At 50.5% G+C, this 70,941-nt stretch overlaps 1 protein-coding gene across 22 annotated transcripts; it reads right to left on the minus strand.

Moving 5' to 3' along the window:
- Positions 1–8,182: 8,182 nt before the first annotated feature.
- Positions 8,183–57,263, minus strand: TLE3 (TLE family member 3, transcriptional corepressor). Of its 22 annotated transcripts, none has more exons than XM_054450693.2 (20): positions 57,135–57,263; positions 56,523–56,623; positions 55,941–56,004; positions 54,901–54,945; positions 36,489–36,551; positions 34,929–35,003; positions 26,390–26,594; positions 24,822–24,838; positions 20,896–21,015; positions 19,776–19,826; positions 19,030–19,182; positions 18,553–18,658; positions 17,827–18,026; positions 16,660–16,736; positions 15,411–15,660; positions 14,805–15,052; positions 13,621–13,768; positions 12,767–12,917; positions 11,784–11,860; positions 8,183–10,605 (listed from the first exon to the last, which is right to left on the minus strand). In XM_054450693.2, the coding sequence occupies exons 1-20, from the start codon at positions 57,156–57,158 to the stop codon at positions 10,498–10,500; spliced, it is 2,283 nt and encodes a 760-aa protein (XP_054306668.1). In that variant the 5' UTR covers positions 57,159–57,263; the 3' UTR covers positions 8,183–10,497. The 22 variants fall into 22 exon arrangements, with proteins under 22 accessions (XP_054306668.1, XP_054306665.1, XP_054306659.1 ...); XM_054450690.2 differs by having other exon boundaries at positions 17,842–18,026; positions 18,526–18,658; XM_054450684.2 differs by having other exon boundaries at positions 18,526–18,658.
- Between the last annotated feature and the right edge of the window lie 13,678 nt (positions 57,264–70,941).

Raw genomic sequence — 70,941 nt, forward strand, 5'->3', positions numbered from 1 at the left:
TTCTTCCCTCCCCACAGATAACCATTATCCTGGTGGTGTGGGGTGTTCTTTCTACTCATATATATATATATATATATATATATATATATATATGCTCAAATATAGAATTGTTTTGTGGATTTCTATTTTATATAAATAGTATCATATCATGTATTTCCTTTCACAACTTGCTCTTTTCACACAACATTGTGTTTTTGAGATTTATCCAAACTGATATAGAAAGATATAGCTTATGCATTTTAATGCCTATGTACAATTTTATTATAGGAAAATGCATAGATCTTTTAAAATCCATTCATCCATTAATGGACAGGTTGTTTCTAATTATTTTTGCTCAAACAAGGAGGCAGTGAAGATTCTGTACATATCTCTTCATGGAGTTATTGAAGAGTTTCTCCAGGGTGCATACCTGGAAGTAGATTCAGTGGGTCACAGGGTTGTGCTGTTCCTCCTTCATGATTGCCAAACTGCTTGGCAAGAGTAACCTATTAGTAATAGTAATAGTTGTTTGGCAACCACAAAGTGGTTGAACCAATTTATGCTCCCACAGTGTTTGACAATACTAGTCATTCACCACCCTCGTGGAAGCTTCATATGATCAAACTCGAAAACTTGCCAGTCTAATGGGAATGGGTCTTTCCATTTCATTTTGTTTTGTAAATTTGCATTTCCCTGGTAGCTGGTGAGATGAGGCATTTTCACGTGTTTGTTGAGTATTTCTGCTTCCTCTTCTGTGAATCACCTGTTTATGTCCTCTACCCATGTTCCTCTCGAGTTGTTGGCTTTCAATGTACTGATTTGGAATAATTCATTACCTATTCCAGCACCACTTTTTTCGGTCAGTTGTAGGTTTGTGTTTATGTTTTTTCATGTTTTGTTACTTTATAGTATCTCTTGTTGTACAGGTATTTTAAAATTTAATATCATCAAATTGATCTCTATTTCATTATAGCTTTTGCTTACTGTCTTGTTCAATAATTTTTCCCATCCTCTGAGTCCTGAGGTTGTTCTCCAATATTCTGTACTATAAGCTTAAAAACCTTAATACTTTGAGAATTTATTTTTGTGTATTGCGTGAGGTAGGGATCCAGTTTCCCACCATGAAGATGGCCTGTTGCTCCAGAACTTATTGCTGAATAGCGCTCTTCTCCACCGATGCATAATGCCATCTATGTGATAGTCACATTCTCACCTATATAGTGGTCTACTTATGGACTCTATTCAGCTCCATTGGTCTATTTGTCTACACATGCAGCAAGAGCACACTTTCCTGCTTCCTGTAGCTTTACAGTAAGTCTTGATATCTGGCAGGCAAAGTCCTCCTCCCTCATTTCTCTTCAAAATTGTATTTGCTATTCTTGGTCCCTTACTCTTCATATAAATATCAGTATCAGATCATCGAATTACACAGAAAACATTCCATTTGGATTTGTTTAACATTGTATTTATAAATAGTTGTAAAATACAGCTTCTTAAATGAAAAAACTCATAAATGACTTTCTCATAAATGACTATGGCATAGTTTGTGATCTACAGAGGTCTTTTTACATTTAAATCTTCAATAAAATTTTGCATTTTTATCCTTAAAGATCTTATGTAGCTTTACTTGGATTGACTCATAGGTAGCTTTTATTGCTATTATAAATGCATTTTTCTTTACATTTTCTAATTGGTTGCTGCTTATGAATAGGAATGCTATTGATTAATGAAATTTGATCTTGGATCCAGCAACTTGACTAAACTCCCTTATTAAACAGTTTTATGTTCTGTGTATATCTAGTCATATTATCTGCAAATAACTACAACTTTTTTTCTTTCACTTCTATCATGATACTTCTATTTATCCTTTTATTTTTTATGTTCTCCTACTGCATTGGCTAGACCCTCCAGCACAACGTTGAACAGAGACAGTAAGAATGAACATTCCTGTGTTTAAAAAAATTTTTTTAGAGATGGGGTCTTGCTATGTTGCCCAGGCTAGTCTCCAACTCCTGGGCTCAGGTGATCCTCCTGCCTCAGGCTCTCAAGTAGCTAGGACAACAGGTACACACTGCTGTCCTGGCTCATTGATTGTTTTTTATGACTTTAATATGATGCTTCTGAAACTTTACTGTTATCTATTATTTGGCTGCAGGTCTGATATAGTTATCCATTGTCAGATTAAAGTTTTCTTTGATTCCTGGTTTGTAACTTTAAGGGAGTCACGAATGGGTGTTGAATTTTGTAAAATGCTCTATCTGCTTCTTTTTACTGGTAAAACTTTCTAAGACTTCCAGGCGTTCTAGAAAATAATTTGCGGCTTCCAATAGTTGCTTGTAGGGTTCTATGTCTCAAGCTTGTTAATTATGTTGTTCATATCTTTTATAACCTTATAAATTTCTCACAGCTTGATCTACTAGTTCCTTTTAGTGGTATGATAAAACTTCCCATTCCTCCTTGTAATTCTGTCCATTTTTGCTTTATGTAGTTTTTGGGTATCGTTCTGAGCTAGGGATCCCCACTCTGCCTTTAAAGTCTTGTATTTACCACATTAAAGGGTTCCCCTTTCTTTTATATAGACTGGCAAAATTGTTTTGTTTTAATTTTATACAATATGTCTGTGTTCACATGGTCAAAGGGAATCCTTGTTAGCTTGCTGTTTCATTTTCCTGAATTGGAAATTCTAGGCCCGATCTTTTCATCTTCTAACCTGTTGCCACCAAACACTTGCACAGGGCAGCTTCCATCTGTGATACCCTGTAGGGACAAGGCCACAGCCCCATCCTCACTCCCTCTCTTGCCTCAGCAGTCAGGAGCTCCCAAGGGCCCACTTCTGACCTGTCTGAGAGGAGCACTGAGTCCGGGTCAGGTTGAGCACACTGTGGGGTTTTCTGGGCATTCACAGAGGTACTCAAATGGATGTAAGGAAGGTCTGATCTGGCCAGGGGAGCTTCTGTCTCTTGGCTCTTCTTCCCATACTCTTCCACCTAAGATCACTGATCTCCTCTACACGTGGGATCAGTTCTTTCCAAGCTTCTACTCCAGTCCTCATGAGGCAGGCAGTCCACCACCCATCCTCCACTCACCCGCCAATCCTCTCATCCACTCATCCAACCACCTATCCATTCATCAATCCATTCAACCATCCATTCATCTATCCATCCATCCTCCCATTCATCTATCCATCCATCTACCCATCCATCCATCCACCCATTTATCCATCCATCCATCCATCCATCCATCCATCCATCCATCCATCCATCCTTTCATCCTTTCATGCATCCATCTACTCATCCATCCACCCATCCATTCATCCAACCATTCAGCAGCAGTGTCATACAAACCTTACAAGTTGTGTGACCTTGGGGAACTTGAACTTCGGTTGTTTCATCCATAAAATGAGTATAATAATAGCAATGACCTCACAGGTCAGTTATGAGTATTAAACAATATTTATCAAGCACTGACTGACATGATTGACATGCACTAGCACTCTAGAAATATTAGTGTATTATCTTCATCACACACTCACTGATTCATTTAAGTAACATTTTCCTGAGTACTACAATGCATGAAGCACTGGAGATATAAGACAAAGTCGCTGTTCTCTGAGAGCCCACTGTGTGGTGCGAGGGTCAGGTGGGCATCAGGAGACAGGATATCATGAAACCATACAGATGGTCCTTGACTTACAATGGGGTTATGTCCCAATAAACCCATTGTAAGTTGAAAAATTTCTAACTCAAAAATGCATTTAACACCTGCAATCCCAGCACTTTGGGAGGCTGAGGCGGGTGGATCATGAGGTCAGGAGTTTGAGACAAGCCTGGCCAAGATGGTGAAGCCCCATCTCTACTAAAAAACACAAAAATTAGCCCAGCACAGTGGTGGGCACGTGTAATTCCAGCCACTCCGGAGGCTGAGGCAGGAGAGTCTCTTGAACTCGGGAGGCAGAGTTTGCAGTGAGCTGAGATCACACCACTACACTCTAGCCTGGGCGACAGAGCAAGACTCCGTCTCAAAAAAAAAAAAAAAAAATGCATTTAATACCCAATAAACTCATCATAAAATCAAAAGTCCTAAGTAGAACCATCTGTAATCACACTAACATTGTGCTTGGTATGTGCTACCTAAAGTTGGGAGAGAACACTCTCAGAGCACCAAGGAATAGGGAAGTGGGCAGTCAGGGAAGGCTTCCTGGAAGAAGTGACATTGAGGCCTACTCCTGAAGAATGAGCAGAAATTCAAAGAAGGATGCACCACATTCCAAGCTGAAAGAGAAGCACATGCAAAACCTAAAATGGGAGAGCATTGCTTTTCAGGGCATTGGAAGTACTGTGCTGCTGGTTTGTGAAGGGAAGCAAGATAAGTGGGGAGGGTGACTTTAAAGATACAGGGCCCACACCTGGATGAGTTAAGGGTGAGTTGTGCTGTGAAGAGGGCCAGTGAGGGGCTCCAAGATGGGCAATGATGGGGCCAGATGTGCAGTTTATAAAGGTAACTGTGTGAATGTGGTGGGAGCTTAGAATAGGTATATTACCCAGGTAAGGAACTGATCATGCACCATGATCCAATCACAGATCCCCGGGTCTTCTAATGCCAATTGTGTTGGGGACTCAGAGCCCTGGGGCATTATCATGGGCATTCTCAGACACTGAATTGCAGCCTCCTTCCATCTTTTCCCCATTCCTCTGCCTCTCCTGGTTCAGGCTGGAATTGTGGTCTCTGTCCAGCTCCCTCCTCTGGTTTCACCAGCCTGCTCAGCCAGAATCCTAGCCCAGCTTCTGGCCTGGAGGCTACTGGTGGGGGTGAGGGGTCAGGAAGTTGCAGCAAGAACTGGGATGTAAGAAGGCTGGATGGAGCTGGAGGGAGGAGCAAGAACTAGATGGGTTAGGTAGGGATGCATTGTTGGGACCATGCTCTCTTTTACCCCAGACCTTAGCGCATGCTGTTCCTTCCACCTGGAACACTTTTCTTCGTATCTTTCATTGGCATGCCCATGGTATTCTTTGCTTCTGTTTAGCTCTTGGTCCTTCTAGGACCCTCTTGCTCTGCCCTTCCATACTCAAGTCAATGCCTCAGCTATGTGTGGTGACATCTGGTTTGCACTTTCACGTATCTCATGGAGTGGGAATTGTCAGTTTCTGTTTTCTCCCAGTTGGCTGAGAGCTCTGAGGGCAGGCACTGCATCTTACTATCTTTGCATCTTAGCATCGAGAACCATGCCAGGCACATATTAGATTCTTACTATATAAACGTTGGTAGGATGGATGGGTGAACAGGATGGCTAGATAGACGGATGGAAGAGTGAATGAAGGGGTATATGGATAAATGTGTGGGTGGGTAATGGATGGGTTGATAAATAGATGGATAGAAGGATAGGCAAGATGGGTGGGTGGGTGAGTTCTAGGAAGTTCTTGAGGCAGGAGGCTGGTTTCCATGACTGTTCTGGGCCATCTCCTTTCCATGAGTAATTTCCTTACCAGTCCTGTTGGTAGAGGAGCAGGAAGACTTTCCCTGGATATTAATCCTCCAAGCAACATCGAGTCCTGTAGGCTGGGCAGTTCCCTCCTAGCTTTCCATCTTCCAACTGAGTGTGCTAAGGGTTTAGGGGAGGGGGATGTTTCATCACAATGTTGGCTTGGACTCTGTGAGTCACGGTAAGTCACTTGCCCTCCCTGGGCCTTAATTGCCACATCTATAAAATTGGGCTTAGTATAGATTTCTCTTCAAATACAAAAGGTCCAACTTTGGTATAATGTTTAAAAATGCTCCATTAGTCATACAATTTTTTAAAAAGTTCAGATTTGTTTGCTTTATATTAAAAATGATGCTTATTTGTAAACACTGAATATGTTATTGGGAAAAAAAATTACACTTGCATCATCACAGGCCATTTGATGGCCAGTACCTAACATTTAGCAGTCTTGCTAAGGATCCTTCTCGCTCCAGCATCCAGATCTCTGTCTCCATACCTTCTCAGAGACCCTACAAGTTAGATAATTACTGCCCACGCTGGGGTTGGGGCCACCTGGGGGCAGGGAACAGGGCTGTGACTCAGAGGGAAGCTAGAAAGGGTGGCTTTGTCAGCTATTGCCAGAGATGACCCAAACATTTGTTCTTTTGTTTTTTGTTTTTTTTTTTGAGACGGTCTTGCTCTGTTGCCTAGACTGGAGTACAATGGCATGATCTGGGCTCACTGCAACCTCCGTCTCCCGGGTTCAAGCAATTCTCCTGCCTCAACCTCCCGAGTAGCTGGGATTACAGGCGCCCACCACCACGCCCAGCTAATTTTCATATTTTTAGTAGAGATAGGGTCTCACCATGTTGGCCAGGCTGGTCAAACTCCTGACCTCAGGTGATCTGCCCGCTTTGGCCTCCCAAAGTGCTGGGATTACAGGAATGAGCCACCGCGCCCGGCCCATTTGTTTATAATTTGATGGGAACTAAAACCATTAAACCTGGCCTCTGACAACTATGGCCCTCCATTTTTTAAAAAACAGATCTTGCTTTGAGCAAAAACAGCACAATAGAATTGAAAACACTCCAGACATCATTTCACTTCTCTGGGCTCGGGTTACTGAGCATCAGATGCCCTGGGTATCACGCCAGACACTGTGAATTAGGATAATCTCAAACTGGTGAAAGCTCATCATTCACTAGCACTGCCCTGGGCTGATGAGGTCCTGCGCACTGCCCTCCAGGGAAACTAGTCTAGGTGGGAAGAGACAAGCAAATAGGTGCAGGGACATGTTGTAAACGCTATGGTTGCTACAAGCCTGGATTTCTGCGTAAGAGGAAAGGAACACTTGGAGGGTGACAAAGAAAGGCCAGAAAAATGGCATCAAAGCCTCCTGTCACCCTGTTAAGTAAAAAGGGGGCAATGTGGGGGGATTAAGGATGGGAATAGGTTTACCATGGAGCGGGCCCCTCCTTTTAGACTGGAATACTTCACAAATACTGATGTGCACAAGAATCGCGGCAGCATGTTAAAATGCAGATTCTGCTTGGGTAGGACTGAAGGGCTCATTCTAGATTTCTAACAAGCTCCCAGATGTGGTTCACGCCGCCAGCCAGGGTTGGGTGGAAAGCAATGGAGTGGTGGATGGGGAGACGCAGCAGGAGGAAGCACGTGCAGAGAGGCTCAGTGCAGGAGAGGCGCAGTGTGCTGGCATAAAGGACAGCAGCAGTGGGAACACAGGTCAAATGAAGGAAGGGGCTGTATCATCTCCCCCACCTTGAACTGTGAGCTTCTATGGCAGGGACTGAATCTTGGTCATCTCTCCATCCTTGACTGTGCCCAGGAAATCTCAGTGAACAGCCTTGCAGAGGTTCAGTCTCTCCTCAAAGAGTAACATTGGCCTTGCTTTCCAGTAGGACAAGCCTGGGGGGTGAGTATTCCCTGATGGACATTTTCTTCTTCCGCCAAACTGGGGCCTGCAAGCCCCAATTCCACCCTGATCTTGGCTCCCATGGGTAACCTCATGCTCTGGACAAACACACAATCTTATTCCGGCCAGAGCCTGCTCCCAGCCCCCTAGCCCTCTGTTGCAATGCCCAGAGATTGACACACGAGAAAGGTATGGTCCAAGGAGCGCTGTTTCACTCACACCCCTGCAACCATTTGAGGCAGAGCTGTAGCTCACTGCAGCCTGTCTGGTCCCTTCTACCTGCTGGCATTGTCTCCTCCATAAGCCTGAGAGGACCTCCCTCTCCAGCTAAATGACCCTTCTGTGTGGAGAGAGGCCAGTTGTCCTTTCTAGTCATAAAGACTGTGCTTTATGCTGAGATTGTTGTTCCTCTTTTTTTTTTAAATGTTAGATTCTCTTTCTTGTATGAAATGACAGCAGGCAGTTGTTTGTGCTGATTGAGAATGACTTTGACAAAATAAGGAGTTGGAAACCATGTTAATCTCCAGTGCCCTGAGAGCTTTTGCTAATGGGTGCATGAAATCCAAGAGCCTGAGGACTGCCCCGGAAAGGGCACCAGCATTCTCCTCTTCCAGCCCAGCCCCCAACTCCCTCCCTGGGGACAATGACCTGCATTTCTGGGTCTGCCCCTTCTGCAAATGCTTCCTTCTGAATCATCCAAAAACACACCTTTGTGACCTAGAGAATGAAGATCTCATCCCACCTAAACGTGTTAAGCTTAAAATAAAATGGTGCAGGTTTCCAAGGTCCAGATGTTCACAGACACTTTGCAGTTTCGCTTCAAGTTCATTACGTTTAATTTTTTTTCCAAAAAAGTTTTGCATTGACAGCTGTACAATACTTTGGTGTTAACTTGTGGTCTTCCTTCCCCTCAGTGAACTCTGCCCTGCCCATCTGTCCAGAGGAAGTCTTAGCTCCTACCCCCCACCCTCCCTGGCGCTTGGATGGGAAGCGACACAGTATGGGATTGTGAAATCCCTGCTGCGCTGTTGGGTATCTGGAGGGGGGAGAAGGGGGTGGGAGCAGCGTGGGGAATGCTGTGAGATGAGAAGAGCTCACATCGATGGGAAATGGCCCTGGCCCAGGCTCCAGAATGTGAGAGCCACAGTGGCCTGGCTGTTTTCCGGGGCAGGGGCAGGTGGCGGGACTGACAAACTTGGGGGAGAGGCAATTAAGACGCAACAATCAAACCAACCTTTAAATAGTAACTTTTAAAAATATAAAAACAGTTCAGTACAATGACTTTTCATTCTTTTTTTCTTCAGGAATAACTTTCTACCCTCACCCTCCCTTCTGGCTAGAGCCTTAACAAGAGGTGGCAGATGGACATCTGAGACCCAGAGAGACTCTGGACGCCCCACGCGCCCAGCCTTGGAGAGGCACAGGGAGTGGCGCCAGCCACCACATCCCATGCCCGGTGCACTCAGCTGGGGAGCAACCTCACTGAAGGTGGGTGGCTTTCCCTGGAGCCCCTCCCTCCTCCTCAGCAGACGGAATCACACATTACAAAATAATCCGTAAAAATGCAGTATAAAAATTATCTTCGATATGCTACATCCATGGAGAGCCCGCCACCAGGACTCACAGCGGCCTTTAGCTTTTCTTTAAAAGAAGAAGAAAAAAAAAAAAGACCAAAAGGAAAAAAAAAACAAAAAAAAACCCAACCCAAATCCTAACAACTCAGAACACGTTGGTACCAAAAGGTGGCACCTGCCAGAGGCGATAGTCTACCTAACCTGTTTGGGCCATAAGAGAGACTGCAATCTGCAAGAAATATCCACAGTGTGCCAGGATCTGTGTCCCCCTCTCCCACCCCCCAACCCCCACTGCTCTGCCCAGGGTGGGGGTGAGGGGGATCCTCTTTTCAGACTCATAACCCTGTAGGTTTATACACTTTCCCCCCTCTAAGGGGAGAGGAAGAGGCTGTAGGTGGGAAGGGGGAGAAGGCATTTTATAAAAGGACATCACTTCTAATTCTTTTTATTCAAATTAAAAAAAAAAAAAAAAGCACCCACATCAGTTGCTATTTTTCTCTGGTAGCTCCCTGAGCTGAGTTGCTATGCTGTCTTCTAACTTTTTGTCCTTTTTAGGCTGTGTCCCAAGATTCAGAAGAGCTGGAGAGGGAGTTCCTTTGAACTTCCATTGCTCATAACAATAACTAAGTGTGCACCAAAGAGAAAGACCAGGCTGAGGAGGAGAGAGGGAAAGACCAAGAAAGAGAGACACAGAGAGGGCAAGAGGCAGCCAGAGTGCAAGAGACCACAGAAAACTCCGTTTCTGCGGGTGTCCGCCCGGATGGGCCCCCATCTCAGTGCCTTCCATCCCTCAGTCTGGCCGGCTGGTGCTCAGTCCGGATGCCCAGACCCCTGTGGAGGCACACACATTCCAGCAGGCACCTTATGGCAAACCTGGTTGCCTTTTCCACACTCTAAGACTTTTCTCCTCTTTCTTCAATTGGTTCCCCTCCCTGTCTCCTCTTCCCAGGTGAGAACATCTGTTTATTTAAAAAAGAAAAAAAAAAAAAAAGCCACCACCACGAGTGGATTACAAATACAGCAGGCGAAATACATGGTCAGAGTTTCCGGTGGGAAGGGGCCTCCTCTCCCACTGATCAGTCTGCAATAGGAGTCTGTTATTTACATTTTTCACAAATCTTGTGCACTGCACAGTCGGCAAAGAGAGACCCCCCCCTCCCCCAGCACAACAATGTGGTCCACTCCAGCACCCCCAACCCAAGGTGGGGGACAGGGCAAAAGAAAGGGGAAGAACAAACAGAGACTCATGAGCGGGTCTGTGGGGGAACCGGAGCCATAAGTCTCCAATAAATCTATTTGTAGCAACTGCCAGCATTGTTCAGGGGGAGGAGGAGGAGCAGAACCCTTCCGAGTCTGTGAGACACATCAATCCAGGCCCAGGAGTCCAGACCGTGACAGGGCACGCGCCCTTTCAGCCGGCCGGAGCGCAGCCCCGAATGCTCGGCTGCTTGCGGCCCATCCTCCGCCATCCTCAGGGCCCCTCGCCTGGGGGTCTCCCTGTCAGAGCCGGGTCGGTTTCTCCCAGAGTTTGACAGCTCTGCTGGAGTTCTTGTTTAGTAGATGACCTCATAAACTGTGGCCTTCTTGTCACCAGAGCCTGTTACAATGTATTTGTCATCCGCTGAAATGTCACAACTCAAGACAGACGAGGATTCTTTAGACTGGAGGAGGAAGACGAGGAGAAGCAGCAGGAAGGCGTGGGGTGCGGGGAGAAAAAAGACAGGAATTCATTTCCCAGTGCCCAACACCATCTCGATTCTCTCGGCAACAATTGCCCTCCTCTGTCCCTCTCTGATGCTCCGACCTGGAGCACAGTGCGGTGAAGAGGAGGTGGGGAGGCTTTAAAGCACCCATGAAGCATTTTCAGGTACAGCTCCCCTCCCGCCTGCTTTTCCATAAGGAAAAGCTCAGTAACAGTCTCCCACGTGATCTTTACAAAAGTAAGTCATAATGATCAGAACAGGACGCTTTAGCATGAGCTTCTCCTCCGAGTTTACAAATAGGAAGAGGCATTTCCAAGCTAGGAGCTGGTGTCAGCAGCTCAGGCCCACAGCCTGGTGAGTTAGGAAAAGGATTGCCACCTGATGTTTGAAGCATGTGCTGTAACTAGAGACCCTAACAATGAGGTTTGACACGCGGGACACCAGACATTTCAGCCTGGGTCCAGAAAGCGGCACGTTGGCTGAGGGAGTGAGAGAGAACGCAAGTGTGTGTGTGTGGACGCGCCAGAGAGAGAGAGAGGGGAAGAAAGTGTGTGTGGGAGACTGAGTGTGAGTGAGTAAATGAGTGAGTTTGATCGTGTGTGGGAAAGAGTGCATGTGTGTGTGTGCACACATGTGTGTGCCAATCAGTGCAGTATGGCAGGCCCCAGATCCTGGTAGATTATAAAAAGCCTCTTCCTTTCCTCCTCTCTTTCCTGTCCATGTCCCTGCTGGTGCTGAATGCAGGTGGAAACACTCACTCACTTAAGGAGGGAACACTGCTCTGGGCAAGGCTGCCAGGTGCCCAGCTGCCCAGCGCACCTCCTGCAGGTGCTCAGCATCCAGCCCAGAGCAAAAACATTTACGCTATTCCTCGACAAGCGCCTCGGCTTACAAGCCCTTGCCCTCGGGGGTCAGAAGCCATCAGTAGCAGATTGTGTGTCCTGCTGAAGTTCCCAGGTCCTTGGGAGAACCCATCTTGCTCCCCCATCAGGTAGGGGTGGGGAGGGGACCAGGGCAGGTCTGATCCTGGCTCCAGGCTCCTCCTGTTCTTCCTCCTGCTATCCTCACTCCCATCACCACCGCCAAGTTTCAACTCTGGGTGGAACCCAGAGGAGGACTCAGATGGTGGGCAGTACCTGGAATATGCTGGCTCCGTAAGGTGTCCTCCAGGCGTTGAGAAGGTTATCTTTCCCAGTGCTCACGAACCACTTGCCTGCAGGTGGGAGCCAAACGCATGATCAGGTTGTAGCTCACCGCCCTCTAAAGCAAGACCTGCCCCAGACATGGCCAGCTGCCATAGAAAAGCAGTGAGAACTGCTAACTAGTATGACTCTCCAATTTCGAGAGGCATTTTGCAAACGGGACATGCGGACACCTGGAGAAGGCCTTTCTCTGAAATCCAGGGGGAGGGCTAGGCGGGGCTAGGATGGGAAAAGGTAGGATTTGAAGTTCATTGCAGTGATAACACTGCCTCAAAAGATTCTTGTTAAAGCCACTAAGGTTGACTGGCCTTTCTAAATTCTACTACTGGAAGGCGACAGGAAATACTGAAAATATCCAAGCCCTGGGAGTCTGGAGACCTGGCTGAAGACGGCAGTCAGTAGGCGCCCTTCCTCCAAGCAGGCATTCGGCCAGGGCTCTACAAGTGTTAAAGCCCTTATGCTCCCTGAAAGCCATGAGCACCATGCTATTCCCGACCAGAGAGAAAAATCCACTAGAGTTCAGAGAGGGTTAGACGTTCAAGACTGCACAGCTTGTCAGTGGAGGAGCAGACATTCCCATCCAAGGCTATCAGATGTCAAAGCCAGTGGTTGTAACCACGGAGAGGAACTGCCTGCACTGCTACTGTCCTGTTCCTTTGCCCCAAGCCTGCAAGAACTGGTTCTGGCCTAGTGTCCTGAGAGTTCAATAACTCATGGTGACATCTGCATCCGAGAAACAAGGATGTGGAACAAGATCACTTAAGGGTGTTGAAGGGGCACCAGCTCAGGGGTCAGGAGGTCTGGTTCCAGGGCCTAGCTCGTTCTATAAGCTTTGGGCCCCTCTTCTGTCCTGTTGGGCCAGGCTGCCCTGGGTTCCCCACCCCACTCCATCAGGCCTGGGCCCATCCAAGGCTCACCACAGTAGGCGAACTTGAGGGAGAGCACGCAGCTCTCGTGCAGGTGCAGCTGGTACTTGTCAGGCTTGGTGTGGTGCAGCACCTCCACGTTGCTGCTCTCCATGCCCACGGCCAGCCACTCCCCAGTGGGGCAATAGCCCAGCGAGAAGATCTGCAGGTGGTGGGAGGGGAGATGGACTGAGCTCAGCATTCTCTGCCCTCAAGAGGACGGCGGCTCCCAAAGGTGCTGCTCAGGTCCTCTGAGGCTCAGGGTCCCTCCCCACCTACCCAATAACCCAGGAGTATGGGAGGTCATTTTCCATCCCCATTTTATAGATGAGAAAGCACAGACATTTTGCATTCAGTTACTCTGTCTCTGAGACTTTTGTCTTTCCTTAAGAAAAAAGTGAGTTAAAAAAAAACCCACTAAAATATTAAATATTTAAGATTAAAATATTAAAGTGAGGAATGCAAATAAGAAATAATAATCCCTGGCATTTACTGAATGCTTTCTGTGAGTTGGGTTTATGGCTATGGCTTTTAGAGGGATCAATTCAGGTGCCCACATCAGATGTAGGAGGGTGCTACTATTATTTCCATCTTGTGAATGAGGACGCCAAGGACAAAGTGCTCAATAGCAGCAGAGAATGAATCGAATTTCCACAGTTGGGCCAAATGTGTCCAACCCCAAGGTCATCTCCATCTGTTTCACTGCTGCTTCCTCCAGGAAGCCTTCCCAGATGGCTCAGGTTGGTCCCAAGTCTCTTGGCAGTGGCCACTCTGTGAGGGTCCCTTTGTCCCTGACCCAGCCACTGGGGCCCCGGAGGGAGGGAACACACTGCTCTTTGGGAAGGGAGGAGTCTCGGGCCGCACACCTGGGAAGTGAAGTCATGCTGCTGTAGCTGCCGGCCCTCCCGCAGGTCCCAGGAGCGCACCGTGTTGTCCAGGCCCCCTGTCCACAGTTTGGTGCCATCATGGGAGATGTCTATGCAGCTGGCCCCATCCGTGTGGCCCTGGAACTGCCTACGAAAGCCAAGCAGGGAGAAGGGTGAGTCCCAGGAACCACAGACTGCTAGGTGGCAGCCATCCTAGGGGCAGTCTGAGCAGAAGAGGAAACTAAGGCCCAGAAGAGTGCACTATGCGCATGGTCCCTTAGTGAGCTTGCAGCAAAGCTAGCCCCAGCCTCTTTCCAACCAGGGACAAGTCCCCTGGGAAATGGAGGGGTGGCAGGGGGGTGAAAAGGGGACCTCCCACCAGCCTTCTGAGACTGAATCCCTCCAGGGTGGGCCTCTGGAGGAGGTGGAGCTGGAGGCTCAGGAAGGTGAGGAAGGCAGGAAGGCCCTGGGGAAGCTACACGTGAGATGACTGATAAAGAGAATGCAGGGCCCCACTGCCTTTAGGACACAGCTCCTTAGCTCACACTCCACGCGCCCTCAATTTGCCCTCTTAATCTATCTCTTCACCCTGCATGAACTATGGGGCTGAGGCCATCCATGAACACGCTGAATAACACACACAGCCCATGTATACAAGAGTCAGCTGGGCCAGGCACCCGTCTGCCTTTGCACTGCGGCACAGTCAGAGGAAGATGCTCCGCTGTCACTGTTTTACACAGGAAGAAACTGAGCCGCAGGGGTTCAGCGACTTGCACTAGGTCATAGTGGAGGCAGGATTCAAACCCAGCAGTTTTGTCCTGAGGCTTGTTTAGCCACTACGTGATGTGGCTTCCCAGTCGGGTCTCCCTCATCTGGTCTCTGGGCCTCTGCTCCCAGCCTCTTTGCTCGCTCCACTAATCTGACCTCCACTTTCCCAGACATGCTCCAGCTCCACTTTCTTCCCAGAGCCTTCTCCAAGCTCCTGGGCCCAATGGCCCTCCCTCCTCTGTCCCTCGAATAAGGCAGGCGGAGCTGTCTTTTCACCTCTGCATCCCTCATCCCAACAGTTCTGGCCACCCCACAGTGCCTCAGACAGGGCCAAGGTCACAGCAAACAAGACCAGGCAGGATGGGTAAAAACTTCCCCAGGACGAGGCACTAATGCTCCCTCTCCTGCCGGCTCACCTGACCAGGGTCTGGTTGTGCAGGTCCCAGACAGCAATGTTCCCATCGCTGCAGCAGGAGAAGCAGACTTTGGCGTCAGGGCTGATGGCCAGGGCGTAACAGGCAGGAGCCGAGGACGTCAGCTCGGCCTTGATGCGGGGCGTGGGCGAGGCCAGGTCCCAGATGGTGAGCGTGCTGGCCTCGCCGCCCACGATGAGCGTGCGCCCGTCAGGGAGCAGCTTGCAGGAGCGGATGTAATTGTCCCTGTTCTGGAGGGAGAAGGGGCAGGGCCGAGTGCTGCCTACTTCCCCTCCTGGGCACCAGGAGAGTCCTGTCCAGCAACACCGACCACCCTCACCAGTCCTGCTTACAGCCTCCCCTATACCCAGCAGCTGCCAGGCTGTCCCCATTCCTCAAATTCACAACCCTTTGATCTTTCATGAATACCAGGAGGTATCAGCCCCACACACAGAAAGCACAACTGAGGCTCAGAGAGGTTAGTCAGCTTGCCTAAAGTTGCTCAGCCAATACGATGCTGAGCCGGGCCCTGGGGCTCTCCCCTGTGGCCCAGGCTGCCCCATCCTCCTACACCAGCTGGAGGAGGTGCGGTGGCCCTGGGATTCTCACCAGGCAGTCCAGCTGGGAGATGGGGCTCTTGCTGCCTGGCTGGCTGATGTCCCAGATCTTCACGCAGCCCTTGCCACCTGTGTAGACGTGCCTCGTGGGGTTGCTGATGGTCACGGCACACACCACCTCCCCGTGGCTGAGTGTGTTGATCTGCCGGGCGTGCCTCGGGATGCCGGGGCCTGCCAGGGCGTCGTGGGGGAAGGGCACGGGCTGCATCTGCCCATCAGCGCTCACATGGAATGAGTACGCTCTGAAAAGGTGAGAACTGTCACTGCTGCCATCCACCTCGGCCCCTCAGAGTTCCCACAGGCCTGGGCCAGGTCACCTGCACCACCCCCAACTGGCTGCCCTGCCTCCAGGCCCCTCTGCTCTGAAACCTTTCGAACCCAGTAACCCCATGTACTGGGATGGCTCCATCAGGGTGGAGAGTGATTAACAGACCAGCTTTGATTTTTACACCCGGTTATATATTCTTGCTACAAATCAGACCAGAAACCCACAGGTGTCCTGGAATGCCCTTTCCCACGATCCATACATTCCCCCAACATGCCAACCCTGGAAAGGGCCTGGCTGAAATGCCACCTCTTGCTTTAGGAGCCGGTAGTATTAGGGAAGGGATCTGCTTGCCCCTCCAATAGCAAATGGGAAAGTGCGTGTCAGAGCCGGTGGGGAGCCAGCCTGGCCTGCCTGCTGTTTCAGGCTCTGGTGGGTGCCCTCCCAATCAGCATCTAGATTCTCGTGGACAATTAGAGGATTGTGTCAGGCAGTGTCTCGGCATTATCTGTAGGCTCAATCTTTTAGTTTCCTGGCAACCCAAGGAAGTGAAGGGCTGGGGAGAGTGTGCCCTCCAGGGGAGGGAAGCACTGCTGACAGAGAAGGGCCTGTGACCAACGGCACTGGGGCCTTCCCAGCAGGTCGAACCCAGAGGAGTCGGCAAGGCCCACCACAGCTCCAGGTGACTCGGTGAGGAGTGTTCCTTCTCTCCCAGCTCGGTGGCCATGTACTTAGCTGACCCCATGGCTCCTCTGTTGGAGGGAGCTTCTGTGGGTGCTCAGAAGTGTGGCTTGGCTACAGTTTCCTAGGGTTGCAACCAGCCCTCAGTGCCTCTAGACGGACAGATACCTTTCCAAAGGGACATGCACCAGGGCAAACCCTTGGTCAGGTGATGAGGGGCATTCTTGGAAGAGGGGGTAGAGTGCTCTCTCCTGCCAACCCTACAAAGCATGCAGTAAGTATAGCCAAAGCTTACGGTTTTCCTCCAGGAATGGAGGCCAGGCTTGAGGGGAGGCCTGTGGCCCGCATTGGGGGGTGAGGGTCAAAACCAACCTGTAAAGCAAGGCAAGACAGCCCTCCATCAGCTGTGCTGCCACACACCCCCACCCCTGCCTCCTCCACCACCCACCCGGGGTCCTACCTGCACGGCTCTGCCACTTTGTAACCCAAGAGTCAAGCTGAGCAGAGCAGGCCCCATTGATTCAGAGGAGACACAGGCCCAGGAGGGCCCGTGGCAGGGAGGGGGTGACAGTGCAGACCCCCACTCTGAACCAGCATCCTCCCTGTTCTGCAAGGCAGAGCTGGCCCTGCCCTACTTCTTTCCTCTCCTGTGGTCCTAGTGGGCCTGCCAGTGGAGAGGAGGCCACCCCAGGTCCAGGAGGTAAAAAGGAAAACTGTCTCCTGAAAAAGGGCCCCTCTCCCTGCCAACCCTAACTCTTCTTTTTATTTTTATTTTTTTGAGATGGAGTCTTGCTCTGCAGCCCAAGCTGGAGTGCAGTGGCGTGATCTTGGCTCACTGCAACCTCCACCTCCCGGGTTCAAGTGAGTCTCCTGCCTCCACCTCCCGAATAGCGCCTGCCACCACGCCCAGCTAATTTTTGTATTTTTAGTAGAGATGAGGTTTCACCATGTTGGCTGGCCAGGCTGGTCTCAATCTCCTGACCTCAGGTGATCCACCCACCTTGGCCTCCCAGAGTGCTGGGATTACAGGCGTGAGCCACTGTGCCCAGCCCCTAACTCTTATTATTCATTCACCACAATAGAAAGTCTTGTAACGACCAGTCCCATCTATGAGACCCTTGCTCCACAGACATCACCTGACTCACCCTGGGATTCCCACCCCCCAGAGCTGGAAAAGCCAGGTGTCAGCCCCGTTTCGCAGACTGAAAGGGAGACTGCCTTGCACAAGGTCACAGGGCAGTTCACAGGCCAGTAGGGGACGGAACCCTGGTCTGCTGGCCCCAAAGTGTGTGCCCTTCCAGCCAAGTCTCAATTGTTTCCGATACACCTTCCCACAGGGGCAGCTGCCTGGCCTTGAGACCCTGAGGGGCCCCCTTTAGCATGTGGGGAGCACCCCTCCAACCACCACCGGCTCCCCACACCGCGCCCAGTCCCCAAGAAAGGAGCCAAAAGGTCTACGTACAGCTCCAAAGCTCACCATTGGCGATCGGCCGTAGGCAGCGGCTGCAGCAGCGGCGGCGGCGCTCATCTGGGGTGGGATGTTGTGGAGGCCAGCGTAGGCGCCAGGACTGGTGAGGGAGCCGTTCATCTCGTGGTGGCTCATCATGGCGAAGGGCGCCGCATAGGAGCTGGTGATGGAGATGGGCGTGCGCAGAGCCGAGGCTGCAAGGGATGGGTGTCAGGGAGGTGGGCCTTCGGGGGATTGGGACATGGCCATGGCCACCTCACCCAGCAATAACCCTCCCTGCATTCTTAAGCTGCCTGCTCCAGGCAGCCCTCTCAGACTGAACCCACCCACTGGGATCCCTGCCTTCAGAGCCAAAGAAGCTTAGAGCTTGGCAGATGCACCCACCTCTTTTTACAGAGCAGGACATGGAGGCCCAAACGGGCTTGCTTAGAGCCTTATTGGACTAACGACAGGGGTGGGAACAGATCTTGGGAGCCCTGACCTGTCTGATGCTGCTTTCATGTCTGGCCCAGCAGGGGCCCCAGAAACCCTGGCATCACCTCCTCAAATCTGACCGCGAAGTCCCCAAGGGCAGGCCCTGGGAGACACTGCCTGTGCTCTATCCCATGTGTGTGTGTCACCCCTGCCCTGGCCAGGGGCAGACCCCCTCCCCCCAATCAGATTAACCCAGCCCATGGTGCCTACCCATTATACCTATCGGGTCCATGCCCGGAGGTTTACCCGGCATCGACCTGAGCCCTGGGGTCGTGCTGGTGCCTGGAGTTGGGGCGTCGTTCCTCGGGGTTGGTGTGTTGGACTTGAGCCCAGGGGTGGAGGATTTGTCATTCTGAAGAGAGGAGATGCAGAACAAGGGAGGCCATGAGACTTCCATTCTCCTAGGAGCCAGGCACAACTGGTGCCGGTCCCAATGTGAAGCGCAGAGCTAGCCCCTTTTGAAGCTTCTGCTGAACAGCCTCTCAATCCTTGCCCAACCTTGTTTGGCAGGGACTGGGGTGATCACTCCCATTTTACAGACATAGCAACCGAGGCTCAGAAATGTTAACTCATTAGCACAGGCCCAGCAGGCACAGGAGGTAAACCGGGGCCAATCACCCATCCAGCTTCTTCCACTCCACCCCTCTGCCTGCCAATCGGCACCACCCCAGCTCCGGTCCCTGCCGCTCCCTTCCCACTCCCTTCCACCCAGACCCCACATACATGACCAAGGTCTTTGGTCTTGGAGGAAGGTGTGCTACTGGAAGAGGCCACCGAGGCGGGGCTGGTGGGGGCATCTTTTTTCAGGCTACGGGCCTTGTCCAGCCCATTTTCAGGAGGGGAGTGTGCTGGGCTGACCCGGGGCGTTGCGGGGTCCTGAAAACACAAGTGATGCAGAGATGCACTGAAAGCAACAGCTAGCCTTGAGGCTTCCCTGCTCTGGGAGTGGGAAGAGAGAGAGCATGGGTGATGGGAAGATGAGCTTGGCTGAAGACTGGGGGCCCCACAGTGAGGAAAAACTAACTCTTAACCATCTGGTCTGACTGAGGCCTAGGGAGGGTGGAAGGATGATCTGCTCAATGTCAAACGCAAGTTCAGGACTTCAATCAGCATGGCTGGGTTTGGCCGAGTGTACATGCTCTCCAGCTCCTCCTCAGGCCCCTGAGGCTGAGCCCCTGGGGGGACGGAGGATCACGGGGAATAGAAGATGGCCCCTACCTGGGATCTTTGGGGGTGTCTCTCTGGAGACCCACTGCACGAGGCCCTCCGGGCCCATAAATGCCCGGACACCATGCAGCAAAGCCCTGCCCTGCTCCTCTTGACCCCCTGAGACCCCAAGACTGGAGGCCTTGTCTCCCTGCTCAGGCTGCCAGTAATACTAGAACAGACAGAATAGATCCCACCCTGGGGAGGAATAATTCCAAACCATCCCAAACCAAGAGCCCCCTTGCGACCGGGCCTGCCCATACCTCATTGGAAACATCCACCACCAGATCATCACTCTTGTCCCCATCGCTGTCCTGAAACCAAGAGAGAAGCCAACTGGTCAGTAAGAGGCCACACTTTCCCCACCCCTGACTGAGCCCGAACCACCCTGTCCTTCTACTGGCCAGGACCTGAAGCTGGGCCAAACCTCAAAGTCCATGCTTTCTACTCCAGCCCTGCCCTTCAACAGGCTCCACTCCAGCTCAACACGGTCTCCCTGTGAGGCTGTCCCCTAGCCCAGGCCCCAGGTTACTCCACTCCTGTACCCACTGGGCAGCCGCACTGACATCCGCTCCATCATAGCAGTTCTAAGCCCCTGCCCCCACAACCTGCCCTTCTGCTTCTCTCTGAAGCCAGAACCTTCTTCCCAGCTGGTTTTATATCCACCATCCTTCACAGTCAGTGTGCTGCTCTCACCTGGTCATTCCCACCCGTCTGTGTGGGTTGGTAACTTGCCTCCTCTCACAGAAACACAGTTGAGTGTCCTTCGGGTGCTCAATGTGTCCAAAGCCACACAGCAGCCATGTGGCTGAAGAGGGCTGGGTGCAAGACCACTGAGGCCCTGCACCATATCCTCCCCTTCCCTCTGTCCCAGCTCTCAGCCCTGCACAGCCTGACACAGGGGAAACGAAACAGCCATGCTTCCACTAGGGTCTCATGTGCCGGGGGCATCCCATTTAAAAGCTAGTAAAAGCCATGACTGGGTGGCCAAGTGAGTGGATTCCTGGGGCCAACTGAGAGGACTGTAGGGTCCACATTTTGCGGGGCACTGGGAGCAGCCCCTTAGAGCCAAGTGGGATTCCGGCAGCACCATGACAGCAGCATGGGGTTGTTGGCCTGTCTGTGGGAAGAGACCCCATGGAGGCCAGGACGACCTCCCCATCCACCTCCGCCCCGCAGTGGCTCGCATGCTCACAGTGTGTTGTGAACTTCACCCTAGCCCTGTCCCCACCCTGCCCTCCTCAGTAGGGCCCCCTATCGCCACCTGTGCTTCTCTGACTCACTGCCAACCACAAGAGGACCTCAGCCACAGCTTGGGCCCTGCAGACACCCCCTGCCCTACCCAACAGAAATCCCAGTGGTGCCACGGCACCTTGGACGTACATATCGGCTCAAGCTGTCCTTCTCTTCCGCCTTCCGCTTCTTGGCTTCCATGCTGTAGTCCGCAGAGCCCCGGTGCTTCTCACTGGCCCGGAGGCTTTCCGAGGGTGACACAGAGTTATTCTGGAAGGAAGAAGAGGGTTCAGGGTTAAAACTTTCTGCTGCGTGTAACAATTCACACATCCACACACAGCTAAGTGCAGGTGACACGGAGGTCAGGGGAGGGAAGAGAAGCTGAACTCCTCTCTGCCCTGCAGATCGTGGCTCCATCAGAGCCTTGCCAGGGAAGCCTTCCCCACTCCCCCGAGACTGAATCCCCAGGAAGATGTCCTGGGCGCATCCCCAATTCTCCTTTGCAGCTCCGCACTGCTATTAAATAATTAACCCTGCAGTAAGCCGTCTGCCTTCTGGCCTGTGAGACTACGCTCCGTGAGGGCGAGAGTCACCTGGGTCTCATTCACCACCCATCTCGGGCTTGCCACACTCATTTGCTCAAAGGAGGGATAAGTGGAATTTGCACTGAGTCTTGTAAGATGGATCTGAGCTGACAGGCGGGGGCCATGAGCAATACTTCATTTGCTGAGCCCGACAGGAAGGGGGAGATTGATAGGGAAGGAGGGCGTCAGGCAGCCACCAACTTCCCAGTGGAGATGAGCAGCCGAGCATTCTGTGTGAACACCCCCGCCTCCACGGTGAGGCTGTCAGCAACTCTGGAGAAACACCAGGGTTGTAAAAAAAACAAAAATGCCACGTCATGAAGCCTTTCCCTCTGACAGACAGGAAAAGGAGCAAGGGCAGGGACAGTCACTGCCTCTGTAGCCATCACCAAGTGGAGACCCCGAGAGGTTGGCGAATGTGCCCAAGCTCCCCTAGCAGAAGGTGGCACAAAGGGAACCCCAAAATTTCCTGAGTTCTCCCTCAACTATAAAGCAAATGAGGATGAGAAGCCTTTGGGATGGGAGGCCTGGGAAAAGGGAAGATGACGGAGCAGTCCCAGGGGTTGATAGCGGTCAGAAATCACCATGTGGCTGTTACCACTGAGCTGAGGAGCAGGGAGGGAAGTGCAACTGGCAAGGGCATCTGCCAGCAAAGCTCTGTGCCCAGAGAATAATATCAGGACCAATGCTCCCTACGATATTGGTGAGGTTTACTCCTTTCTAAGAGTCCAAACTTTACCTTCACCCACCCACCAATTTCCGAGCAGCTGCCCTGGGTCAGCCCTGGTGCTGCAGGCCAGGAGTGGCAGAATGAACGAGACACCATCCCTGCCCTCCAGGAGCTCATGGTCCAGCTATGATGGAGCTGGAAGAAAAGGACAGGCCATCCCGGGTCCCAGTCCCCATGCAACACAGGAGGTCACATGGAGACCCAGAGGGACATCTGTTCAGAAGAGAGGAGCATCAGAAGGCAAGTGGAATGAGGCTTCACTTCTCTTCTCCACTTTCCCAGAGGCCAAGGGTGGCTCATGGGCAAGGGCCACTTGGAGGGAACGGGGCTGGGCGGTATTCGGTGGGAATAGTGCGGCAACCAGCCTCAGAACTTAATTTCCTTTCCTAAGTTGGGTTCTGGGCAGCCCTACCCTGCCAAGTTTCTGCCTGAAGCAAATTAAAATGGCAGAGTTATCAAGCCTTGAAGAAAAAATGGAGGTTATAATGGAACTACAGCTCAACCTTCCCCACAGCCGTGCAGGAGCGGTGGCGATGCGCGCACAGCCGCAATTCAATTAGCTGCTGCAATCGCCGGCAGAAAAATCACCGTCATTTCATTTCATTTCCTCTGATGGCGGTGGCCACCCTGTGCTAAGCAGAAATGCTTCCAGCCCCTCGCACTGGCTGGCCCTTGCAGGCGGGCGGGCAGGGGAGGGGGCGTGCGGCTGCTCGTGTTTCTCCTTGCGACCCGGTGCTCGGCTCGGGAGAACAGCGAGCTCTTTCTTCTCATTCAGTCAGGCTGAAAACCCTCGCCGCTACCGGAGAGTCATGTCAGGCATTTAGCGGCATCGATCCAGCCCGCCTCTGGCTGGCAGGCGGCCAAAAAACTAAGTATTTTTTATTGCTTCGGCTAGGCAAGGAAATATGAATGAAGCTACCACTAATTGGACTCCAGACTAACCCCTCTGGGACAGCTTCCAGCCCGTCCCCCCATCCCCCCTCCCACTGTGACACAGCCCTGTCCTTCCTGCCGTAGGCCTCATCTGTTGACAACCTGGTTTCCAAAGCCTGATTATTTCAGTCTACACCGCCCCTGTCACCGTCACCACGCCACATGCCATGCGCACAGCCTCGGCCGAGCTGCCCACTGTTGCCTCTGCCAGCAGCTTGATTCATTCCCACTGGAGTTTCCTGAGGCCCATGTGGGCCATGCATGGACCTCAGCGAGCATGGTAAACAGCCCAGTTCTTGGGGGTTCCTGGGGGGGGGTCTTTTAGCAGAAAACTTTCACAGATAGGGGCACGAAGCCAGAAGCCAACAGGGGTGAGGATGAGGTAAAGACTCATGCTCTTTAGAGAGTGCTGGGCTTCCCAGTCCCCCTCCAATTCCACTGAAGTGGGTCCCTGCTAGCCAGGTAATCTGGATCCTCAGTCAGGTTATAACGGGTCTTCCGAAACAAAGCTGAGAGGTTGGTCAAGCAGGAATCATTCCCATGGTATGGATAAGGAAACTGAGGCTCAGAGAGGCCAAGAGAACTACACAGGGTCTCATAAAGCTGGGACCAGACCTCAGCCTTAAAATGTCCAATCCAGGCCTCCTCCTATCTAGGCAAACTGCCTCTCTGAAAATGCCACTGTCAGAAGATCAGTACTGAGGCAGTGAACATGGATTTTCAGCTTCAATGACTCCTCTCTTAGGTACCTAGCCATTCCTCAGCCCAAATGTGGTCCTAGATTTCTGAGCATGTAGGCGGGGCAAGAGGCAACGGACGCCAGCCTCACTGCTAATGGGAGGTTTAAAAAGTCAGCCTGGGTGGGGGGAGGGCCAGGAAGGGAAGGAGGGCTGGATTGGAGAGAGCTGCGCAAGGAAGCTGCTGTCTAGGTGGTTAGTTAACTGCCTGACCTTCCAAGTCCTACTTAACACGAGGTAATAACCAAAGCCATCCTAACAGATTAGATGGCCCCAGATACAAGGACAGCGATGAGGAATAAAATAGCTTTGCTAATCGCTGGAGGATTTTTTTTATCCAGACTCCACTGCGCTTATTCAGAAGGCTTATTCACTTGAAACAGAACCTCGGAGCCTCAGTGTGATCAGAAAGATTTACAACAAATCTCAGAGCTGGCAGACACGCAGGCGGCCTGGCCTTAATGCTAGCCTGCTAGCACTTTCTTAAATCGAGTGAAAGCCCAGAGCAGGGAGAAACTGCAGGCGTTTGAAGGGAATGAGGAGGATGCAAGATCATACAGGAGGCATCCTAGCAGGGGGGTGGGTAAAAACCTTGGCCCTGAACATGGGACACCTGGGTCCTTAGCCCTGGGTTTAGCCCAGAGACTCCACAAAGCCCCTCGCAATGGAAGATCCAGGGCTGGTCAGCTGACCTCTCAGAGTATCACCTCTCATATGAAAAGGAGTTAGAGCTCATTTAGCCCAAGCTCTTCATTTGACAAATGGCAGACCCAAAGCCTGGAGAGATGAAGGGCTTCCACAACTGAAGGTCACTCTCAACAGGTGACGACAGCAGCTCCCATTTTATGACAGTAACTACCCCTCACCCTGCCACTGGCTCTGGACTAAGACATCAGCACTGAAGCTCCCAGCTCAGCAAGAGTAAACAAACAATAAAATCCCTAGTTACAACCCACAGAGCAGAAGCGGGAACCCGGAAGCCAGCTTTGGATACCGACTGACTGGTCTCAGGCCCACGTTTCTGGGAGCCCCGAGTCCCACCTCCTCCCAGCACCCAAACACCCCTCCGGGTTCCAGAGTGCCAACACTTACCGCACTGGATTCTCTCTCTTTGGGGAAGGCAGGCCAGGACAGGAGGAAGGTCAGGCACCCCAAGACAAAAAGACAAAAAAGAAAGGAAAAAGGTCAGTCTAAGTCCAGCTGGTTTTTGTGATTTGCTAGTGCACTGCTAGTGCAATGGGCAGAGGGCCTGGATCGCTGTCTCCGTGGATCAGCCAAGGCAGGGCCATTAGGTGGCATTTCTCAGTTTGGAAATTTGCCACCCAAATTCCAATGCTGCCCCCATCCCTCTCTAGTCCCCAGGGTGGGCAAGGGAGGCCCAGTCCCCAGGGTGGGGAGGGTAGGCCTTTGACCCAGTTCTCCCTGTCATGCCAGAGGGCACCAAGTTTACTCTTTAGCAGGCTAGGGGTCTTAAGATCAGAAGCTTGAGAAGGATCATGCCATATAAAATACCAGTAGGACCTGGGAGTTAAGAACTTTATTGTTTAAAAAAAAAAAAAAAAGGAATTTAACAGTGGTTTCTTTAATTTTGTTTTAGAAATTAACACCATTCTCTGATTCTTTGTCAGGATGCCCCTAAAAGATGAAGCCTCTGAAAATTTGCCCAGCTAAGCACTAGCTCCCCAATTCTCCTGTCTGCTATGGAGAGGCCCCTCTTCCTCTGCCAAAAGGACCATCCCACTATAAGACAAAAAAATGTAGCCTCCAGTTCCGGGGACTGGCTACCACCCTGTGGCCTGGGCCAAGGCAGGATGGTGACATTCCTAGGTGGTCCCTAGTGCTCAGAAGGTGTTGGCTACGTGCCCCAGTAAATACCGTATCTAAGGGCAGAGTGCATTTGGCACCAATTTTTGAAAAGGGCCTCCCAGGGAGCCAGGCGTTTCTCTTTTCTGATCCAATGAACCACTCCTGAGGCCAAGCTCGGTGCAGCTTCCTGGGTCCTCATGGTAGGGGCTGCAGAGAGGGTCAGAGAACAAGTTCTGACTCCAAGTCAATGTGATCTCTTGCTGGGGTGTGCACTACCCCCACTTACAGGCAGCCAGCTAACAAACCTTTACCCGAGCACTGACTGTGCACCTTTCCCAGGTTTCTGCATTGGTGAGACATAGATGTAAGGAAAACACCCAAGAACTTGGCACCTGTCCTAGGGAACTAATGATCGTGGTGAGCACAAGACATTTTCCAGGGGTAGAATGTAAGACGACAGTAACAAGGACTTAGCTTCGGCATCCCAACTCTTAAACTCTTACAGGAACCTGAAAAAGCCCCTAGTCTGACCGGGAAGGCATCCTGAAGGGGTGGACTGCGGCTGGCCCCTGAAGGACAGGCAAGGGTGTTGTAGGAAGATGGGAGCGAGCTCCAGATGAACAGACAGGGTCTTCAGGACAGAGAATACCAGGTCCACACCAAGGAGTAGGAAAACGGGCATGGGATGCGGACGGCACTGGCTTCCATGCACCAGGTATCAACAGATGACTCCAAATCCTTGGTAACTCCTGGTCCTGGGGCGACAGCACTTGCTGGGTCCACTCACTGTGAGGCCTATGAGCACCCATGCCCACCCCTGCCCCGCCCCACCCTCTGCCCCAGCCCAGCCGCACCTCTGTGGTCGAGTTCATGGTGGTTCTTCTCATCCTTCACCGTCAGATGGGCCTGGCTGCCCAGGGCGCCCAGTGCCAGCAGCCCGGAGCTGCTCCCTGTCACTGGGGGGATTCCTGGAGGCTGGAGACCTGACGGGTGGGGTGGCAACTGGACCGGGGGGCCGTGTGTGGCATGGGAGAGGTGCTGCGCCTGGAGCTGCTGCTGCTGCAATGAAGTCGGTGGTGAGTACAGCTGAGCTGGGGAGGGCAGGGGAGGCGTGGCCACCTCAGGAAGGAGGGAGGGAGTGGCTCTTCCCATTCCTCTTGCTCCTTCATTGGGTGGGTGGCAGGGGGAAGCACCCCCAAAACCTTTGCCCCCAGCTCAGTTCACATGAATGTCTCGCTGAAGGAAGTCTGTTAATAGACTGTAATGTAAAGATTTATGTCTTCAAGCACCCCCCAACCCCCCGCACCCCAGTTTCACGAAGAATTTCTCAATGTTTGTTTCCAAGCCTGAGATAAATAATGCATGCATTTAAAAAACCACAAAGTCATGGGGTTCCCTCTGAGTCGAGAGGGATCCATTTTTAAGCTCACAGCCCTGGCAGTGTTTGCTCATGCGTACATGCCTTCAGCATTAGCTGCCAGCATCTTCCACCCTGAGGCTGGACTCTGGGGAAGGCTCCTTATTTCTTAGGAACTCCAAGCCTGCCTTACAGAGCAGGGGCAGGGCAGGTCATCACAGCAAAGGCCCCAGAGCCAGATGATCTGGGGGCCAGTGGAATGAGAGCTAATGTCACCGGACATCAGTGGTGGAAAACGGGGTAACTGGAAGAGTGGAGGCTTTGGAACTAAACAGAACAGGATTGAAATCCCAGCTCTGGCACTTCCTAGCTGTGTGGCCTGGGGCAGGTTACTTCAAGTCCTGGAGCCTCAAATTTCCTTATCTGTAAAGAGGGAAAGCAGCAGACCCCAGAGGATTATTGTAAGATAATGTGTGCAGCAGCTCATGGCACACACCTACTAAGCCTCATGGCAGTAGCTAACATTTACAAAGAGTTTAAAATGGATTCCTGAACCCTTCTAAAAACTTGCCATGCAGCTAGTCAGTATTATCAACAACAATGCAATTCTCCCTGTCTCCTCCCCAGTCAAGGACTCTGCTGCCCTGGCTGCAGAGGCTCAACTTCCCCACTCAACACTAGCCTCAGGGGCTTGGGCTTCTCTTTCCTCTCCCTTTGCCCCACCCAACTTCTTCTCCACTACTGCAAGAGAAGTTAGGTATGCTGGTATCCACCTATGCACACAACTTTCTTCTCAACTAGTACAAGAGAAGAAAACTAACATTTACTGAATGCCTGAATGAATGCCTGGGCACCTTCCAACCACCTGGCAAGGGAGGGGTTGTGGCCATTTAATAGATGCTTAGGGGGCTGGAGTAGGTAGCTAGTAATTGGCCAAATCCCACCACTAGTAAATCTGTCAACCACCGCCCCTCATCCAAAGAATGTTCATTCCTAAGAAGATCCCCAAAGCAAGAGGGGTTGGTGGAGAGTGCCATAGAGAATAGATCTGAGAAGCTTCTAGATCTCACACCTTACTAAGGGAGCTCACCTGTCAATATGAGATGGTTTTCTGGGAACCGCAAACAGGTAACAGAACACAGTGAAAAGGCCCATGGCTCCGGCAGGAGGAGGCAGTAAGCATTTCAGGTTACGGATAAAGGGTCCTACTCTCCCCCAGCTACGCTGCAAACTGCCCACCTGGCCTCATCCCAAAGTTAACGGCAGCCACAGAAGCCATGGCACTCCTGGACCCAGAGGGCTCCCTTTGTCACTTCTGGGTGAAAGGCTGGCACTGCGGCCGTCGCTCAAAGCTGTCAGAACACTTCTGTGATGTCTGTTGCTAGGCAGTTCATGGGCACTGTCCCAGGGTGGTCTGACCCCACATCTGCACTGAGACACCACGGCAGACACAAAGCTATGGGGGCCCCTGGAGCCAGCATCACAGAGTCCAACGCGGAGATCCAACCCCTCCCAGCTAAGAAACTCCAGCTCCTTTAGGAAGGGCGCTTACTCTGAGCTCCTCCACTTTTTCTAAGAAAATGTAATTTTTAATATCTTATTACAAAACTAATACATGCTCATTTTAAGAAAATATTAAAAATAAGTAGACGTTAAAAAGTTTTTTTAATTACCCTTCAATCCTACCCTCGGAAGATTCTACTGTTAAATCTGCCTAGGTTTTTCTTTATGAAAATCTACACATTTCAAATGTATTTATACAGAAATGGACTCTTGTGAACCATACTGCTATACAGCTTGATTTTAATTTAGGAATGTTCTGAAGAAATTTTCTTGTCCTTTTTAATGGCTACCTAGTATTCCCTGGTGTGGTTGGACAATACAACTTTATCTGGATACCTGGTTTTAAAATGAGTCTCCAGTAGGGCCCCTTTGTTTAGACAAATTGTTGGTAGGCCTGTTAATTCTGCTGGTGATAACTATTTAGTAAAATCACTGAAAGCAAGGGCTGAGGTATTTAATCCACATTTTATAGTGCAGAGCCAATAAGATCCCTTGAGGAAGAGACAAAGAAGAGGAGGGGAAGGAAGGCTTCAAAGAAGTAGCTTTGGGCCTGCAGACACAGCTAACTCCTTTCATGAACAAGTCTGTTTCTAGAGAAAATGTGCACTGAACATTTGTACCCAAGAAAAGATGGAGTTGAATAGCTCCACGCATCCTGACTCTTATCTTACCAGGAAAGGTCTCTTCTCCTACCCAACCTTCTAGGCTCAGCTTTGTCCAGTTCAAAGGCCATCTCCTCTGAATGCCCTCCCACCTCGGGTCAGAATGGATTTCTCTGTTCTAAGAGCTCTAATGGCACAGACAATGGAGCCAGGCAGAATAAGGCAGACTTCCAGCTCTACCCTTTATCAGCTATGAGTCCTTGGACAAGTCAGCCGACCTCTCTGTGTTGTGCCAGGATCACATGTGTGACTATGGGTAAAAATGGAGCAGGTGCTCAATCTTAGCAAATGGACAGATCCCAGGTGTAAACTGTTCCTTTTGCCTTTGTGCACTGCTTGGCAACCTGTGAGTTCCAGAAACAGAGACTGTGTCTTCTCCATCCTAGCACCTCTAACAGTGCCTGGCATGTTTGCTCAGTACATGTCTTCTGGGTAAATTAGTGAAAATTTTGGAAAAGGTATATGAAGAGGCTGAGAAACGGTGTTCACAGGTGCCAACCGCCTCCCAGCTCCATGCCTTCCTTCCAAGGCCCAATTAGATGCAGCTAGAACAGTTAGTTGGGACAGGAAGCATCAATGGGGTCATGAGGTGTCCTGCTTGCCCAAAACATGAACCAGTGAACCAACGTCAGAAACTTGGAACAAAGGCAGCAGCGGCGGTTTGGCGGACAGTGGCTTTCAAAGCTGTTAAGCTTCCAAGGCTGAGAGGCTGGTTTTCTGCCTTAGTGTTGTCAGGTAGGAGCGTCCTCTTTGCAAAAGAGAAAAGGAATCTCCCATGCAAAACTGAAGCATTCCTCATCCCTGAGTGCAAAAGCAACCTGCTGCAAAGAGCCAGAAACTCCCTCGAGGTCTCCTTGGGGTGGTTTGAAGGCACAGCGAAGACCGGTCCAGCAGACTCTGGGAAGCAGGGACAGGAGAGCCAACCTCCAAGGCTCCTTCCTCAGTGCAAGAGCAGATGCCAGGGCTTGTCGGACAGACGGTCTGCTAACAACAATCTTGGGTACAACAGAGCGTGAAACGAAGATTTTTCCCTGACAGGTCTGGGGGCCAGCGGGCAAGGCCCCACCTGACCCCTGTTCCTATCACAGCTCAGCACCTCCGCAGGCAGGCAGGCACAGCTATCCTCAGGCTGTATTACTATCCCCTGCAACACGTCTGCTGGCTTCAGAGCACAATGTGCTCAAACACAGTGATGTCTGAGTGGGAGGCTGATACTGTTTTCAACTGGGTAGCTTTCCCCATGGCAGAGAAATGGAATCAATTCCACAGTCAGAGACCGCCTGTCTCCAGCTTATACCATTCCTTCCAATATGGGAACTTCTCTGTCCACAGTATGAAAGGAAGTCAATAATTCCCTCCTGCATCCCTAATCCCAAAGAGGGGCTAGGAGCCTGGAACCAAGCCCATGCATGGGCTTTCACTTTTCCCTCCTTGAACTTCCTGCCAGAGCACATATAGGACAACGAACATGTACTCCACACAAGTGATAAGCGCCCGTGGCCTGGCTCAGAAGGTGCGGTCACTTCCAGGAGAGGTTGAAGGGAAGATCTTGCTTGCAGAGTATGTGTAATTGGATTACGCACATCATGCCTTAGGCCTTCGCTAGGTGATTTAATGCTGCATTTCTCAGGTTCACGATTTGGGTTGAACTTAGTTAAGCTGTTTAAGCATTTCCAGAGCCAAGACCCGCCAAGGGCTCCCACCAGAGGAGTCAAAGACAGGGTCCTGACTGCGTAAAATGAACACTTCCTGCCCTCCAAGGACAGTGAGAACAGCTCCAGGCCTCCGACTGCTCCTTCTCTTTCACATCACTCAGGGGGCACCATAGCTCCACACGCATTGAGCTTCTGGGGTTGGTAATAGCTTTTAGTGCTCACAACAACACTTGTGATCCCCACTTCAGAGATGGCGAACAGGCTCGGGAGGCTGAACAGCTCCATGAAGCCAGCAGCAACCAGAGCCCAGACTCAAATTCAGCATTACCTCCTTCCACCACGGCTGCCTGGCTGAAAGACGGATCCTAAGGCACATTCTCACGGCCATCCTTTCCCTCATACAAAATTCAGTCAACTGAATGCAGCTCATCCACATCCTGGAGTGAATGCCTTAGGTATAGCTTCAAAATATCCTGTGTATTTTGTGACAAGCTACAACATCCCTCTTCCTCTCCTCCCTCCCACTTAAAAAAAAAAAATCAAGTCAATGCTCTGTGACTTTTCCCCTACTGTTAATTTCCAAGGGAATGAAGACCAAATTGTCAGTAGGTAAGCAGATGAGACCTCCTCCACTTTCCAGTCCAAAGATCTTGGGCCATGATACAGCAATGTAAAAAGAGGGTTCCAGAAATGGGTGATACATCGGCTCACAGGGTCTTAAATCTGCTTGGGAAATATAGATGCTGCCTTCTGCAGGTTGCTGACCAAGTGTCAAATTTCCCTCCTCGTGCTCAGGAATCTTGTCCTACTAAAGCCCCTCCTGTTAATTTGATCCAAGAAGCATGTAACAGAAACAGGGCTACTGTAACCAAGTCTTGCCAGGCCCCAGCTGGAAGAGAGACAATCTTCCACCTCTCTTCCCTTGGTAGACACTTGAGTTCCCTGTGGTCCATCCAGCAGGGGAGTGGGTAGGCTTGGCTCGAGAGCCTGGTTCCCTCTATCTGTCTTTCCTTCCCCTTTTCACACACACCATCCTGACCTTGGATCCTGCCCTTTCTCACCAGGAAGGAAGACCCCAGGAATACTCTAATCCTCATGATAAATATGCCACTAGCTACCTTCCTGCCAATGCTGGAGGTATCTGATTTCTCTTTGAGTTGAGCTGAGCCACAACCTCAGAATCTTTCAACTCCAGTGAGCAAGAAAGCCACTAAACAATTAGGGCAGATGGAGAAACTGAGGCCTGGAGGAACAAAGTGACTTGCCCAAAGCCCTCCTCTAAGTCCAAGACCAGGGTGCCAGGCTGTGTCTCCTTCCAGAGCAGCAAATCCAACAGTGCAGTGGGGGTAGCCACTGAAAGCTGCCAAGAGCCTCTTGGGACCCTCTCTCTCCTGCCCTTTCCTGCTGGGGCCAGGATGCCCGCCCTTTTGCTCAGCCCATGGCTCTGCACCCCGTTATCCTTCTTCACCTCGCTTCCCAGAGGCAGCTCACCTGCAGGCTCGCTCTCTGCTCTCCTCGAGCAGGAGATAAAGAACGCCCTGACTAGATTAGCGGCCTCCTTCACTGCAGTGCAGTCAAGCACGGCTCCCCAGCGCGAGCACACCTCGGCTGTCCGTAATTCCTGCCTTGTGAGGCTCTGTCAGGCGCAGTGATTAGACGGCTGCCTGCTTAATGACAGGGCAATGGCTGCATTCACTCGGAGCTGGAGAAGCAATTACCTTGAAAATGGGGGTCACAGGCCCCACTCGTTGGCTTTAATTGAATTCCAATGTCTGCCTCGAGCTGCCTCAACCTAACTTGTAGCTTCCTAAATACTACTTAAAGGAAGTACAGCTAATCCAAGCAGTGCTTCTCCCCCAATTTTACTCCTTTCTTAAAACTTAAAAAAAATTATTTTCATAAGAAGATTTTAATTCCAAAGAGGGAGGCAGAGGGGGAGAGGGGACCCTGCTGTGGCCACCGCAGGGCTAGGAGGAGTTGGCCTGGAAACCTCAAGAAGATGGTTGAAAGGGGATGGGGTGAGGAGCTGGAAGAGGAGAAATGTCAGAAAACAGAATTCACAAGGTATGTCCCACCCCTGCAGCCCCCTGCTACCACTAGCAGAACCACCACCAAGCTGAGAGCTGGTCACTGAGACAGATGACACAGGCCACCCTCCAGGGCTGCACCAGGGCCAGGGGAAGAGCCCTGGGCTGTGAGTCAGCCACCTGGGCCTCTGGCCTGGCTTTGCTCCTAAACATCATAATCACTTCCCCTCTCTGTAAAACAAGGGCATTGAGCTAGATCAGAGGTCTTAACCAAGGGCCATTTTGCCTTCTACGAATATCTGGCAACGTCTAGAGATGTTTTGGGGTGTCACGAGTGTCGGGGTGTTATTGGCATCTAGTGGCTACAGGCCAAGGATGCTGCTGAACATCCCACAATGCACAGGATGGCAAAGAATGATCTGGACCCAAATTTCAACAGTGTCAAGGTTGACGATCCCTGGGCTAGATGATCTCTGATGATACTTCAAACATTAAAATATCATGATTTCCCCTCTTGGGGTGCTGCCTTCCAGCACTGAACACTTCTTCACGTTCCAGTTTCAAGACTCCTCTCTGTCCATTCCACACAGTAGGCCAGGATTCAAACCAGGCCAATGCTTGCATCCCCCACCCGCCCAAGCAGCACTGAGAAGTGTCCCTATGGGCTCAGCCCAGAAGGACAAACCCACTGGGCTGCCTTCATCAAAGGACTCTGCAACCATCACGGGTCCTGACGGCATGATGGAAGGGCTGGTGTCCGTAAGCGTCATTCTGTGATTCCAGCCTCCCAGCATTCCTGGTAGGAGTCAGGAGTGCCCAAAGAGATGAGCCGGTGTACGTTCTCCCTTTACAGATAAAGGAACTGAGGCCCAAGGAAGAGAAGGGACTTGCCAAAGGTCACATGGGGGAAGAACCATGACTAAAACACAGACCTCCAGGTTTCTGCCCCAGGCAGAAAAGTCAAGAGTCATCATGTATCCCACCAAGCAGAGGAAAATTCTGGGGCCTTCAGTTCCACCTTGAAATAATGACTTCCCATGAGAACAGGAAGAGGAAAGAAGACCAACCAGGTTCCCAGAATGTTAGAGTTGAATCAGTCTACTGCTTCCCAAGCCTATCTACACTTCACAATGATCTAGAAATCGTTAGGAACACAGATTTCCAGTCCCAACCCCAGTCCTATGGAAAAGACCTCTGGGGCAAGTGCCCCTGAATCTGTACCGTCCAGAAGCTCCTCTGTGGACTGGGAAGCAGTGATCCCGTCCACCCCCTTCATTTCAGAGATGAAAGATGGACAGGTACACCCCAAGGGTAAGAGCCTTGCCCAAAGTCACACTAGAAAGACTCTTCTTCCTCAGGTGCTTATCTTAAATGTCACTAGCCTCACACCAAAGCAGCAAGCAGGAGAAAGATGCCACTTGAACCTAAGAAATGCATTAAAGATATAAGCCAGGTAGACCCAGCTTCCCCTTTCCACTAAGGGGCCAGTCCGGAAGTGGGCCTCACAGAGCACTCTTGGGTATGTCTTCCTGTGTAAAGGGGAGATGGGACTTCTAGAAAGTCAGGAAAACCAGTCTCGGCTCCCCAGCTGGAGTTCACAAGCATACATGATGAATGCTCAGCCAGGCAGCTTCGCGCATGGGACAGCAAGACGTAAACCCAAATTCCACAGCACGATGCACATCAACAGTACAGCAGAGACTGTTCTGATCCCAGGTGGCCAAAGAAGGGCAGACTTCTGCCAGGGAGGAGGCAGACAGGCCCCGGGGTAAGTGTGAGGAGGTGGCCAGGTAATGGCCAGTTGGCCTGGCCTTGAAGGTGACCCTAGGCCCCCACCCTCCTCAATGGCAAGGACACCAAAAGCCAGTAGAAGATGAGGCAGATGGCTGAAGAGGTGGATTTGAGGCCTGTCTGGCTCCCCTTTAGTTTGAGGACTAGGAGGCAACTGGGAGCCAAGGGGGAAACAGCCCTACATGGGTCCAAGCCCTTGGGGTGCTTGTAGAAGCCGGAGCTCTGCGGCCGCCATTCTTTGAGGCCAGCTAAGGTCAGGGTCAATCTCTGGTTATGATAAATGAGAGGAATAAAAGGGCTATACACACGGTAAGAGGCAGATTGGGGAGTCCACGTACCCCGATGATGGCGTTCAGCTCCGTCATGGTGACCTGCTTGGCGCGCTCCACTGCCTGCGCCACCTGCTGCTGGTGCTAGAGGGAAGAGGGTGTGCGTTAGATGCAGCCACTCTCCTGGACAGAGGAGGTCACGGGCTGTGCAGCACTGGCAGGGCCTCTCAGAGAGGTCCAGAGCAGACAGAGGAGCCCCACTGAACAGGCACAGGACACAAGTAGCGGGGAGGGTGACAGGCGATTTTACTTTCTCCTTTAGACCTTTTTCAATGAGCATGTATTAGTTTTGTAATTGAAACTTCCTTTTAAGTTCTAAAATAAAGATGCATGCCAAAAGATGGCTATTAGTCAACCACACACACACAAATTTTTCCATGCAATTTGCGTATGAGCTGGATATCAGATGATATTACACGATGATTATTAATTCTCTAAGCATGGTAACAATACTGTAATCATGAAGGATGGTATCCGTTTTTAGGAGATGCAGTTATAGTAGTTAGTGGTGAATTGTCAGGATATCTGCAATTTACAGTCAAAGGATTTGGGGGAAAAGTATGTCTACATATACCTTATCCATACCTGTCTAAATAGAGAGAAAACAAAGTATGTTTCCAGATAAACAGATACAGAAAGAAAAGGTGGTAAAATGAACCCTAATGTAAACTACAGACTTTGAGTGATGATGTGTCAATATGGATTCATCAGTTTCAACAAATGTACCACTCTGGTGAGGATGTTGATAGTGGGGAGGATATGGGAAATCTCTGTCAACCTAAAACTGCTCTTAAAAAGATAAAGTCTATTTTAAAAAGTGGTTGCATTAATTCCCTTTGGCCTTGAGGTAGTACCAGCCACATACACAGCTTTCTCTCCTAGTGGGCTGCAAGCTCCGAGGGCATTGCCATATCTGATTCTCATATATTAATTCAATCATTTACTGGTCACCATTAGGAATCCGTGAGGGAGCTGACATGGTCCCAGCCACTGAGTGGAGTAGAGGGCAGGGCCTGCCCTGGCTGGAGTTAAATCAGAGGACAGAAACAGAGCCCACTAAAGTCGGCCCGTCTGTCTGGTCGGCACCAGGGGGCTTCTTTGTAGGCATTTATCTCAAATCACCCACTGGTCCAGCTGCTGTCCCAAATGGAGGTCCCTTGGAAGGTAGGCTTAGAAGGTGACATGACCACCTGGTCATGCTCCCAGCAAGGGCACTCTGTACCAGGAACTGAGGTCCCCTTTGGGCTGGGGATGCTAGTTTGGATGGGAAAGAGGCACCCACTGCCCACCGATGGTTAGGCTGCATGCCAGAACCCCCATCTCTGGACTCAGGCGATGGCAGAGAAACAATTCTACCAGAAGAAGGAGCAAATGGTCCCTCTGATATGGCCCCCTGCCTCCAGACTGGCCGGAGAAGGCTCTGGAAATCTCCAGGTTATCAGCTCAGTCAGTATGAATGGACAGGGGCTGAGGCTGGGTCTGGGGCTGGGGCTCAGGCTCCAGTGAGACCCCACCAGCCACTGGGCTGATTTGGAAAGAAAAGGAAGAAATAATAAAAGAAGGTCTTACCTCTTGTGACAGGAAAGGCATGATCTGTGCTAAGATTGTGTTCAGTCTCTTCGCAATCTCTGTCTGCAAAGGCAAGGAGACCACATGAAGCTCAGGCAAATAAATCAAGTCACTGAAATGTCACAGACAAATGGAAATGCAAACTCCCCCCAAACCACAGCCCCTCTCCACAGGGCTCCATCCTTTCTGCCCTCAGTCAGCCTCCTGCCAGGAGGCTCTAGCTAAATCCACAGCATGAAGAAATCTCTTTCAACTCCCTCGCAGCCCGGCTGCCTACATTTTAGGGAGATCCAATTTCCATCAGAGGTGGTCTGCGTGTCTGGTTCAGAATATAGTTTGCATCCTCTGGATGGAATCCCTAATTAAAGCAAAACGAAATGAAAATCACCCCCAACAACCCAGCAAAACCCATTGTAAGAGTGAAACACAGTTTAGTGAGAGAGGAATTGCTCTGCCCACTGGTGCCCAGTGCCAACAGGACACGAGCTCTCAGATAAATGGGACAAAGCTGATAAGTGGTCCTATGTGGCAAAGGGTTCCCTGGGACTAGCCTCTCCCTCACCAAGATCAATCCCTCCCCCATATATATGCTACCAGGCTAAAATCCTACCATTAAGCCTTCTTTCTTTCTTTTTTTTTCCCCATTGAGACAGGGTCTCACTGTCACCCAGGCTGGTGTGCAGTGGTATGATTTTGGCTCACTGCAGCCTCGACTTCCTGGGCTCAGGTGATTCTCCTGCCTCAGCCTCCCAAATATCTGGGACTATAGGTTCACTGCCATGCCCAGCTAATTTTTGTATTTTTGTAGAGACTGGGTTTCGCCACGTTGTCCAGGCTGGTTTCAAACTCCTGGGCTCAAGTGATCTGCCCACCTTGGCCTCCCAAAGAGCTGGGACTACAGACATGAGCCATCATGCCCAGCCAACACTTCATTTTTTAGGATATAACATTGCCTTGTCTAAGAAGCTGCTCAAAGATGTAATTCATTCGATCCCTAATCCCTCACAGAAGTCAATCTTAGAAAGGTAGATCAATTCTCTGCCTCATCTCCCAACACCCTAGAAAAGACTGCATTTAGAAAGTCAACAGTTTCTACCAGCATCCTATGTAAACTTTAGATCTCAGATCAAGAGTGGTGCTATAAGGGTTAACTGAGTCCAGATAGAAAGGCCTAGAACCACTGACAGACGACTCTCAGACTCTCAGAATTGCGTTTCTTATCTCATTCTGAATCCTGAGCCCGCCAGGACTGAGGTCCCAAAGCTGGCTTCAAAGCTTTCATCAGCGCATAGCAATCTTTCAGAGACAAAACCATGACAACAGCCTTTAAAAATCTGTGATCATCTGCATGTCAAATGATTCTGGATGAGAAATCCTTGTGCACTTAAAATAAAAACAATCTGAAGGCGCATAAATAGACCCTGGACCTCGGGAGAATTCCTGGGGCTAACACCCTCCACCCCCTCCACCCTTGGCCACTAAAGAGGACGCCTCTGGTTTGTGGAAAGGCAGGCCATCAACTAAAGAGCCTTATGGGTTTTTATAGGCCTGTGTCCTGGGCTGCCAGCCACAGTGGAAGGGCTCGCCAACCTACAGAGCCCGTCCGCTACAGTGGGGGTTCCTGGCAGGGAGAGGATCAGGAATCACTGCTGTCAGCTTTCTGCTTAGAACACTCTAGCTCCTCAGGAACAGAGTCAGTGTTTCCCAGCCAGCACCACTGTTGGCATTTGGGGAGAGACAATTCCTGTTATAAAGGACTGTCACTCACATCCCAGGCCAACTGTGTCAACAATGGTCCCCACTTCCAAACTGCCCAGCTCAGACCCACTGGGACTCCACATTGACACACGTGTGGGGCACTCTAGCCAGGACACCATACATCAGGGTTTCTCAAACACCATGCTATTGACATCTGAGGTCAGATCATTCACTGCTGTGTAGAGCCCGTTCTGTGCACTGTAGGGCTTTTAACAGCATCCCTGGCTTCTCCACCCACTAGACACCCGTCATTCATACTCTAAGGAACCCAGGAGGATTACTAAATAATCATTATATAAATTGTTAATCTAGTTAAGTGGGAAGAGCTCTCCCAAACAGAGTCCTTCCTCACTCTGCTTATTTTTTCCTCGCCTAAATCAACTGACAGTAGGAACGGGGAATGAAGCAAAAAAGTCCGGGTTGGATAGGGCAGGAGTTCTAGAAACAAGCATAGGCTGCACCTCACTCCAAACCTGCAGAGTAACAAGTTTGCTCACCTTTGAGTTCATGCACCAAATAAGAATAGAAAGATATGTAAAAACAAAAAGCAAACAAAAATCAACAAAAGAAACCAACCTTACTGTTTAGGAAGCTCACTGGTCCAAGGCCTGTTATCTTAAACAACGATAGACCAGTGTCTGGCACACAGTAGGTGCTCCGTAAATGTCTGGCCCAAAGAATAGTATCACTGGCATCTCTGCATTTATTGAGACTTCATATTGCAGTGACCCCTGGCTGTGGATCTGGGCCTGCCCCAGCATGGGCAGCATCTGTGGGAGGGGCTGTGGTGGATGGAGTGTTGACATACACTTGGTGGCCAGTGGCCCAAGCTCTTCACCGACGGGGTGGGGTGGCACCTCCAAGCCAGGCCAATCGCAAGCCACCTAGATGGGTCCCTGGCCACTGCTCCTCCCCACGGCCAGGAAGGCAGGGGCAAGGTCAGAACATCCCCAGTCACTCTGGCCTCCTCAGCAACTATTAACTCTCACAGTCTCTGGGAGAGCAGGCGGAGCAGGGTGATTATAAAAGGGTTCTGGCTATGGCCTCCTTCCACTGGCAAACAGGCCAAGGGTCAGGGTCTTGGGAGTTGACAAAAAAGAAAAGTAGCTGACCTTGCCCTTCCCCACACCCTTCAGCAAACACGTGGCCAAAGGCTTCCCACAGACAGGATCTTCCCATAGGGCTGGTCCGGAGCCCAGCTCACTCTGATTATGAGGACAAGGGATCTCCCAGGATTTATGTAGCCATCCGGGCCACCAGGTGACCACAGCTGGGTGGCTCAGGGCAAGTTCTCTCTCATTCTCACCCCTCTGTCCTCCTAAAGTAGTTCCTGCCTCCCAACACCACAAACAAGCATCAACTGAGGGCTATCACAACAATGCCACACAGATACAGAACCTTCCACAAGCCTGGGGTAGTGGCATTCAGCCTGTCTTTCCTGAGGCCCACATTCGACGAAGAAAGGCCTCTCTGCATAGCAGGAAGGACTTTGGCATGTCACCAGACAGGACTGTGTAGGGTTGAGGCAGGCAGAGGGGAGGGGCTGGGCTTATGTTGGGAGAACCTCCTGGTTCACGGTAAAAGTTCTCCCAATGTAAACCCAGCCCCTCCCCTGGGAAAGGGACATGAAGCAAGCACATCCCATCCCTCCCAGCTGTCACTGTGCCATCATCTGCTAGTACCCTCTTGGGGTCTCCCCACAAAGTGGAAGCAGGGATTGGGCCTCCCCCATCTCTACAAAGGCTGCCCAATCCTGAGAATGGGCTGCTTGCACTCTGCAGAGTCAAAGCATGAACAGGAAAGCTGTTCGCTCAACATTTTAAAGAAATGTTCATTTTTTGGAGGGTGGCGCTTGGGGGAGGGGAAAGCTGGCTTAACAGAAGCCCTCCTAACAACAGTAATGACCGCTGATATCGCCCACCCAACTCACCATGTGTGCATCCACAATAACCCCGCGGAGAAGGCGCTTGTCAACATCTCCACTTTTCAGATGGGGAAACTGATGCCCAGCCATTAAGTGACTTCACTAAACGACTTCCTACCAAGAAGCCGAATTTTGACATTTCAAGAGAGCTTAGAGAAATATTTTTGAAAGAAAAACCACCATTAAGGTTAATAATTGACAGCACTTCTGATTAGAACAGCTGTTAAAACAGCATTGGATCCAACTCAAACAAGCTCTAAACATCAGTTCCAAAAAAGGAAAAAAAAAAAAAATCAAGTGTGACTTCAACAATTGGGACAGATCACAAATCACAAACTGGAACTCGATCATATGTTGGAAAACTCCTTTTGGCAACTTGGCGCAATCCATTATCAATAAGGTGGCTGTAGTTTCCAGAGGCCAACCTCCATCCTTCCCTCCGTCTCGGTCCCACAAAGCCACTGCTTTTGAGTCAGGTCTTCAGAAGCGAACCTGAGAGGTGGTGGGCGGTGAGAAGACGGCTCCCTTTGGAAAGCACTTTGGAAAAGGTGTTCAGGGAGGCTGATGCCGCCTTTGAAAGTTTCTTTTCAAGTATGGTTCAAAGCAGGCGCTTTGTTGGTGGAAAAACATTGTTCCTCAGAAGGAACTAATCTACTAGATACAGACAGAGAAGCAGTTCAGAGAAATGGGGACAGAGGTCCTGCTACATTTGGAATCTGCACTACCAACTGGGCGCTGGGAGTAACATCTGCCCTGCATCTCTGTCGAGATTGTTAGGCAAATAAATGACAGAAAACAAGATAGTGGGGAGCAAGTGTAATTTCCCAAACAGCAATCTGTTCCATGCGCCTTAGTAGCTCCCATTTGCATGATCATCTCCTCATTAAAACAGGACCTCTGAACATCTTGCTGTAAACCGAGGGTACTTGAGCATTCTAAAAGTCTATTTCTCTAACCACAGTCTAGTATTCACGTCTGCTGCTACTTCAGAACATCCTTGGCCCTTGACCCAAGACACTAAATTAAGGCAGATGGAGCCTGCTCTTGATCTGTACCCGCCAGCAACCTCCTGCTCCTGGGCTTGCAGCACCCAGCCAGTCCTTGCTCTTATTTTTAATTTAGGTGACTGTGCTCAACACATCGTCGAGAGCTACTTCCACCAGACAGTCTGTCTGCTAGTTAGTTTTAAACTGCCCTGTCGTGTGTACCTGTGGACTCTGAATGCACAATTCCTTTTAACCTCAGCCAAATAAAGGCAAGGAGAAGAGAAAACTGCCCCTTTAAAGAGTGTGTTATGCTCCAATGCCACGCAGAGATGAGCTGGCTTCTACCTCCAATTCTGCCTCCATTTAGTTGTGCGGCTTTGGGCAAATCACTTCCCTTCTCTAGGCATTAATTTCGTTGTCTGCAAAATGAAGGGATTAACTAGATAACGTATAAGATCCAGGAGCCCTAATTTAGAGTTTTAGAACACTAAATATTCCCGAATTGCTGTGCAGCTTATCATTTCCTCCATAAAGATCCATAAAACAGAGCATCACATGAATTTACAAAAGACCAGCAGAGAAGAGCCAAGCCACCTTGAGATGTGGATGGATGCCGGCTGGTGGCTGGGCAGCTGGCTGACCTGGGCTGGGTCCCAAGGACCAGTCTTCAGAGCACGAGCCATTCAAATCTGTCCATCAGCAAAACTGCGCTTCACTGTGGAAAAGCCTCTAGGCAAGAACAATGATATCATATTTCTAAGTGTCAAGCCCCTACTGTGCAGTTTCTGTGATTCAAAAGGGAAGACTGGTTGGTGAGGCTAAGACAACCAGGTCAGGGTTTTCCAAGTTGTTGCATTCAGCGGGAAGTAATTCCACGTCTGTTAGACAGGCAAGCGGCCATCCCATGCTACTAGGCTTCTAGTTACCTTTGTGAAATGAGGATTTCTTCTTCGGAAAATCAGGGCAGTGTCATGCAAAGAGCACGGTACTGTGAGTCTGGAGACTGTTTGCAGATGTGTGTGAAAGATGAGATGAGCAAGGGACCTGCCCATTTGAAAGGTGAGTTACATTGCAAAGCCATGAGGAAGTGACGATTTTCATCGCAGCAGGCCTCTGGGTCTCAGGTTACTCCTCTAGAAAATGTGTGTGTTTAGGGGTGTCGTCTCAGTCAGCTCTGAGGTTCTTAAATTTTAATCAGGTTTTACCTACTTCTCTGACTGAGTCCTTGGAGTTTGAAGAGAGTCTGCTTCATCTTGATTTAAATCCCAGAGCTGCAGGGAAAGGCTGGGGTGGGAGGCTGTGCAGAAAGAGGTGGCCCTGGCCCCAACCTTCCCAGCAGCCTCCCAGCAGCCAGGCGCCAATCACCCAGATTCAGAATACCACGTCTGGGCAATTTTAACTTAAAATATCCCATTGCATTTCCTAGGCAATACTAAATGGATAGCCCCTCAATGATTTGACTAAAAGAGGATATTCCTTGCCAGGTAGTTTCTCCTTAGGCCGAGCTCAAAGAACACTGAAATAAAGCAAGTGGGTGCTTTATCAACAGAGGAAGAAATCCATGGGGGGGCCGGGGAACAGCCAACAAAAGCTGGGGTGGGGTTCTCAGGCCCTGTTCCATCCACGCCATGAGCTCTGAGGGAAAGCAGTGCTACAATATAAGAAGGGGAGGAGGGTCAACAAATGATCCATGCAGCAGCCTTGGGAAATGTAGCCCCTCCCGCTACTGGAGGGGCTGGTGAAGGTTCACATCACAGATCACTCAATGACAGGTGAGCCTTCTTAAAGGCCCTTTTAGCACTGACATATTGATCAAATTATATATAACTACAACGCCATTAAATATTTATGCCCTCCGAGGAAGCCTGCTGAATTCTTTATGCTGGGAGGACTTGGTACAAGAAAGGCCCAGCCCCCTCAGCGTGACCCTGAGGATCTGTCTCCTGGGGGAGGGAAGGGGATGCTGGCCTGAGCCGGCCTGTGAGGACACTCTGGGCACCAGCCCCTGTGCCCTTCACAGGCGGGTGAGGATGACAGTGAGGAACCAGGGCAGGGAGGAGGAAACACACTCACCCTTCCCCAGCTACGACCAATCAACGGCAAGGGACTCTGGGGTTGCTGGGGTTGGGATGACCCTTCTGCACACTTCCCTGAAAGGAATCCCACCTCCCCTTTTCTTCCAGGGGTCTACAGTGTAAGGGAACTGGGGATAGTTAGGCCAAGCTAGCATGCATCCAGGCAACCCAACCCCGGAAACAGGTGGCAACATACAGTCTAGAGTCCTGCATTCCTAGCCCAGATCCACCCTGCACTTGGGCCTCAGTTTCTGAATAAAGAAGTCCAATCTGAGTCCAGTGTAATAATCGGAGCTCTCAAAAATGAATTAGGTGCTGTGTGAGTGCCCTGCCCTTGGGAGCATTCCATGGAGACCCAACAGAGACTTGGAGGCAGACATCACAGGGCCCAGATGACAGCTCAAGTCCCTCCTGGCTTTAGGACTCTAAGAGTTTCATTCCTCAGACTTCCAGTTTCCATCTACCGGGCTTCCTGTTAACAAGATCCAATAATCTTTAAATATTTGTTCACTTTAATTTCTTGGTTCCCAAACACACTAAACTCTGCTTGCCTCCCACCCCTACTTGTAGGGGGAGATGGCTCTCAAAGAGCTTGCTTGTACAGACAGAACAGGGAGTGCTTTTTCAGATTACACGTTCCCCCAACACTGCCCATTCATCCCAGGCACACCACCCCCACCCTTCCCTCTCTCCTTCTCCCTCCTCCCTCCCCTCAGATAACCCCCTGCCCCCTCCCCCACCTTCCCAGACTCCACTGGCCAACTCCTGCCAGGAGGAAAAATTCTCAATTCATCCCTGTGGGGTTGCCATGGCAACCCCCAGCCACCTAATCCCCCTTGGAACATTATGCAAATCTCCCCTTGCCCCTCAACAGGCTGTAAAAGTCATATTACCCTTGCAGAGACAGCTCATTAAATTTTGGGGGTCTCCCCCCATCAGGTCAGCACTACAAATGAAATGCTAGCTAGGACTTTTTAAGGGCAGGGACTCTTTGGAAAACCCAAGTGGCATGAGGGAAGAATAAGGTGAGGGGCAGAGACAGAGCCCCATTCTATCTACCTACCATCTTATTCACAACCAAAGAGCATACCTCTTCCGTAAATTAAAATAAAAAGGGTTAGAGGGTCTTCTTTCTCCAAATAAGGAAGGCAGGAGTGATGGCATTTCTTAGGCTATGAAAATCAAGATCAGTCATTTAGAAACTTATTTTATATGATATGCTCCTTCTCAAACTGACCTCCTCTCAAGCCACACCATTTGACCTCTCATTTTACAGATGAGTCAAATGAGGCCCAGAGAGGGCAAGAAGCTGTCACACAGGAAGACCAGGTGGTAAGCAAATCTCCCAGGTTAGAGCCAGACTCCTTCCTCTATAACAAGGCCTCTCAACCAATAGTAATTGTTTCCCCCAAGGGATTCTGGCAATGTCTAGAGACATTTTTGGATGCTACAACTTGGGCACTGATAACAACAACTAGTGGGTAGAGATTAGAAATGCTGTTAAACATCCCAAACACAGAGTACAACCCCACCACAAAAAATTATCCAGCCCCAAATGTAAGCAGCGCCCAGGGTGGGAATCCCTGATCCACATGTGGCTGACGCTCATGTTTTACTGAATTCTTAAAGGTTTCATCTGGTTTCTTCCCAGCACTGGAATCGATGCCTGTAGTACGGTGGTCTGGGGGTGGACATGTGGGAAGACCACAGAAGACCTCATCTTGATATGGCCTATGGATAAAGATCACTGAGGTCCACGAGGGAAGCAGGCCTGGTTTCCAGTTCTGAACTGGCCACTGGTCCGCAGTGCAACAATTAGCAAGTTACTTAACCTCTTTAACCGTCAGTGCTGCTATTTGATGCGTGGCGCCCACGATGCCTACACTGCAGGACTGTAGAGCCAACAAGTCACATATGGGAAAGGGCTCTGAGAAATCTTACAACATATGCAAAACCAAGGATCTTGTCCTCTATGTCTGAGGCCTTGACAATTTGGGGACTCTGTCCCCTTGTGAGAATACCTTGCTTCAGCCTTTCCATGTGCAAGGTTTTGTGTTAAGCAGGCTATATGCATCCTTCATGGCACTCCCTATAACTGTAACTGTACAATTTATGAAGCCACCAGCCACCCATGGCTAGCTAAATTTAATTAAAATTAAATTTCAAACTCAGTTCCTCAGTCACAGTAGCCATATTTCAAGTGCTTAAGAGCCACACGTGGCTGGTGGCTGCCTTACTGAAGAATGCAGACATACAGCATTTCCATCACTGAAGAAAGTTCCACTGGGCAGCACTGCCACAACAGGCAGGTGTTATTATCATCTCCACTGCAAACTGAGATCACAGAGGTCAGTCTGCTCAAAGTCACACACCAACAGGAATTGATCTGGGACTCAAACCCACACTTGTCTGACTCCAAAGCCAACCTCTTAGCCACGAAGACAAATCTCCCAGCTTCTGGTGCTCTACACCTAACTCTCCAGGATCACCTGGCAAGAACCTGTGATCTTCTGAGGGAGAAAGGGAATCCACTGGCCAAGAAAAACTGGCTTGTTGGGAACCCACCCCACCCATCACCCAGTAGGCCCAATGGGCATTCAACATCCTGGGAGTTTAAGAAGGGAGTTTGTCCAATATCCCTGGGCAAATGGATAGTGAGGAAGAGCTGGGTAGGGGTCTCTTGAGAAGTAAGGTAAAAAACCAGGTAAGAGAATAGTGAGAAAACCCAAAAGGCTAAAAGAAAGGGGTACCTAGACACTTCTCAAGTTCCTGCAGGCCAGGCCTGTGGGTGCCACACACAAGGACTGGGTGACATGGAGACCGACACCAGGCCAACATCGGCAGGACCCTGCAGGGGAGGGGCACGTCTTTTGAGCTCTAAACCAGGCTGCTTCTCCCCCATTTCAAGTCTGGCTTCATGGAGAGCCCCCATTTCTCTGGGATAAAGTATGAAATCCCAGGGATTGAGGGATGGGAGACAGGGATTGTACCATCAATCTCAATTCTTCCTGTCTTTCCCCAGGACTTCTGCTGTTAGGCAAAGCAAAATAAAAACTGGACTTTAGCTTTCTTCACTGGAGAGAGAGATCAGAGGAAGGGGCCTCCTTCTAGGAAAAGCAGCAGGTAAGGGTTTAAGGATAAGCTAAAGACCTATTGACCAATCAGTGCCAACAGGCTCACTTCCACTGTCTCCCCTGCTCCTTCTTCCTCTATCCCACCCGACCAGTTAGACCCTCACTCCAGACCATCTGGCATCACCTGCTGCTTCTGAGCCCTCTGAGTGTCCTACTTCTTCCTGGACAGAGGCCAGGAAGGTTAATAGAAGTTCTTGTACTTCACCCCTACCAGAGAGCTAGAATGGACTCCCATCCCTTGTCCACTAGTCCGCACTGAACTGCCTTCCTCTTCTCATTTTCCCCAGCAGAAATCACAAAGCATCACCGGTTCCAAAGCATGCCCCTGCCAGTATTATCAGAATTAACCAGTTTCTGATCCAAACTCAGCAAAGACCTGTCGAGGGCTAGCCCAAGGGAAAGATTTGGGGAGTGGGTGAAAGGCCGCCTCCTCCAACCTTTTGGTCATATAGCTGGCAGGGTGGTGGAGTCTAAACCTCAAGTCTTCATGGCTGACCAGGAAGGGACAGCCCTCTCCTGTACCCAAATTGCATTTGGTATTCGGTGCTAAAACACTAGTGGGAAGAGCTCTTCTGCATTTGAGTCTCCATTTGAGGAAAGGGTCAGCCTTCCAGCGCAAATGAAAAAGAAACTTCTATCGGCCTGCGGTAGTTTTCATTCAAAATTAACAAACAAAAAAAGCAGCAGAAGAGCTGTGAACAATAGTCAAACTTAAAAGGCTCATGAGATAAGGCCACAACACCTGGAACTCCATGCCCAAACAGCCAAGGCATGGCAAGCCGAGTTTACCAATTCACCCACTCAGCACTTGTCTCTTCCCCATCTCCGCTTTGTTATCTCTTCCTCCCAGTTATCTCTTCGCATCCCCACCCTGCCTTCTTCCCCTTTTGCACTTAAACTGTCCATAGTGTGAGATGAAAGAAAAAGATGCCTAAGATACATTAAAGACACTTTTAAATAAAGGTTCATGACACCTTTACAATCACAACATTTGCAGCCTACAGGCCTCTGTCAGAAAACTAAGAAAGCTTCTATCCTTCCCAAAGAGTCCATAACACTATTCAGGGTCAGAGAGAACCCTGAGCTGGAATATTACCTTCCTTCCTTGAGTCCCCACAAAATGCATACTGTGTATCCAGTATGGGCCAGGCACTGCTCAGGGTTCAGGACCCTTAGTGAAAACAAATACAAAATGGTCCTGTCCCTCATGGAACTCACAGTCCTGTCACAGCACAGGCCTCAATTCCCCGACCCCAATTTGAGAACACAGCCCTCTAGTACACAGGTCATCTTCACACCCCAAGCTTTCAGGGTAGCTCCGATGCTTTTATCCTGGTGTCTGTCTGTCCTGGACCCAAATACCCATTATTTTAGCTGCTAAGATGAAAATGTCGAATCTGCTTTGCAATCAAGTGCTACAGAAATTCTAAGGGGCCGTAGCATTATAATCTATAATACCTGGAAGATCAAATTTTTCAAACAGTTTGTCCTCAGGAAAGTACTTCCCCTGGGATTACTTGGTGGTGGCAGCAGCCAGAACACTGGATCCTATCATTCACACGGTGAGTGACGGAAGGAACCACCTAAGACACGCGAGCCAAGCCCACCCATGCTCCTGCCCTTTACCAGAGCAGCCAGCCTTGGAGAGAACAGGACAACATAGACTTCAGGCCCCAATAGGGTTTCCCTGGCCTCTCAGGCCCCACAGATGGGAAGTTGCTTCTCTCTTCTCCCTTCACAGGACACATTGGCAATGGGAGGCTCTGGTGACAGAGAGGCAAAGGAAACCTCTTCCAAAGGACTGCACTTTCAAAGCAATAATGAAGTCGGCTGGTGTGAAGGGGAGAAAAGTATTTGTTCTCAGATAAAATCTGCCGGGTGGACTAGACGGGCCCCCTGGTTAACCCTCCAAGCCTGGTATGAACCTCTACTTAAGAATACAAGTCCTTGCCCCACCCACCCTGTTGATTTCCACATGGGCCTCTTGGGCCATCAACTCTGCAGCGAACAGTCTCCTAGAATCTGATTCCTTAGCGGTCCTGGCCTGACTCTCCAACAAGGTGACCCCTCTCCTCCAGCCCTCCCCCAGAAGGTGGCCTCTGCCTAAACATTCACAGTGACAGCTCCGCAGCCCACTGATCGTGCAACATCCTTAGCAAACAAAAGAATTCAAAATCAGTGCTGATGCGAATTCAGACTCTCCCATTACCTCCTTGAGAAACGCAAGGTCCTAAGGACCCTCAGTAGGGCAAGGCTGACCCACAGCTTGCTGCCTGCAAAGGACGATGCTTCAAAACAACAAACCCACCAAATATTCCCCGCTTACATGGCGGCAGGACATTTCCCCCTTCCTTAAGTTTCTCCTTAACCCCAACTTGAAGGGAACAATTATTTTATAAAGAATTTTTTTTAAATATGTATTCTGAAAGAGAAGAGAAAGCCAAAAGAAAGGAAAAAGAAAAAGGAAGAAAGCATCTTGGCTGTGAGTCTCAGAGAGCATTTGTTGAAAACAAGATATTGTCCCTTTAAGCATATAAAAACAAGGCCCTTGAGCACGCAGTTCTCACTCTGGTACACAATTATGGGTGCTTTCAGCTGTCTAGCACTACTTCAAGTGCTCTCTTAAACCAGACTGTCAATGGCATGTTGAAAGCTATTTTGCTGGCTGCTATCATTAATAGCAAAGTGGAGAGCTGGGCTGATGAGAATTAAATATGGGGGAGGGGGCGGGTCATAACCAGTCATTACAGAATTACCAATATGAGAAAGGAGACAATGCCACTTTGGGGAATAAAGTTCAAAGCAGCCTATTACGGTAGGAAAGCAGGCAGAGCAGGCCACAGAGAGCCCAGAGCGGGCCCCCGCCCCCACCCCGCGGCAGATGGACTCAGGCCAGCCCTGGAGAGCCAGCCATGCAAGGATGGAGGGAGCCACCGGGTTGGGAGCTGCGACTGCAAGGGCAGAGGGGCCTTGGAGATCGCTCTGCTGCAAAATGTCACCACCTCGCCTCACTTCCCAAGTGCAGTCCCCGCCCCACATCATTCCGAAGACGTGTGGCTTCCAGAACATATCTCACTGCCTTGCAGCGAGCTGTTGCCACCCTGGAGGGGCCTCGGCTGCTGACTTCTGCCTCATAAACCCTACCCTCCCTTTCAGACTCGTGTCAAGTAAAACCCTCAGTGAAGTCTGCTCTCACCCGACTCTCCTCTCCCAGGAAGAATAAGCTGTTCTGTGCTGGGTGCTCCTCCTATGACACTCGGGCCACATTAGCACTTACCTCACTGCATTGTAATTACTTATTTAGACATCCGACTCCCCCGCAGAGGGAATGGTGTCTTATTCGGCTGTGTAACCAACCCCTGCCCACACCCAGCACATCCCAGTCCCCTAATAACTGCTTTGGGAATGAATCCAACCCCCTCATTTCACTGATGAAGAAACTGGATGCTGGGCCATAGGAGGAAGCCTGCAGAGCGGGCGGCCAGCCCACAACTAAAATCCCCACTTCCTACTCACAGGGCTCAGGGAATCGGAACTCTACTCTCAGATAACCTGAGTAAATTTTGAAGAAAAACCAAGATGTTTACTGAGCACCTATTACATACTAAGTGCTATAGACACCTCAGCAGAGGGGCTTCCTTCATACCTACAAAAATGAGATGAGGAATGAGTGCCAGATCACAGAGGAAAACACTGCCAAGCTTAGGTCTTTGTCACCTTTTTGCCCCTGGTGTCCCAGTATTTTGTACAAACAATGAGATAGAACGACATTCTCCCACGTAGAAAGCAAAAGGAGATTTATTCCTTGACTGACTCACTCCTTCAACAAAATGGAAACAAACAGCCTAGAGCCTTCCTCCGCGAGGTGGGAAGGAGTACAAGGAAAGGAAGAACTCCACGTCTGCCATGGGCTCCTGGTCCAAGAGAGTTCAGAGAATAAGTCCTGAATTAGGAGCCAGGTTCCCACCCCTTGATCTGTAAAGTAAGGACAAGGGGCCATTTGCTCATCTCCCAGGGTCATTTCAATGACAAATGCACAAGAAGGAAAAGACCCCAACAGCACTGAAACCCCCACTCTACCACTCCCACTGGCAACTAGAGAAAAGGGGTCCAAAGGCAGTCTTGAGGGGTGGGGCAACCTCCCTCTAGCTAGACAGCATGCAGGGAGCTTGGAGCCCAGGAGACCCCAAAGCTGAGCGAGGCAGGCACCCACTCAGTGAGAGGACTCGTGATTACAGTCTGTTCTAGGGAAGATCAATATGGCAGGAAAAGTCAAGACAGATACCAGGGCATGGGGGCGGGGTGGGGGGTTCTTGGATGCTAGCACTCTGGCAAAAAAGAAAAAAAAAATTCACAGCTCAACTCAGATGCCACACAAATAGGCACTTCCCTAGTCTAAGGACCTTTGACCCCTTCTACTTTGCAAGTGGTCACACATTCTCCTATCAAGATAGGCTCAACTCCTTGGCATAGTCTTTTGTAACCTCATTGCCTGGTAGCTCCCTCTGGCCACCTGTACCTTGCACCTTCACCGTGGTCACAAAACTTCTGTGTGCCTCAAGATCTTCCAGGTGAGCCCCTTATCATTTAGATGAGAAGATCCAGAGTGGGGAGGGGAGGGGAGTGACAAATGGGGATTTTCCATTTCCCACCTCAGCCCTGTGTTTATGGCACCCCATGGCTAGGGTAAAAAGTTCACAGGTTGTACCACCTTTCCCTGTCTGTGAATCTTTCCTCTGGGATTGCTAGTTATGCATTATGTATTATTATTACACACATCAAATCATTAGTTGTGCAAATAGCTGGCAATTCAAAACAGGACTGTGGACAATAAGGGTTCAGCGATATGATTATACAACCTGAAATGGGGCACTTTGGACTTTGGTGGGGCCAGTTTTGTAGCCTTAGCCTGTTTGGATAATAACACAGAAAGAAGCAATAGTAATCAAAGACACAGAATACATTAGAAAAGGAGCACTCTTCATTTCTTGAGTCTTACAGAAAAGAATCCTGGGTTGGAAGGGAAGCAGCAGTAGCAGCTTTACCACTAACGTGGGACTGTATGACTGAGTACATAAGCTTCCCTTCTCTGGGCCACCGTTTCCTCATCTGTAACTTGAAAAGTTTGCATGAGAAGCCAAAGGGCTCTTCCAGTTCCAGGATTCAAAGAGAAACTTACAGGAAAGGTTGTTTAGTTCACAGAAAAAGGTGACTGTATTGTGTTGGCACGACACTGCCCCAAAATCAAAATGGCTCAAGTCCACTTTCAAAAACATCAGTGCTCACCAACAGTGGGTGAAAAGGCTGCCTGACCCAGCTTCTCAGAGCGCCAGTGCCTCAAATCCAATGCATGGCAATTACTCTGGGGCCCCTGGTTCTAAGCTGGCTTTGTTATTTGTGGCTGACACTGGAAAGCCTTTGCACAAACAAGATGGCAACTGATGAGCCGGTCAGTCATCAATGCCTCCCCAGCCTCTCTGAACCACCCTTGACATTCTGCCTGGAAGCAGGGGGCTTGGTGGAGGTGGGTGACCTCTTGAAGTCCCGGGCCAGGCCTGTGATTCTGTAATCTTTGCTTTACCATAATTAGGGAGGGAGGCAGAAGAGTAGGAGGAGAAACCATTTATTATTTCTCTGGGATTTTGACAGCTTGGAAAAAGAGAGAGACAGAGAAACAGCCAGAGAAGGAGCCAGCCACAGTGAGTTTAACCTCTCAGTAAAATAAAAATGGGCTGGACGCACCTCATCAGCTGCCCTCTGTCAATACCCGGGCCCATCTGGCAGGACTCAAGGTTCCCAGCTAATTGGCATTTCCCATAAAGCCAGCAAAGGAGAGCTTTTAAAAAAATATGTGGTGGTGATGGTGGAGTGCGTGTGCGTGTATGCGCGCAGGCTGAGGACTGCCACGCTTCCCAAGGTGCTAGCTCTATAGATCATCTATTATATAAAAGTACAGACAGTCCCCACCCCCACCCCAGCTTAAAGACGAAGAATCCAGCCTGTTTGTTCCAGGCAGATGTAATCACACGAACAGTCAAGTCTAGAGGGCAGGACACTGCATGAATAATTCAAGCACTCCAGTCACTTGATTGTGTGTGCAGATAAAACACCAGTCAACCGCTAAACAGGTCAGCTGATAAACTTGTTTGCTCAGGCCTAACCACCATTCGCCAAATGCACCCAAGACCCACACTACAATTAGTGGCAGGGCTTTCTTCTACAGAACCCTTGAAAACCTAGGGAGTGGCCAGCTCCATTAGGTCAGGGTTGCATTTCAAGGCACAGGTTTCTTCACCTCCTTGCCTCTTTGTTCCTCCACAGCCACAGGGTGCTTTCACCCAACTCACAGACTGCCATAAGCTTGCAAAGCCACTGCATTCAGAGCACACACGTTCAGGCTGGGAACTCGGGCTAGAGGGCAAAGGTGAGTGGCAAGCAAGGTAAAGTGCCCAGTGGGGAAACCAGAGGGCTGGATTTGAGTCCCGGCTCTGCCCTCCTGGCCTCCCTGAGGCCTCAGTTTCCTCACCTATAAAAAGGGGGCAAAGAATGCCTCTATCCACCACTGGCAGCTGAGAGGATTAAATGAGACAATGTAGCCAAACCCCAGGCATTCTCCCCTTAAGAACCTTGTTTGGGGAATGGCCAGAAATCCCAGATGTACACAGCTGCTCTTTATATAAACCCCACCACCAAATGCGTTAAGATATTTAACTCTTCCTGTGTTCACAGCATCCCCAGGACTCACAGAACAGATCTGCTGCGAGCCAAGGTGGATTCTTAGTGCCAAAGCACCATTCATTCACAGACATGCGGAACACCACCCATGCAGACCTCAACATGCAACGAGACATTACACCTTAATTACCAAGCTCTTACAATAACTGCTGCTATAAATTTTAAACCTGGGTGCAATTACCCTCTTTAAACACACCCAAGATACTAAGCGTTGAGAAAAAAAAAAATTAAGAGAGGGCAGACAAAGGGAGGAAGTGGCACCCTGCATACACCCCAAGGTCCTCGAAACACCTGGGACCCCAGTTCCATTTCAAGCATTCTTCCGGGACCTGGCCCGTTCCAGTTGCAGAACCTGTCTCTATTCTATTTTTCCAAGGAAAAATATTTTTACGTATAAAGCCCTGTCTGTTTATTATTTCTGTGTGTCAAGAAGTAAAAACATGGTAGCCTTCATGTGCCTTCCTAAGGGACTAACTAATCCCTCAGGAAGCCACAAGCTGGCTTCCCACACATTGCTCAATAAACTCAGGCTCCTTTCTGGCTTCCCTTCACCCAACACTGGGGCTCCCTCCAGGAGGGGAAAGGAAACTACAGATCCCAAAGGCTCTACAGGAAGCCACTCGAGTGGGTAGGAATCTGCCCACTTTCCAGGGTCACCTGCCCTTTCTCACCTGCTCTGGGTCCTGCCTCCTTAAAGAGCAAAATTGAAACCTTGTAAATGACTGTTAATTTAGAGCAGAAAATCCATTCAAGTCACAGTCACCAAAGGCTAGAATGAGTCAACAGCCTTCTGAGATTTCATGAACACCAATTGTTAAAAAGAACAACCGGCCTGCCTGCTCCATTTATACGTGCCAAGTCAACTCTAATCGTTGGCCAAGCCAAATTATAGGCAGCCTTTCCTCAGAACACAAATACACAAACAGGCCTCTCCCACAGCCCAGCCTAGCACCGGGACTAGTTACTGATATGCACTCAGATAAAGGGTGTTTGTATTTGCTCAGTTTGAGGTATACTGTTATTAGAAGAGTGACAATACCAGGTAGTTTACATATCCATCAAACGACACCACACTAGCTAAACTGGTTTGACTTCAGGATTTCAAAGCTGAGCTCAACCCCCAGCCATCTCAAAAGTCCTGGCTAGGCTGCCCCTGGGCAAGTTACTTCACCCAGGAGCTTCAGCTTCCTTCTCTGTAAAATGGGAATTCAGCCGCCTTCAAATCGAGACAGAGATGAGAAAGCCACCTTGTCAATGCAAGGCATTGAAGTTGTATTTCATTCTGGTTTTATATTTTTAAGCAGTTAGTGGCTTCGTTCCCTTAAATTTCGACAGCTCAGCCTGGCTTTTAAGGTTCTTGAAGTTTAATCTTATCAAGGCAGAACATCACATTTTTGCAAAAAGAAAAAAAAAAGAGAAAGAAAAAAAAATCCTCCTGCATTTCCTCTTGAGAATTTTACATTAAAACAGATAAAAGCAGCCAGCCACCTCTGGGGCTTTCAGGAGTTTGTAAAGCAGATCCTGGAGGTACAACTTTCCCTTTGGTCCTTTATCCTCCACCAAGATCCAAAACCAGGACTAATTTCACAAGCTCAAATGCTAAAAGCTCAACGTGTCTAAAAAAAAAAATCAGCAAAGCCTCAGACCTTGCATTTCAAGGACTGGATCCATTCACTCTTCAAGGAGAAGGGGGAGGAATCGAAGAACCAGGCTCACTTTCAAACAAGAGAGAACATAAGAAGTCCACATATATAAGTTTTTAAAAAATGAAATATATTTTTAAAAGAGAAAAGCACTTACCTGCTTGTGCATTTCAATGTTCAAGCCATAGGACATCTCATAGTACTAAAAGTAAAAAGAGTGGCTATTAACAGACAACACAGAAATCTGATCATTTTTCAAAATCAGTTTTTTCTTGGAAAGGTTTTGGCCAAATCATACTTTTACGATACATTTGCTAAAGAAGTTTAAATCAAACCCCAAAGCCAGCTTACAGAGCGGTTTAAGAGCTGACAAGGGCGAGTGTTCCTCTCATCTCAACAGAACGTTATATATGTGGTAGTAAGGGGAGCTGGGCCCTCCCTCCTACAAGCACCACATGTGCCCTATATCCTGTTTATACAAGGTTCAGGTTCAACAGGGAATCGTGTGTACACTGGGACCCTCTTGTCCTCTGAGAGTTATTTAGCACTGTGTCGAAGGCCTCTTATGTGGAAAGCAGTGCAGGAGCCGTGCCCTCTCACAAATGAAGATTAAAACTTGCTGGGCAAAAGGAAAACAGTCTGCCTACTGCCCCAGCGTGGACAAGATACCCAGCTGGGGGATCCCTGAGGAGGGGAGTGGAGGCAGAGAGCTTTATAAGGCCTCTCCACTCCTCACAACACCCTGGGGAAGGAGGGCTTCTGTCCCACTCTGGCTAGATCCCAGCTGCAAAGCAGAAAAGTTTCCAAACACTCCCAGGAGGTCACTAAGAGAGATTTTTACCAACCCTAATTTCACATGGGCTGGTCCAATCCCATCTTACTAGCCAAGATAGAGCAATGGCAATCAGCCCCTGGGAAACTTTCAAAACACAAATTAAAGGCACACAAAGATAGTACAGAAATCTCCGGCCTGGAATTGGGGTTTCTCTTTCTGCCCCTCCCCTCACTCATCCTCCTCCGTGGCCCCGGCAATGGAAGCTGGGGAAGGGGAGGGCAAGACCAGATTATGCCCTCTCCCAGGGCCGCCCTGCGGCTGGGCGGTGGTGGGGACCTGGCGCTCATCTCCCCAGATCCACGCCGCGCCCCGGGCCGGGGTCGGCGCCCCAACCGTCCCCCAGGCCCGCGGCCGCATCTCACCATCACATAATGGCGCTGCATCTCCGTCTTCTCGTTTGCCAGCTTGTCGTATTCCACTTTGAGGCTGCGAGGGCAGGAGGAGCCGGCTCAGGCGTGGCGCCTGGACAGCCTCCTCTGAGGCCCCGACCCTAAGGGCCTCTAGAGCCACTTTTCCACTTCCCTGACACCCTCCGGGGGCGCCCCTATTATCCCACAGCCTGGGGACGCGGGGGGATTTGGGTCCCCGCCGTGGGGAGGGGGATGTGAAACAATTCGAAACTTCCCGCGAGCCAGAGGACTTATCACGGCCGCAGGGGAGTGGGACCCTGACGCTGGCTCCCGACACCCAGAACCCGTAGTGAACCCGCTCGCCGCGACCTAGACCCTCAATCGGGGACCCCACGGGCGGCGCTGGGAGCCGGGCGGCTGCGGGCAGTAAAGGGTTAAGGCGGCGCGCTCCGAAAGGGGAAACAAAAGGCGGAGGCCCGGGCTGCCCCGCCGCCCCTGGGTCGGGAGCCCCCGCCGTCCCCGCGGGGGATGGCAGGAGCCGCGCAGGGACCCACCCCTCCCCGTCAGCCCCGGGGCGGCCCCCACCAGCCTTACCTGTGATACTGAGCTTGCAGGAACTGAAATTCGTCTTTGATCCTGTCACAAGACTCAGCCACCGTGAATTTAAATCCCGGCTGCCCGGGTTGATGGGGAGCCTGGAGCCCGCGAAGACAAGACAGGGGAGGGGGCGGGGGCATGAGACGGCGCTCAGAGCGGCCCCGGCCCCTCCCCAACGGCGCCCAACCAGAGAGGCCACCCTCAGCCCAGAACCTTCCCAGCAAGTTTCTCAGCTCTCCGACGGGGCGGAGGGGGGGCGCCCCATCTCTCCCCGTCGGCAGCGGGGCTCCCATGCCTTTCACCAAGGGCCTCCCTCTCCCCACTAAGGTGGGGGCGGGAGACAAGCCGGGTGAGTTGGGAGACTTCAGAGCGGGGCCGGGGACCGCGTGAACAGCTCCCCCTGGAACACAAGCAGCCCCCCGCGCCACTCACGCGGAATTAACCTCCTCTCTCAACGGCGCCCCCCGGCCGCATCCCCTTTGTGTGAGAGCACACACACAAACACACACACCATAAAGGTAGCAACAAGCAAAATGGAGGTGCCAGATAAACTGCCTCGTTTACCCTGCCATGATAGATGCTTAAATAAACCGAGTTACAATTACTCACCGGATGTCTGCCCTGCGGATACATGGCAGGGAGGGGTCGTGATTCCGAGAGCGTGGAAGCGCCGAGAGCCCGGGCCGGGGAGGTGCGGGGGAGGGGGGAGCCGAGCCCGAGCGGGGGGCGGCCGGGAAACCGAGAGCTCGCCCCCGGCCCCCCCAGCTCGTTCTCGCAGCGAAATCCCAGAGTCGGGCTCCCGCCCCAAGTGGAGACAAAGAGACGCGGAGCAGGCGGCAAAGTCGTCGGCGGGCGCCGGGGCCGGGCGGCGGGCGCGGGCTTTGTGCGCCTAGGGCTCGGCGGGCAGCGGCCGGCCGCCTTCCCTGGGCTGCGTCGAGCGCGTCAATGCCCGGGACTGCGCGGACATCGTCGGCTCCCCAGCAGGTCCGGCGCGGGGTCCCGAGGCCGGGGGCCCCTCCTGGGGCGAACTCGGGCCCCCTCCGGGTCACTCAGCGCGTCGCGCCTGTAGGGGGGCGCGCCGGGGCACCCCAAGCATCCGGGGCGCGCGGGTCCGATCTTAGAGGCGTCCGGGCCTGGGGCTCGCGGCGAGAAGAGGAAGGAGGCGGGCTACGAGGTGGTGGCTTGGGGCCGCAGGAGCGCCGGAGGGTGAGGGCGGGAGCCCAGCGCGGGCGCTTCGACGCCCCCCCTCGGAGAGGAGAGCCTGCTGTTCCGTCTGCTACTGCCGCTGCTGCCGCCGCCGCCGCCGCCGCCGCCGCTGCAAGCCCTTCCCAGGGCCGGGGAGGAACTCCGGGCTCAGTAGGTGCAAATCAAACGCCCTGGCATCCTAACTCCAGCGGGCACGGGAAGCCTCCGCAAAGGGTTTTCGCTGCTCCCAGCTCGAGCACCGCGTCCCCAGCGAGGAGCGCTCGGCGCCACCGCCGCTGCCGCCTCGGAGCGCACCGGCAGGAGAGCGCCGGAGGGGAGACGCAGCCCGAGACCGGGGAGCTCTGCGGCTTCCTTCCTTCCTTTCGGCCCGGCTCTCCTCTCCGCGCCCCGGCAAACCCCCAAAACACACACACCCAACACACACACGCGCACACACACACACACCAAAAAAAAAGTGCCCCGGACCTACGGATACCACACACAGACAGGCGAGGGGGACGAGCACGAGGTCTGAACTGCCGCGAGAGCAGTTCCAAATAGGGACTGAAAAGTAACAAAATAATGTGGCAGCTTCGTCCGGCGCTGGCCAATGGGGGCGCGGGGCCCCCACGTGGGGCTGCGGGACTCGGCCTACGACTGGGTGCCGCTGGGCGCGACGTCACAATGCCCTCTTGTGTCTAAAACTATGCATGAAAAGTAGCAATCAGGCCCTACCCGCTGGTGACTTTCGCATGGGAGTGAAAAACAGCGCTCCTCAGATCAGGAATTAACCGAAAGACATATAATAAATAGATATATATTATAGTCCTGGGCTGCTCGAGTTTTTTTCCTCCTTTTTTTTCCCACGATCTACTAGCAAATAATTATTTAGCGGGAGGAGGAAAGAGGGAAGACAGAGGAATAACAACAAAAGAAAATAAGACATGCTGTACAATCTTCAAAACCTGTGGCTGGTAGTAATGTATCAGTTTATTCTGCAGCAGCGGCGAACGATTCCTCCCTCTAATCTCATTAGGTCTGCAAAGCAGCCCAATTAGATACTATAAAACAAACAGAATCACTTTGTCACTTTAATGTTTTCACTTCAAAAGATTTAGGACTGATAAAATGGTGGCTCCTAAAGTTGCCTCCGACCTTTAAAATTTTGCTCGGAACTCAGGATGTCCCCTTTTCTTCACCCCTTCTTCTGCCCGCCTCCCCCACATTAGCCCCCAGCTCTCCTTTGTTCACTCGCCCTTCTTTTCAGAAAGCCAAATAAACAGCTCCTTTGATGTGCGGCGGCTGGCTGCGAGGAGAAGTCTGAGGGACTTTGGCTTGGCGGGCAGCGCAGATGGAAGGGCCCGGCTGCCCATGGACAACAGGCTCAGCCACGGCTGGCCCCATTCGGGGCGCCTTCCCCATGGGGACAACTTCACCCTCGCCGCAGCCTCGCCTCGCGGGCTCTTCACTGCATCCCCAGGCTGAGGGGGTTGGGGATGGGGTCGGGACCCTGCTCGGCCGAGGCCCGGGAACTCCGAGTTCCCACCTGGTTTGCTCAGCCTGCTCCCGGCAGTGTCACGGCGTTGGCGGAAGCCTGTAGGTGTCTCGGTCGCCAGCCTGGACACCCCGAGGGACGCGGACGCTCCCCCGCTCGCCCGCCCCTGCTCCGCGCCCTCTGGACCCCCCGCTTGGTCGCACAGGCGACTTGACTCCGGGGCCAGCTTGCCCGCAAACCGATGGCCTCGCCCTCCCGCGCTCGGGATTACGGCGGGGCAGACGAGCAAGCAGGGAGTGGACCTCAAAACGTGCACCGCCCGGTGGACGGCCAAGGAGGGGCCCCCGGGGCCCTCCCCGGCAAGTCCGGGAGCCCGCACGCACCCCAGGGCCCGCAGCGGGCGCGCGCGAGCCGGCAGCGCGCCCCCGGATCTATATTTTCCCCTCATTAGGAGCCGGAGGTTCGCTTTTGCATCTTAATGAGGAGCTGAGAGCTAGCGGGCGCTCGGAGGCCGGAGCGCGGGGAGTTACACGTGAGCACCGCTTCAGAACTGAACCTCCCCGCGCCCGCTCCGGCCGCCAGCCCCGAACCGCGCTCCCCTCTTCATTTATTTATTCTCCTAAATAAAAACATAAATCGTGTTTCCGCGCGCACCGAAGACGGGGGAGGGAGAAGCCCGGCTCGACAGATGCGAGCATCTGGCCGCAGCATTCATTAGACACAAAATGGCTCCTCTTTGGAGCTTCCTTTCTCCCTCCCCCTTCTCTGCCCTCCCCCTTACGTCACGGGTGGGCGCACCCGCTTCTTACTCGCCCCGCCCCTTTCTCGCTCCAGCCCCACGTGGGGGACGCCGACCACGCCTCCGAGCACGGTGCGAGTCACCAATCACGGACCGCCAAAGGGGCTCTTCGTTGCTGATTGGCGGAGCTGCGGGGCCCTGTCAGTCCGCGGCCAGAGCTGTCAGTCAAAACCACGCGGGGTGGGGGAGCGCTGACAAATGCCGAGGCTTCTGAGCCTCCCGCTTGCAAATAGTGCTTGGAATGGCTGCTTAATTAGCTTTGAATGGCTTTTCCTTCCAGCTCAAACAATCTGTCACTACCATGTGGTATAAAGGAGCCATGCATAAAAAAGTAAGCAGAGGCTAAATATCAATTTGATTTTGTGTGTCAAAGGAATATTTTATTTTTCTCCCTAGTAATGAAACGTATCAATTTAAATAATAAAAGGTAAAAACACACACACAAACAAAAAAAAAAAAGAAGAAGAAGGAAAAGAAAAAAGGAAAAAAAAAGAAAGAAAAAGAAAACCCAAACTCTACTGTGTTGCGACTCCTGCGCACGCCTGAAACAGGTCACTTCCACAGCCCACGTTCTGGAGGAAGCCTGAAGACTTTCCCCTCCCCCCTTTAAACTTGCATTTAGTGTTTTGTTGTCGTCGTCCTCCAGAAGTCTAGAAGGAGTGGTGGAGGAGGGGTGGCCTGTGAAAGGGGACGTGGGGGCGGGGGAGGGGGCGAACTTTAAAGGGAGCTCTTTGAAGCTGCTACTCAAAGTAGAGGGGGTTTTAAGACCCCGTAAACTGGGGGTCCTACAGCAGGTCTCGATTTGGGAGCTGAGAGGAGAGGGGGATGAGAGCGGGTGTGCGTCTCGCTCGGATTTATTAAACACAATGCCTTCAAGATGCCAGGGACGCGGCGCCTCGCCGGGCCTCCCTCTCAGTCTCCCTCTGGACTGGCTCCGACGGCGCCCGCCAGCAGGCGGCCGAGAAGCCGCGGGGCCCCCAGGTCGGGTCTTACGAAGATTGTGCACAGAAAAGCACAGCAGCTCTGTCTCTGGCCCGGGTGTCCCTCCTGCCCCGACGTCCACGGCCCCGGGACCACACGAGCCAGAGCGCTCCAGCAAGGCAGACAGACCCACGTCGAGTTCACCTGTGAGCCCCAGCGCCAGGGCCGAGCCCGGCACGCTGGAGGAGTTCGCGGCTGCGTGTCCCCGACGCGGTTTTGCAGAGCGCCGCCTCCTCCGCAGAGCCGGGCGGTAGAACCACGCTACGCAGTCAGGAAGAACAGCGCTTGAGCGCTCACTAGGTACAAGGCAGGACACTGCTACCCAGGCAGCGCTCTCCTCTCCGTTACCTCACTCCCGAGGGAAGCAGTTTGGCTGGGGACCCCATTTTATAGAGCAAAAAAGAGAGGCTGAGAAAGCTCAGTCATTTGCCCCGAGCTGGGCAGGGGGTCAGGATTCGAATCCAGGGCAGCCAGTTTAATGGCCAACCTCAGCGACCCCTTTGCTTACGCAAGCTGGATGGATACGTGCGAGTTTTTGCTGAAGAAAAGACATTCATTCATTCATTCATTCATGCCCAGCCCTTTCTGAGAGCCTGGCTTTGGGAGAACAGGCCTCTCCTGCCTGTAGCTCCCACTCACTCCTCACCCAGCGTCACTCCCCGGTCTCACCGGCTGCCTGAACCCTGAGCAGGAAGAGGGCAGGGAGGTAAGGAACCAGGCCAACCTCCCTTTAAGCTTACCACCGCTATCTCCCCGCACCCCGCCCCCCCACATGCCACCCCACAAATTAGGAAAAACAAGGAGAAAAATACATGTCTTTTATGCTGGAGAAAGAGAAAAGAAAATAAAAAACATGTATACAACACCCCGTCCAAAGGCTTGACAATTATTTTAAAGAAGGAGGGGAGTCGAGAGAGAGTTCAGACGTCTCTGTCTCCAGTTCTAATTGGAAACGTTTCAACTGTTTATGTTACAAGAAGTGTCAGGGTCATTTGCTACCGGAGAGCTGACTTTTCATTGGCTGCTTCATTGAGTACCTCGGAGTCCACCCCACGTGGGAGAGGAATTCCTGGCACATTAAAAAAAAAAAAAAAAAAAAGTCACCCGGGTGAGACAGAAAGCCCGGCCTGGATTTACAGAGCAGCGGCTCCCCAGCCCCCAGCCCCTTATTTGGGGTGCAAGGTGGCTGGTGAGCAACTGTCTGCCAGTCCGAGGAGCCACTTCTCTGAGTCTTTTAAAATATTCGTCAAGCACTTTAGCTGAGTTAGTATATGTTTTACCCCCTTTCTTAGGAATTAAAGGGTATGTCTCAGGCCAGCCACCAGGCTGTGGTCACCTATTTGAGGAACTGATCACAGTGCCGTGGGTGGGGTTGCAAACCTCTCCCTGTCATCCCTTCCTCTACTGCCTCCACTGGCTTTGATTTTTGAAAGACTCTTGTTGGAACTGCTCAGAGAGGACAGAAATCTCCCTCACCATGCCCTACCCCCTCGGTTGATTCTATAGGGCTCCTCCAATTCTTTGTCTTCATGACTAGAGTAATTCCGTCCCCCCTACTCCCACCCCTCCACTCACTGGGCATCCCAGACCTTCCTCCACAAGCAAGCACCTCGACATAGAGCAAAAGGAAGGGAAATTTTTATTTATTTAACAAACTCTTACATAGTGCTCAAGCTGTGTGCAGTGCTATTCTAAGCACCTGACAAATATGAACACATCTAATACACAAGAAATGAAGTGGGTGCCATGAGTATCACCCCCATTTTACAGATGGGGAAATTGATACACAGTGGTACAATGATGTGCCCAAGGTCACATCAGTGACTGATGGACACAGGCATTTGGGCATCAGTGTCCCAGGGACAGGACCCAGGCAATTGGGCACCAGTGTCCCTGCACTTAACTACTACGCCATGCTGTATCTACAAGCTTGGCTTTCCTGAGAATGCAGGCCAGGGCTGCAAGAGGGACCACAGGAACCTGGAGGGCCCCGGAGGGTCCCAGAGGGAGCTCCTATAAAGCTCATCCTGCAGCTACCTCATCTCAGGGAAGAGGACCAGGGCTAGCGGAGGGAGAGGACTTCCCAGGGTCTCCCAACTCATCTTCCCATTCTCTGACTGGTTCAAGCTATGTGACCTTGGGGGACTTATTTAATCTTGCTAAGCCTCCATTTCCGCATCTGTAAAGTGGAGATAACAATCCAGTACCTGAGAGGATTGTCCTGAGAATCAATGGAGATAATGCATGTGGTGTACTTAGTACAGAACCTGGCACATTAAGTGATCGATAACAGTTAGCTGTGGTGGCCATGATGATAATGTACAACTATCTGGGTGATTCAACTCCTCCAACATTTTCTGCGTGCGTGGAGAGGCTAGGAAGGTCTTCTATCCCAGCCCTGGGGGGAGCAAGCCAGGCAGCAGCCCCAATCTTATTCTGCATAGGCACAGCCAAGACCAGGTGGGAACACCCAGCTCCTCTCCTTTGGGCTCTCAGGAAGGCCCTCCTGAGGTCACTGGGCCTTCCTCTCCCTCTCTGGGAATCCCATTCTTTATCATGGTCCTCAGATAACCTTGGGCATCCCTGAAGCCCAAGGACCCTTGGAGTGTGCAGGAGAGGGGAAGGAAGGAATGGGGAGGGGCAATTCAAAGCTAACGCTGGGGTGAGGTGGGAGTGGATAGAGGCAGAGAGAAATCTGTCTGCCACCACAGTGGAATTCATAGCATTTCTGAGAAGACAAGCCACAAAAAGTAAGCCTATAAAGTATGAAGTAGGGGAGAACAGTTGTGAGAAGGGTGGTTCTGGAAGGGCTTCCTGGAAGGGTGGAGCTTGAGCTCAGCTCAAAAGGATGGACAGAAGTTGCGGTGGGCAGAGGGGCAGGATGAACAAATACTTCTAACAAAACCCTTCCCTTCCCCCTCACCCCACACCTGGGTGGTTTCTGCTTCCTTGGTCTTTTCTTAGTTTTGCCACCTGACAAGCTGTTTTTATTCCCTGGGGAACAGAGCTAAGAGCTTGCTTCTCTAAGACTCTGCCCCTATCCCCACTCCCATTTCAGGCTCCAATGAGGGTGCCTCTGAAGGTTACTACAGCCAGGAGAGAGGGATCCACTCATCCGGATTGTGTGGCAGCACCAACCTGGGCTTCAGGAGTCCTGAAGATCTGCAAGATCTTGGGCAAGACCCCAAAACTCTTGAGGTCTCCATTTTTAGCTCTGTAAAATGAGAATAATGGCACCTAATTTCTTACCTGGCAAGAATCTACAGAAAGCTTACCTCCAAAATCTAAGGAAAGCCCTTGCCTTCGAAAACATACACAAGGCCAGACTGTCCCCAATTCCAGGTTGTATTCCAGGCTGTATCTAGGCCCTCAGAGCTAAATAGAGCCTGTGCAGAGAAATGTATTAGGTAGAAGGGTGGGGGTGGGGAGGGGCTGGGACTCTTAGGGAAGCTGCCTATAGAGGGTGGCCCTTGCTGTGGCTCAGTGGGGAGGAAGAAAGAGAGCTCCAGATAGGAGCAAAGGTGCCCAGCCAGGGCACTCCAGAGAACACTCACTGGGGAATGGTTTGGTTTGCTCCATGGCCCAACTAGCAGAGGAAGCCACTGCCTGTCTCCAGAAAGCTTTGGAAGCCAGACTACCAGGCGATGATTTACAATGAGGCCCTCATGCCCACCTGAGACTTTGTGGGGGGGGCGCAGGTGTGCAGTGTAGGCATGGAATGTTTGTTCACCTGTCTTTAGCAGAAGCATAAGACTGGAAACATTCTCTCCTGCACCCGCTCCAAAGTTGAGCTGAATTGCATCCTGCTGTTCCCAAGATGCACTTTGCTGACCTCTATTGACTAATGGCACAGGGTTTCCATGCCTCATGCCGGAACCGGGTAAATATTTATCGAAGTGATTGGGCGTTCTAATTAAGAGATTTGTGCTGTTTCTTTCGTTCCTTTTTGAGGATTCAAAGCTGAGGCTTAGGAGATTAAGAAATATTTTGCTGGTATTAATGCATTCAGCTTCACAAGGGTAGAGGCCCACGCTGTAAGAATTATCCAGGCCAGTGGAGGGGAGTTCTGGGGTCAGTATGGATCATTTAGGCAGAACTCGCGCCCGGCATACCTGGTCTTTGATGGAGGTTCTGAGTTGGGATGGGGAATGGGGAGGGAACGAGAGATGAGAGGGTATTTGCCTGACAGATTTGATTTTCACTCAGATCTGTTATCAGCTTTGTATCTTTTTGATAAATGAATTTATAAATGTGAGTTTGTCACATACATCCAGCAATAGTGAGAGTCTGATTTCGTATCAAGTGTGTTCTCTTACACCACTGGCTCTTAACTCAGGGTGATTTTGCTTCCAAGGGGAATTTGGGCAATATCTGGAGATATTTTTGGTTTTCACAACTCAGGGTAGCAGTGCCTTTGGGTACAGAACAGAGATGCCTCTAAACATCCTGCAATGCACAGAACACCCTCCTCAACTAAGAATTATCCAGCCCCAAATGCCAATAGTCCTGAAGCTGAGAGATCCTGACATATACTATCTCATGTAATCTTAACAAATACTGCCATTCTCAGCTGGAAACCATCATTCTCAGCAAACTATCGCAAGGACAAAAAACCAAACACCGCATGTTCTCACTCATAGGTGGGAATTGAACAATGAGAGCACATGGACACAGGAAGGGGAACATCACACACCGGGGCCTGTTGTGGTGTGGGGGGAGCGGGGAGGGATAGCATTAGGAGAAATACCTAATGTTAAATGAGGAGTTAATGGGTGCAGCACACCAACATGGCACATGTAAACATATGTAACAAACCTGCACGTTGTGCACATGTACCCTAAAACTTAAAGTATAATAATAAAAAAAAAATAGTGCCATTCTCTATGTCCCTATTTTTCAGATGAGTAAACTGAGATACAGGAAGGAAAGTGTCACATGTGCAGGGAAGAAGCTGATTGGTGAGCCCAGGCCCCTCTGTCTCCAAAGCCTACCCTCTGTCCTCTACTCTCAGTGCCCTCTCTACCAGAAAGTAATTCAAATCCCCCCAGCTCTAGGTTCCTGCCTTGTGCAGTATTTGAGCCATTTTAAAGATTGCCCTGCAAGTTAGCAATTATCTAGTCATTCAGATAAAGTCTCTTTATGAAGAGCTAATGCTAGAGAAGTCCTGGGATCCTCTGGCAGCTCCTCCAAGTGGGGACTACAGCCCTGGGCCATTAGGTGCCTGTGTAACATTGGAAAATAGTCACGAAAGTTGCTGTTGGCACACCCCTGAAAGATGTCAGGGTGAAAGGCTAAATGCAATTAGGTTGTATGGAGTTTGGCAGGGAGGAGTAACCTGGTGATGGGGTATTTTTTGCCTTTTTGGGGAGTGCCCTTCCTGAAGTTGAGGTTCTGCAAGAGGGAGATGGGGTAACCAGAGAGGGGTGGGTTGGAACAAGGTTGGGAGGCAAACACAAGAGACTGATGGGGACTCTGAAGGCTGCAGGTGGACCTTGGAGTTCTGGAAGGGGACTTCCAGGGGACTTCCAGGCTGCAGGTGGACCTTGGAGTTCTGGAAGTAGAGAGAAATCGGGGCAAGAAAAGGGGCAAAGGGGCTTCACTTGTAAGAAAGGCACATAGATGACTATAGATTTTGATGTTGGAGTGGAATTGAAAAAAAAAGACTCAATTTTGAGGGCCTGGAGGTCCAACTTATTATTTGACCACTAACCTACCACAAAAAATCTATAGGATGAAGCAAGGTACAAACAAAACCAATGCCATCTTACTTTTGTCTTGTGTTTTCTGCTTAAAGCATTGTCGTGTCTGTGGGTTTCTGGTTAAGACGCAACATGTAGAGCAGGGAAAATTATCTCCATGGCAGATGAAGAAGCTGAGGGCCAAGGAAGGTTAGGTAGTTTGTCTACCACCACACAAGTTGATGATGGTGAATTCTGACCAGACTTAGGCCTTCTGGCATTGGAATTGATTCTTTCTATAAACCAGTCAAGCTTTCAAATTGTGCCCTAAGGAGGTCCTGGGATCCTCAGAAGTTGATGGGGGTGCTGAGAAGATGAGGAAGTAAAGACAGTGGTCACGGGGATCGCTTCCTCCACCTCAATCAGAACAGCCTTAATTTTTATCTGTTTTATAGTTTAGGTGTCCTGGTGATGCCTCATTCAGAGGACCTTGTGTTTCCTTGTGCTTTGGGAGTCTTGTAGCTCTAATTTCACATCTCATTTGTTCCTGTGAAATGGTCTACTAGAAAAGGGAGAATCTGAGAGGCCCCATTCTTACCCCCAGAGCTCGTTGGTAGGGAAAGTAGACTCAGATTCAGGCCTTGCTGTGTGGAAGGGCTGAGCAGCTTAGAAGGGAAAGGCTACAGATTATTCTGGGGGCAGCCCCCCACCCTTTTACAGAGAAGGAAAGGAAGACCCGGAGAGACGGAGTAACCTAGCCAAGTCATACGGCTCATGCGTGGTGGGCCTGGGATTCCATGTAAGCCCTGTTGAGCTGCAGAGGTTGTGCCCATCACCATTGTACTACTCTACCCAATACTATCCTGCCTCACTAACCCGCCATTCCTTCATGCCAGGTAGGTCCCCATGAAATAATGCTCTGCTCTCTGCTAAGTAGGGGCCTGGCACTTCCTAATACATCACCTAATTTATTACCTTGGCCTCCTGGCACTTGTCTTGCATTTGAACCTCCTCACTGGATATGTTCTACACTGCAGAGGCTGACAGCTGAAAATTATGCTTCTAGACTCACTCACTGCAAGGGTTCTGAAGTAAACATGACTCTCCCGTTAGATCCACCCAAGCAAGATGGGAAAGCAGCAGTAAGACAGAGACCATCTCTGGCTACCTGTTCTTTCTGGCTGGTGATGTGTTTGCGGAGATGGTGAGTTTTTCTGCACCTATGTTCCAGTATTTAGCCACTACCTTCATAAACGTCAAGCATAAGTTGTGTGGGTGGAGGGTGCAACTCTCTCAGCTCTGAATTTTGATGACAGACATTCCTGAAGTCAGAAGTTCTCGAGGAGACCATCTATTTCCCTATCCTCCTGACTATACTGGAAGAGGCCGCCCTCTGACCCTATAAAACCCCTAGAAGAAAACACAGGGGAAAGCTTTGCGACATTGGATTTGGCAATGATGTGTTGGCAGTGACGCCAAAATCACAGGCAACAAAAGCAAAAATAGACAAACGGGACTAGAACTTAAAAACTTCTGTGCATGAAAGGAATAGATTAAAAGAGGGGAAAAGGGGGCCAGTTGTGGTGGTTCACACCTGTAATCCCAGCACTTTGGGAGGCTGAGGTGGTAGGATTGCTTGAGCCCAGGAGTTCAAGACCAGCCTGGGCAACATGGAGAAACCCTGTCTCTACAAAAATACACACACGTACACACAGACACACACACAAATTAGCCGGGCATGGTCGTGCACACCTGTAGTCCCAGCTACTCAGGAGGCTAAGGTGAGAGAATCATCTGATCCCAGGAGGTTGAGGCTGCAGTGAGCCATGATCTCGCTGTTGAACTTCACCCTAGGCAACTGGAGTGAGACCCTATCTCAAAAAAAAAAAAAAAAAAAAAAAAAAAAAGAGGGAAAAAGCAACCTACAGAATGGAATGGGAGAAATATTTGCAAATCACATATCTATAAGGAGTTAATATCTAGAATATATGAAGAACTCCTACAACTCAATAATAAAAAACCAAATAAGTCAGTCAAAAAATGGGCAAAGGACTTGAAAGACATTTTTCCAAAGAAGATGTACAAATGGCCAACAAACATATGAAAAGATGCTCAACATTACTAATTATTAGGGGAATGCAAATCAAAACCACAATGCAATATCACCTCACCCCCATTGGGATGTCTGCTATTTAAAAAAAGAATTGTTGATAAGAGTGTGGAGAGATTAGACCCTTGGTGCATTGTTGGTGGGAATATAAAATGGTACAGCCTATATGGAAAACAGTATGCAGGTTCCTCAAAAAATTACAAATAGAATTACCATATGACCCAGCAATCCCACTTCTGAGTATATATACAAAGGAATTGAAAATAGAATCTTAAAGAGATATTTGCATACCCATGTTCATGGCAGCATTATTCATAATAGCCAAGAGGAGGAAGCAACCTAAATGTCCATTGACAGATAAGTGAATAAAGAAAATGTGATGTGTTGTGGATATGTGTGTGTGTGTGTGTGTGTGTGTGTGTGTGTATAGACACACAATGAAATATTATTCAGCTCTAAAAAGGAAGAAAATTCTGTCACATGCTACAACATGTATGAACCTTGAGAACGTGATGCTAAGTGAAATAAGCAAGTCACAAAAAGACAAATACTGTATAATTTCACTTATTTGAGGAATCTAAAGTAATCAAACTCATAGAAACAGAAATTAGAATGATGGTTGCCAGGGGCGGGTGGGAGAGAGGTATGGGGAGTTATTGTTCAATTAGCAGAGAGTTTAGGTTTTGCAAGATGAAAAGTCCAAAAATCTGTTGCACAACAACAGGAATATAGTTACTATTGAATTCTATACTTAAAAATGATTAAGATGATAAATTTTATATTATGTGTTTTTTACTAGGATTTAAAAAAAATAGATAAAACTCACCTGCGACTCTGGCAGGTGAGTTCTGTGGAGTTCTAGATCCTGCAGGCCAAACCCCCAGGCCTCTCCTCTAGCTTAAGATACTAAATCCTTCTATTAAATGTCTGTTTCAATAGCTGGGGTGATTCTTGTTCCCAGCACCTGGCCTCTGACTGATATACTCCTGCTTCTTCCAGCAAACCTCCCTACTGTGCCAATCTCTGCCTGACTGAGGCTTTTTGGGGTCATTTATGTTTCCTTGATGTTTATCTGTTTTATTAGAATAGTGATATTGAATGTAATGATGACACAAGGCCGTTAAGCATATACATGAACAGGTGACTCCACACAACCTAGGCACAGCATGCTACTCAGAGCTTAAGTGCTACTTGCAGATATACAAGTTGGAATCCTGACACCCTAGCTTTTTTGCTTTAGAACCTTAGGCAAGACACTTGTTTTTGCTAAGCCTCAGTTTCCTCATCTGTAAAACTGGGATAATGCTAGAGTCTTGCTCACAGGGTTGTTGTGAGAATTAAGCAGGATAACGCAGCTGGCAGCAAGCCTTCAATGACTGTGAGTGATTCTGAATGAATGAGGACACATCAACCACTTGGTCTCAACGTGTTCAGACTCCTCAGCCTCTTTATCTAAATCCAAGCTTGGACGCTTTTCTACCTAGAGCCAGATTCTCTGCTCCCAGAATTTAAATATGTCTCACATTAATGGGAGACACAGAAAGATGGGAAGCTGGGGAGCCAGAGGCTTCAATGTTGGAAGTCAATGTTCATCAAAGGGCTCCTGGAGTCCTCGAAAAAGGAGAATGCAGAGGTGGGTGGGTTTTCAGTAGACCTGAATGTGTGTGTAGGGGATGAGAGGTAGGGAGACACTCCTCCAAAGCCAGCAAGGGCCAAACATGGAGGCAGCCCCAGCCCACCTGCCTGCAGCCTCCCTCTCTATGGAGGCCAAACCCAGAGAGAATGGGAGCCAGAACCAGGCTGCCCTCCACAGTTGGCACACAGGGTTCCTCTTTTAGCCAATGATGAGAAGGTCCTCTCCAGCCTAATTAACTGCAGACTTATTAACTTCTGAGTTAACTTCTAACTCAGACAGGAATGAGGCCAGACACAGACTGAGCAAGAACAAAGCCCCCACGACTGTGTCTATAGGGCTGGGCTTCAGAATGGATCTTCAGAAGATCTCTGTAATACTATTGGTTGGGGTCTGCAGAATTGAGGTATAGAGAGGATCCACACGTGGGGTCATCAACCCATGGGGGGCATGGACCCCTTCCCAGATGATACTCCAACATACATGATTTTGGAAAGGGCTCCCTAAAAGGGGCTGAGGGAGATCAGAAGAGCAG

Source organism: Pongo pygmaeus, chromosome 16 (genome assembly GCF_028885625.2).
Source record: "Pongo pygmaeus isolate AG05252 chromosome 16, NHGRI_mPonPyg2-v2.0_pri, whole genome shotgun sequence".
Lineage (NCBI taxonomy): Eukaryota > Metazoa > Chordata > Mammalia > Primates > Hominidae > Pongo > Pongo pygmaeus.

Coding starts and splice junctions, on each gene's coding strand:
- TLE3 (XM_054450676.2), bottom strand. CDS start 57,158: ATGTATCCGCAGGGCAGACATCCG. Junction 56,624..57,134: donor ATCCGCAGGGCAGACATCCG/GTGAGTAATTGT, acceptor CGCGGGCTCCAG/GCTCCCCATCAACCCGGGCA. Junction 54,946..55,940: donor TGCAGCGCCATTATGTGATG/GTGAGATGCGGC, acceptor TTTTACTTTTAG/TACTATGAGATGTCCTATGG.